Genomic DNA, 63,353 nt, shown 5'->3' on the forward strand with positions numbered 1-63,353 from the left:
CTGTGCTAACAAATGTATACTAACTCCCTTGTTATGTAATGACATCACAATGGGGAGACTTCTGTGTGCTCCTGATTGCTGAGTGATAAAGAAGAGCTGGAGGAGAGAGCTTGATAGATGATGTTCTGCCCAGAGATCACACCAAAGCAAGAAGTTGTGCCTTATTTGACAAACCAAGCTTGGATTAACCTGGTTAAAATTCAGTTGTGTTGTCTGCATTCGCTCTGTGTTTTTAAATCGGCCAACCATCCAACAGCCTTCCTGCCTTAGAACATGCTCTCCTTAGCAGACCGTAGCTGAGAGCCAAGCTGAGGAGCCAGGAGAGGCAAAGCCAAGAGAGAGCTGACAGAACTGGAGATGAAGCCCAAGCTGGTTCCAAATGAAGAAACAAAAAAAGCAGGAAAAAAGGAAACAATGTCTGAACCGCCTGGCAGGTCCTCCCTCCTGTCCTGTCATAAGGCTGTTTTCTGGCACCCAACCTACAGGCCTCCCTCTGTTTGTACCCTCACATGAATTCCTCCAGACTTTCCCTCAGTTTGAAGATGTGTTTAGAAAATCCCAAAATATTCACATAAACTGAGAATATATCTATCCAGAGAGAGACGGAGATCAGCTGATATAGTTAAACCTTTATAAGCTAAAGAAAGTCTGAATGTTTATATTTAAACCCTTTCTAAATTCCCTTTACATAGTTACATTTCATGTTTGTTTGCTTATGTCTTGTTAATCAATTAATTATTGTATTAAACCAAGGAGTCCAAACTGATGATCGTAAGTGACTCTTAACTGAAGAAACTAGCTGCCAGTAGAGATTCTGTCCATCAGCATCATGTGAACCAACCATGGTGTTTTCCTGTTAGTGATAACTTTTAGTCCATGTCATTTAATACATCTCGACAAACCACAAATTTTACTTCAAAAGTTGAAACAAGTATTTTATTTGAGTTACCCAAGCTGCACAGAAACTGCCACGCAGCCCTGTGGGAGCTGAAACAGGACTGTTTTTGTTCTTCCAAAGTTCTGTCCGCAGTTCTGATGGAAATAAATTTCCTTAACAAAACATTTCAGGAAGCCTTCAGTCAGCACCTTCCAAACATAGGAAAACCAGTGACCGGGTTCATTTCACTTCTGCAGCCTGACTATTTCATCACTTTGTAACCTCAACTGTGTGCAAACCACACACATGATCAGTCTTTGGCTGTAACATTAAAACCCCTGAATTCAGTCTGCTCAGCTGATGCTACGAATGAACTGTGCCCAAGTAAAACCTGGCTGCATCTTCCAATGATGTTTTGGAGAATAATCAAAACATGTAGTTTGTAAACTAAATATTTAGCTCAGACCTAAACATTTAGTTTTAGGTTTTGGTAGTATTTTGGTTATTTTATCCATTTTGTGGTGTAACTGGTATTATGCGCTTTATTTTATTTAATGCCTTTTATTTGCAATAGTTTTATTTATTCTTCTGAACAGCACTATGGGCCTTTGAAGTAACTTCAAATGCTCATAAATAAAACTGGATTTGGGTTGAACTGGAAATACACAAGGTCTGGAATGATCCAATTGCTGAGTTTTATAAAGGAATGCCCCATAACCAGCATGTATATCTGCTGCCTTCATCTTTAAGAAAGACAATCAGCTTTTATAGACTGAATGACCTCACTGCTTGAAATCCACACATATTTTGAACACCCAGTTTCAAATAAAGATTAAAGTTTCGGTTTTCTATTACTCTACTACACCTAGTAGTAAATTAATTCTATTAGTCATTATATATTCTTCCAAAAACAGTTATCGATCTGGTTAGAGACGTTGGACTGCTATTATTTTAGCACAGCTGCAAATGTCTAAACATTTCTTAAAATGCTGATGAATTGTTTTTGCATTTGTTTCAGTGTGAAAGAATTTCTATGATTTTTGTAATGATTCAAATTTCCATATATCATTCTAAACAATGCAAAGGCTGGATTTGTAACATACCAGTCAGCAGAATTAAGATTTATGTTTTTTTTTAAATAATCATGCTGTGGTAACAGCGGTGTAGGCAGTCAAAATGTGAAACCATAAAACACAAGGGTCACCTGTCTCTTCATTTTTATTTACAGGAATTGAAAATAACTAAGAAGTTTTATTGACCTAAAAGAAAACAAGTGAGCCACTATATGGAGTGTGAACATGGATGATGAGCACAACTGGATAGCAATAAACAGATCCAACTAAAACTTGGCACAGTGAGTTACACACAAGTTAAACAACAAACAGTGAGACTGTCATACTTCACCACAAAACAAACAGTTTCACCTTGGCTCGGTCAGCTGGATTTCTTTTTTATTTCTAATGTAGGAAATACTTCTAATATATCTTCTCTTTAATATATTTATATATAAACACAATAATAAATAAACATGGAAATAAATCTTCTCTAGAAATATCATAATTTGTCCTTCATTAAGTCATTTCAGAGCCATAATCGGTGTGAAAAGCAATGTGATCCACAGCTCCCACACTGATATGGACTCTGTGCAAACTTAAACATGACTGCTTAGTGATTAAATGATTAAGCAATGTTTCACTTGGAAGCTTAATACTTTTTTGAAATGCAGTGTGTTATGGTGCCTCTTAAACGCGTTAACATAAAAACAAAACTGCTGCAATTTTATTTTCGTTTCTTTTCATTGCTGCTGCCACCTGCTGGTCAGCAGAAACGTTGAAGCCTTGATCCAATGGAAAACTAGACAGTAGGTTTCTCTAGTATATATCATTTTCTATCTGCACAGCAATTTTCATTTTGCTTAATAATTTCAGTTTAACACTAGTTTTATGTTCTTATTTTTGCATTGCTGGGCAGTAACAAGGTTGACCATCTATTGGAGATTAAACTCTTGAAGTCTGTTTTGTTTGTTTAAAAAAAAAAAAAAAACTATTTATTTCATTTCCTTAATTTCCAATGAATAGCCTGCAAACTTCATAAGGATAACAGCTCAATTAAATAAAATTTCATCAGGGTCATCTGTATGTCATTTCAAATAATTTCATAATTGCAAAGAATGTAACTGGGATGTGTTCAGAAAACCCAAAACCCACAGCTGAATTAGCTATGAACCGGACCGGCTATCTTGAACATATTTAAGGAAACAAATGACAACCCGCATGATGTCGGGAAATCCTGTTTTGCTAGAGCAAAATAAGACACCTTGAAATAATTAAGATATAAAACGATTTATTTTGTCTAAAATGCACCATAATTGCATGAAGCACAAATATGTTGCTTTTAACCCTATGAAGACAGGCTTTAATGTGATTAGTGGGTTGGCTTAAATTTCCATTCATTGATGCATCTGTATGAGTGCTTGTGATTGTCTGAAACAAGTTAAATAACCTCAGCCTGCAAGTAAGAAACATTGCTCAATCCTTTGCAGGTTTTATAAATATCTCATTAGCCAGAGTGCATCTCTCCAGTACTCTGTTTAGTAGTAATAGCACATATCAGCTTGCCAAGCACTCACCACATGAACCAGGTCTTTTTCATGGTATTCATCCACTGGTACGTCTGAGCAGAAACATTACGAGTGATAAATTCACTTCACAGCAGAGGGAGAGTCACGGCACTCCAAGACAGGCATGAGAGTCGGTAAGGTGCATCATCACAAACCTTTTTTAACATTTAAACAACACTTAAAACACAGACAACTTGCTCCCTCTCTTAGAAAACATTTACTAACTGGTTCCTCTGGCTCAGTGTCTTGGCACTGCTGGCTGGTTCATGGTGCGTTTGACGTCACCAGCTCCCTTTTCTTCATACTTCAGTGAAAATGTTTTTAAACGCCTCACATTTGACCTCTCTGAAGTTTTCTGTGGCTTTTCTCAGTTACTCTTCAGGACTTGAGGCCCATTCGAGCCATGAGCTGCTCATACACAGTCCAAGCCATAGCGGCCATCAGAGTGCGTCGAAGAGACCTCGGCACTGCCCCACGGAAAAATCCAGACAGGCCCTTCTCCTGAGGGGAAGGAAAGATAGGAATATTTAGAATGACCAGAACAAGGTAACAGAATCCTCTGTGGAAAATCAATTAAAAAGAATAGATTATCATATTTTAAAATACAAATCAATTAAAAAACTGTTTATTAATCCCAAAGGGAAATTTAATGTTGTAGCTCATATTCAGGTTTCCTCAAAGAGCCGTTGTAGATGCTGATGGCTGTGGGCAGGAAGGATCTCCTGTAGCGCTCCGTCTTACAGCAGATCTGAAGAAGCCTCTGACTGAAGACACTCTGTTGTTGTAGGACAGTCTCATGAAGAGGATGCTCAGGGTTCTCCATGATGTTCTTCATTTTATGAAGAATCCTTCTTTGCACAATGATCTCCAGAGGTTCCAGAGGAGTCCCCAGAACAGAGCCAGCCTTCTTTATCAGCTTGTTGAGCTTTTTTAAGTCCCTGGCTCTGATGCTGCTTCCCCAGCAGATGATGGTAGAAGAGATCACACTCTCCTCAACAGACGTATAGAAGATATGCAGCATCTTGCTGCAAACACTGAAGGACCTAAGCTTCCTCAAGAAGTACAGTCTGCTCTGTCCCTTCTTGTAGATGGCTTCACAGTTGCATCTCCACTCTAGTCTGTTGTCCAGGTGAACACCGAGGTATTTATACTCCTCCACCACCTCCACTTCTTCTCCCATGATATAAATAGTTTTTGACTTATTCCTGTTTCTCTTAAAATCTACAATCATCTCCTTTGTTTTAGTCACATTTAAGATGAGATGATTGTTTCCACACCATGCCACAAAGTGGTCCACCACCTTCCTGTACTCAGCTTCTTGTCCATCTCTGATCCACCCCACGACTGCAGAATCATCCGAGTATTTCTGCAGATGACAGGAGTCTGTCTTGTGCTGGAAGTCTGAGGTGTACAGAGTGAAAAGGAATGGTGAGAGTACAGTCCCCTGTGGTGCTCCTGTGCTGCTGACTACCTGGTTAGACTCACAACCCTTCAGTCTCTCAAACTGTGGTCTGTTTGTCAGGTAGTCTTTGATCCAGGAGATTGTTGAGGCCTCCACCTGAGTCTTCTGGAGTTTCTGACAAAGCAAATCAGGTTGGATTGTCTTAAATGCACTGGAGAAATCAAAGAACATGATCCTCACAATGCTGCTGGCTTTGTCCAGATGACAGTGGGTTTGTTGAAGCGGGTGTATGATGGCATCTTCAACTCCAACTCCACAGCGATAAGCAAACTGAAGGAGGTCCTGATGGTTTACTGTTTGCTTACTCAGGTGGGCCAACAGGAGTCTCTCTAGGACCTTCGTGATGTGAGATGTCAGGGCAACAGGTCTATAGTCATTGAGGACTGATGGTGAGTTTTCTTTGGTACCGGAACAAGACAAGAGGTCTTCCACAACACCGGAACCTTCTTCTGGGCCAGGCTAAGGTTGAAGAGGTGCTGCAGAATCCCACAGAGCTGCTCTGCACAGGCCTTCAGGACTCTAGGGCTGACATGATCTGGACCTGCAGCCTTGTTCTGGTTCAGTCTCTCCAGTTGCATCTTCACCTGACTTCTTGAGACACACAGGTGGAAGGTGGAGGCAGACGCTGGAGTCGGGGATATGATCCTGCAGCCATGTCTCAGTAAAACACATAACCTGCATTCCCGATACTCTAGCTGGGTCCTTTGTAGGGCTTGGAGTTCATCCAACTCGTTTCCCAACGATCTCACATAGCCCATAATCAATGAAAGAGATGATCTGAACTTCTTCCTTCTCTCTCTTCTCTTTGCTCCTGCTCTGAAAGCACAGTGCCTCCTTTTCAACTCATGAGGGATTTGGGGTTGTAGTTGAAGTATTATTTTAGCTTTTGGGATATTAATCAGGTGCTCGTGATTGTAAAAAAAAAACAAACAAAAAAAACATCACCTTGTTGCTACGGTGATGCATCATAACAAAAGTCCAAAAGTAAAAAAAAAGTATTTCTAAAAATCCTTCCAGCTGACAGCATCCAATACCAGAAAGAATAATTGTCCAAAAAATACCTTTTGTCCACCTCAAGAGAAATTTGAGTTCTTAAAAAGAATAAATCAGAATGAAAAGTAACAGAGCTACTCCACCCTGCTGCCACCTCAAGTGGTGCAATTCTAGAATCTACAAATAGATAAGTAGTAGAACCAAAATGACATCAGTGGCTATAGACAGGGATCGACTTGGATAGTTTTCTTGCCAGATGGTTGTGTGGGTGCTTATTGGCGACACAGAAAAATGATGGCATGAGTATTATTGCTTAAAATGAAGCATTGATGTTCTCCATGAAAGTAAACACGGATAGAGAAAATGGACCTCCTACCCACCAAAGACAGTCTATGAAACAGTTAGAACCTTGGATTTAAAGCAGGATATACACTGCTCAAAAAAATAAAGGGAACACTTAAACAAGACAATATAACTCCAAGTAAATCAAACTTCTGTGAAATCAAACTGTCCACTTAGGAAGAAACACTGATTGACAATTAATTTCACATGTTGTTGTGCAAATGTAATAGACAACAGGGGGAAATCTTTGGTTATTAGCAAGACACACTCAATAAAGGAGTGGTTCTGCAGGTGGGGACAACAGACCACTTCTCAGTACCTATGATTTCTGGCTGATGTTTTGGTCACTTTTGAATGTTGGTGGTGCTTTCACACTCGTGGTAGCATGAGACGGACTCTACAACCCACACAAGTGGCTCAGGTAGTGCAGCTCATCCAGGATGGCACATCAATGTGAGCTGTGACAAGAAGGTTTGCTGTGTCTGTCAGCGTAGTGTCCAGAGCCTGGAGGCGCTACCAGGAGACAGGCCAGTACACCAGGAGACGTGGAGGAGGCCGTAGGAGGGCAACAACCCAGCAGCAGGACCGCTACCTCCACCTTTGTGCAAGGAGGAACAGGAGGAGCACTGCCAGAGCCCTGCAAAATGACCTCCAGCAGGTCACAAATATGCACATGTCTGCACAAACGGTTAGAAACCGACTCCATGAGGATGGTATGAGGGCCCGATGTCCACAAATAGGGGTTGTGCTCACAACCCAACACCATGCAGGACGCTTGGCATTTGCCAGAGAACACCAGGATTGGCAAATTCGCCACTGGCGCCCTGTGGTCTTCACAGATGAAAGCAGGTTCATACTGAGCACATGTGACAGACATGACAGAGTCTGGAGACACCGTGGAGAGTGATCTGCTGCCTGCAACATCCTTCAGCATGACCGGTTTGGCAGTGGGTCAGTAATGGTGTGGGGTGGCATTTCTTTGAAGGGCCTCATGGCCCTCCATGTGCTCGCCAGAGGTAGCCTGACTGCCATTAGGTACCAAGATGAGATCCTCAGACCCCTTGTGAGACCATATGCTGGTGTGGTTGGCCCTGGGTTCCTCCTAATGCAGGACAATGCTAGACTTCATGTGGCTGGAGTGTGTCAGCAGTTCCTGCAAGATGAAGACATTGAAGCTATGGACTGGCCCGCCCGTTCTCCAGACCTGAATCTGATTGAGCACATTTGGAACATCATGTCTCGCTCCATCCACCAACGTCACATTGCTCCACAGACTGTCCAGGAGTTGGCGGATGCTTTAGTCCAGGTCTGGGAGGAGGTCTCTCAGGAGACCATCCGCCGTCTCATCAGGAGCATGTCCAGGTGTTGTAGGGAGGTCATACAGACACCTGGAGGCCACACACAATACTGAGCCTCATTTTGACTTGTTTTAAGGACATTACATCAAAGTTGGATCAGCCTGTAGTGTGTTTTTCCACTTTAATTATGTGTGTGACTCCAAATCCAGGCCTCCATTGGTTAATAAATTTGATTTCCATTGATGATTTTTGTGTGATTTTGTTGTCAGCACATTCAATTTTGTACAGAACAAAGTATTCAATGAGAATATTTCATTCATTCAGATCTAGGATGTGTTATTTGAGTGTTCCCTTTATTTTTTTGAGCAGTGTAGTATGAACCTGACACAACACAGTTTACATCCTAAATGTGCAACATGTTTCTCCTCAGCAACTTTCTCCTACGTTGTTTCTTTCATACTTTTTTACAAGTCTTTGGATTCCACTGATGGAAACAAATATAACGATTCTAAGCTGCAAGCCTGAACACAACTAAAATGTAAAACTTGTAAAAAAGAATGAGGTCCTTTAAATAAAGTGTCAACACACTAAGTTCCTTGTTTTCAACCCAAACGCCCTCAACAAGCATGAGCGCACCACCTTGTAGATGTAGCGGATAGCATCTGCTGTGCTCCAGTGGGACGGGCTGACTTGAATGTGAGTCTTCACCACATCTGCAGGCTGGGTGACCAGAGAAGCCATGATGCCTGCTACAACTCCACAGCTGAAGTTCACCAGTGGGGCGTACGGTGCTGATGTCACCTCTGAGGAAGAAGATACTACATGTGAGAATTCAGTTTAAAATCTATTTTAGTTTGTTATGCCGACGTGCTGCTGTACTCACCCTGAGGCAGCGCTCTCTTGGCCTGGCTGTAAAACATGACATAGATGCCAGAGAAAGGAGCGTCTCGGAGCAGCGTAGCAGTCAGCCCTGAGAACAGAGACCTGACTCCCTCCGTCTCATACATACTCCTCAGAGCCCCAGGCACACTCGCATAGTTGTAAAAGCCACTCTATAAGAACACCAACAAATTCACCATGAGGTATCTTCACTCTCTTACCTGCTCTTTTAGACATGAGTGAAAACAGCTAACTGCTAACTTTTACACTATTAAAAACTTACAGATTCCTGTTTTTGTTACAGTCTGTGTACTGCACTGACATACGTGCACTACAGTGTATATGTAATCATACAACCTTGAACATTTTCCACATTTTGTCAGCAGATTTTATATGATAGACTAGAACTGAAACAATGAATCGGATTAATCGTTAAGTGATTGTTGAAATGATCGTCTAATTTAGTAATCGAAAAATCATTAACTGGAGTATACAGACTCTAAAACATGCCATTTGCTAAAAGAACAACTCAATCAGAGCAGTAATGAGGCCAAACTCGTAGAACAAATATATACATTATACTTTAGCTTCCCTGGTTCAAATTCTGTAAAAAATCTATTAAGCACCTATTGCTATCGGATTATTAATTGATTAATCAAAAAAATAGTTGACAGATTAATTGATAAGCAAAATAATCGTTAGAGACTAATAGAAAGTACTGTAAAATGGAAGGAAAATTATACAAGGCTTACAAATACAAATCTGAAAAGTTGGTGTGGATGTGCATGACACCCTTAAATAAATTCTAGGGCAGCCCATTTTTATTATATTCTAATTAATAAAAATAGTCAACCTGTGTGTATTTTAATCTCAGAATAACGCCAGGTGCTCTGTGAAGGCCTTAGAGCTTCGTCAGCAAACATCAGGGAACAAAAAGGATCATGGAGACCAAGGAACACAGCAGACAGGTCAAGAAGAAGCTTTAAATCAAGGTTTAGTCATGACAACTATTAGTTTTTCACTTCACTAACCTGGGCTTTATTAAACAATGGCATGAAGAACATTACTGCTGAAAGAATGTGTCAAAATAAGGTGAGATCTTTCCATATAATCCATGCAATAATTAGTAACTGCTCACAGTTAACTCCATAAAAATTACAATAAATATCCTTATATCCTTATGTGTAATCCATGCAATAATTAGTAACTGCTCACAGTTAACTCCATAAAAAATTACAATAAATATCCTTATATCCTTATGTGTAATCCATGCAATAATTAGTAACTGCTCACAGTTAACTCCATAAAAAATTACAATAAATATCCTTATATCCTTATGTGTAATCCATGCAATAATTAGTAACTGCTCACAGTTAACTCCATAAAAAATTACAATAAATATCCTTATATCCTTATGTGTAATCCATGCAATAATTAGTAAAACACACAGTTGAAGCAGTGGAGAGTGAAACAAGCATGTTCTCATATTCTGGAGCTGAGAGACTGGAGAGGCCTGTATGGAGCCACGTATTATCTGCCACATATTATCTGTCTTATCTTTTGCAGAAGTAGAAACAAGTATATCCAAAGAAATGATGTATGATGATTTTATATTCTTTCACATGTATTGAATAAAATTAGTAATCTTTGATTAACAAGTTAAAAGATGTATGATTGAAATGTGGTTAAGAACTGAGAATTAGAGGAAAAACATTAAGGTTTGACATTCTCAATCAGCTATATATGAAAGAGATAATGTTGTGTGGTGTATGAATAAAAAGGATGAAGTTTAAGTAATGGTTTTAAACTGTAAATGAAGTAAATGCTGTAACTAAAAGTTTGAGCAGCACCAATGTAAGAATTAAAGCCTCTGTTTAAGAGGAAGTGTAACGTTGAGTGAGACAGGAATAGAGCAGATGTTCGGGAATTGGGGAAGTGAGAACTGTAGCTTACAGCACAAGATTGATGACTGATCCGGGGGCACAGGTCAAAGAAGAGGCCAGCAGACAGCTCAGGACTGAGGTGATGATGGCATGTCTGATATGGACACGACTCTGGAAATTCCAGAAAATCACCTTATGTCACGGGTGATCAATGGGACAGCCATGGCAACAACCACTGGCCAATGAGCACAAAGGGTTTGGTGGAAATGCTCTATAAAATGGGCAAGAATAGAGGAACTAGTTGGTTCTTTCCTCGCAGAAGACCAGCGAACAAGATCGGAGAGATGCTACAGATGAATCAGAGGACCAGAGACACAGCCCAGCTGATTGACTGCATTAATAAGAGGATCAACCCGTTTGCCTTAGAAGGACTGTGCCTCAAGATTAAGAATCTGATTTCATCTAAAACCTTTTTATCCAGACAACAGAAGTGAACTTGATCGGTGAACAGCTGATTTCTCTAAGTTTCAGGCTTCTGGAAGTCCTGAATCAACTTCATTTATGTCCCCGGGTTTCCTTCAACTCTTCAGCCTCTGGAAGCTACTGTCTTCGGAGACATATAACAACAAAGATCCTGTTTAACCATTAAAGCCTGGAGCATCAGTGCCTGCCACTTAAAGGAAGAAAACTGAAGATTAAGTCCTAGTCCCTTCAAGAAACCACTCGTTGTTACCAGAAGAATCTTCTCCATCAGGTACATGGATGAGCCTCCGTCTTCAAAGCCTCTCCAACCTCACTACTTTCAGCATCAGGGAAAGACAGGTTGAGTTGATTGATTCATTTCTATTATTGACATTATTTTGTGTTGCCAAATTTAAGCTGTTACTGACCCCTGCAAAAGCGTTACTAATTAAAGAAAGCATATAAAATTCTAGTTAAATCGTGGACATTCAATTATTTGAGTCACCGTATTTTTTGGTTTTTCATTGGTGGTAAAAAGTCTTGTTGCTTGGTTCTAAGATAGTTTAGGAGGTTTTTATAGGTTGCCTTAGTCAAGTTTGTTAAAACAGCGCCTTTGGGGCTCGTGCCGAGCCACTAAAATCAACCTAGCCCATACAGGTCCTTCTCAAAATATTAGCATATTGTGATAAAGTTCATTATTTTCCATAATGTCATGATGAAAATTTAACATTCATATATTTTAGATTCATTGCACACTAACTGAAATATTTCAGGTCTTTTATTGTCTTAATACGGATGATTTTGGCATACAGCTCATGAAAACCCAAAATTCCTATCTCACAAAATTAGCATATCATTAAAAGGGTCTCTAAACGAGCTATGAACCTAATCATCTGAATCAACGAGTTAACTCTAAACACCTGCAAAAGATTCCTGAGGCCTTTAAAACTCCCAGCCTGGTTCATCACTCAAAACCCCAATCATGGGTAAGACTGCCGACCTGACTGCTGTCCAGAAGGCCACTATTGACACCCTCAAGCAAGAGGGTAAGACACAGAAAGAAATTTCTGAACGAATAGGCTGTTCCCAGAGTGCTGTATCAAGGCACTTCAGTGGGAAGTCTGTGGGAAGGAAAAAGTGTGGCAGAAAACGCTGCACAACGAGAAGAGGTGACCGGACCCTGAGGAAGATTGTGGAGAAGGGCCGATTCCAGACCTTGGGGGACCTGCGGAAGCAGTGGACTGAGTCTGGAGTAGAAACATCCAGAGCCACCGTGAACAGGCGTGTGCAGGAAATGGGCTACAGGTGCCGCATTCCCCAGACCTGGGCTACAGAGAAGCAGCACTGGACTGTTGCTCAGTGGTCCAAAGTACTTTTTTCGGATGAAAGCAAATTCTGCATGTCATTCGGAAATCAAGGTGCCAGAGTCTGGAGGAAGACTGGGGAGAAGGAAATGGCAAAATGCCAGAAGTCCAGTGTCAAGTACCCACAGTCAGTGATGGTCTGGGGTGCCGTGTCAGCTGCTGGTGTTGGTCCACTGTGTTTTATCAAGGGCAGGGTCAATGCAGCTAGCTATCAGGAGATTTTGGAGCACTTCATGCTTCCATCTGCTGAAAAGCTTTATGGAGATGAAGATTTCATTTTTCAGCACGACCTGGCACCTGCTCACAGTGCCAAAACCACTGGTAAATGGTTTACTGACCATGGTATCATTGTGCTCAATTGGCCTGCCAACTCTCCTGACCTGAACCCCATAGAGAATCTGTGGGATATTGTGAAGAGAACGTTGAGAGACTCAAGACCCAACACTCTGGATGAGCTAAAGGCCGCTATCGAAGCATCCTGGGCCTCCATAAGACCTCAGCAGTGCCACAGGCTGATTGCCTCCATGCCACGCCGCATTGAAGCAGTCATTTCTGCAAAAGGATTCCCGACCAAGTATTGAGTGCATAACTGTACATGATTATTTGAAGGTTGACGTTTTTTGTATTAAAAACACTTTTCTTTTATTGGTCGGATGAAATATGCTAATTTTGTGAGATAGGAATTTTGGGTTTTCATGAGCTGTATGCCAAAATCATCCATATGAAGACAATAAAAGACCTGAAATATTTCAGTTAGTGTGCAATGAATCTAAAATATATGAATGTTAAATTTTCATCATTACATTATGGAAAATAATGAACTTTATCACAATATGCTAATATTTTTAGAAGGGCCTGTATACCAAGAGCCAGTTGTAAAATTAAGGAATGAGCAGCCGTGAACAAAATGACTGTCGAAGGTGTGGATGACTGCGGTGGGCTACTCGGTCGCCCGGACCTCCAGTTGAAGAAGGGCGAGACTTTTATATGAAGGCTGTCAGAGGCTAGGTGAGTCGTTTCCCGACACCAGCTTAAACAGAACTTTCATTAAACCTGCTTAGTAAGATCTTTCCGGTTCAGGGAAGTCCGGACCCGTTAGATAGAGAGCTGGTTTGAGCAATCCCTTTAGACATGGGGAAGTAGGAGGGAGGGGTTAGCTCATCGGACAACGAAAAATGTCACAGGGCAGTTCAGCACAAGTCATGTAGGGGACACAGAGTTCAAGAACATCCTGAGATCAGATGGGGATCAGATAGACATATCCTCAACAACTTGCTGCTGTAACTGTTCTACAAAGTATTTACTGTAAGGGGCTGAACACATTTGTACGCCTCACTTCTCAGACTTTCATTTGGAAAACATTTTGAAAACTCGTGGATCATTCTCTTTCCAATTCAGAAATGTATATTACTTTAAAATACATCAATGTTTGTGGTTGTAACAAGACATTTTGATTCAGTTTAGTCCTTCAATCATTTTGCAAGAGACTCTACATGACAGGCTAAATTAAACCAAACAGTGAGAGTCGGTGAGCTCCTCTTATTCCAGTGCTAATCCAACGTTTTATTCATGCTGAAGATCAGTTTGTTTTGGGTTTACATTGATAAAAGCAAAACTAACTCAGGAGCTTCAAAGACGAGTTGACAGTATTTTGATTGGTTGATGGTTTCCAGGACTAAACTAGAAATGAGTTCTTAGCTGACGCCCTGTGGGAGTTTGCTGCAATACAGACACAGTTTTGAAGCACTGTGGTGAGTATTTTTCAAGGGTGAAAACAGAAAGAACTTTTACCGAGTGTGATGGAAATTCTTGCAGTAAGTGTTCCAAAGTGTATGACCTTTAGGTTACCTCACTCCTCAGAACATCTGTGTTAGAGGAGGAAGTTGTAAAGCCATTATCAGAAGTTTAATAGTTAAAACTCATGCTTTAAGGGTGATATCTCAGGAAGAGCAGATGGGTCTGTTCCTAGATAACTTTGTCACCTCTGAACCCGAGAAGGGTCTAGGGTCATAAAACACAGACTCTTTGAAATTGAGATAACACTGTCATGTTTGGTATAAATACTGTGTGTAAATGTTGATCGTGGCTCTGCTTAACTGACTTGCTCGGTGACAGAGTCATTCAAACGCTGAATGCCTTTGAATAAAACTTATAAAGACAAAGTCCGGATTTTCTCTTGTCGTGAGTCAACTTCTCTCACAATTTGATAAGAAAATTCCATTACATGAGCAAACACTAGAACTTGTTTATCACTGAAAACACCCCATCTGAGGTCTGCCAGACAATAGATTAATAGCTGTGCACCTCAAATCGTGTCTTGATGACAGTGAATGGCAGCATGCAGATTCCCGCCACAGTTCTGGCACCTGCTCCAAGCAGAACGGCCTCGCCGGCGTTTGGTGCCCGGTTCAGGAAGAAGCGCTGCTTCAGGGAGTAGAAGGTGCTGAAGTAGATCCCCACCCCGGGAATACAACGAACAAATGACTGCAAGGTCAGAAATAACAGCAATTAACATCATTCACATTTTTTGGGATTTTAGTGGTGTTTGATCTATCTGAGAAATCTCCCAAGTTATCAATTTTTCACAAAATATATTGCACACATGAACCTGAGCCCATTTGAAAGAGGTGGAACTAGAGTGACCGTATTATGAATAAATAGCATTATCAACCAATTACATTATCATTTTGTCATCTGACATCGGCCCAGAATTTCAGGATTTGTTCATCGCTAACCCTTACAGCAATGGCATATTACCAGTTTTATAAAAACTCTGTGTCCTTATAGGTTAATAAGCTACACTAGTTGTGGTTATTTTTTAACACTGCTCTGCAGGTTAGATGCAGAGACAATAGTCAGGTCAGCTGAAAGAGCATCAGGATTCAGTGCTGGAAGATAAACATAGACTGACATGAACACACAGAACAGCTGTTTATAACCAGTTTTCTAAGGGTTGAAAATACCAAAACCAGTTGCGTACCGGTGAAACTCCCTTCCACAGGCTGAAGAAATTCTCCGTCCTGATTACGTGAATGAAAACCCGAAACATTCCCACCTTTGGTGCGCTGCAAGAGTTGAATATAAGAATTATTATCTGAGGCATCCTGAAATACATATATGAAGCACCTTCTGAACTTCCCATTTCACAACATTACAACCACAAATTTCAAATGGGTCGTATTGGGATTTTATGTGACAGACTGACAGAAAGTAGTGCTTTATTGAAAGGTAAAGAACACATGGTTTTAAACTGTTAATAAACAAACACAGTGAAGGGTTTTGTGTAGTTTTGTATTCAGTCTCCTTTACTCTGACACAAAAATAAAATCTAGAACCACCTTAGCTCATCAACCAATGCACCAACTCCAATGTGAAATGGTGGTGGCAGTATTATGCTGTGGGGGGATGCTTTACTTCAGTCGGGACAGGGAAGCTGGAGCTAACGACAGGACAATCCTGGAAGAAAACCTTTTAGAAGCTGCAAAAGACTGTAGACTGACAGTGGTTCGCCTTCCAGCAGGACAACAACCCTAGACATACAGCCAAATGTTCCAGATTGAACCATATTTGAAACATGTTAGAATGGACCAGTCAAAGCCCAGAACTATATACAAATGGGAAACTGTGGGGAGAACATTTGATGTTCACAGATACTCTCCATCCAGTTTGACTGAGCTTCAGCTGTGTTACTAGGAGGAATGGGCCAGAATTTCAGCCTCATGACGTGAAAAGTTGGTTGAAACATAATCTAAAGGACTTGCAGCTGTGACTGCAGCCAAAGGTGGTCCAACAAAGTGGCTCAGAGTGGGCAAATACAAATGGATGCCCTACTTCCCAGATATTTTATTGTAAATGCTGTTGAAAACCAGCGATCCTTCTTCTAATTTTACGGTTACCTACTACTTTGGGTTGGTCTTTCATGTGTTGGTTACATAGAATCCCAATAAACTCAGACACGACAAAATTTGAAAAAGTTCAAGGGGTGAATTTTTGCCAGGAACTCTACATTAACAATCACAGAAGGGCTGAAATAATTGTGGCTGAGCAACATGTTGGATGGTTGATACTAAAGGCAACTTTTCACACGTAAAACAATTCAAATTAAAATGGGATTTTAAAAGAAGACTCCCTGTACCCGGCTGTAGTAATTGCAGCTACCAAGGCTAACACCATCATGTGGTGCTGGTGTGACTAATTGCACTATATGGGTCATGAAATCAGATTCAGGCTGGCTCTTTCGCTGAAGACGCTCCTTTGTTGGTCAAAGACCCGACTTCACCAGAAGCATGCTGATGGGATTGTGTCTGACGGCATGCAGGTAAAAATGATTACAGCGTGAATGGTTTCATTTCCAAAACATGTGAAATGTGTCTGTGCACGCACGCACCCTGGCTTGGCATTGCTCTGCAGCGTCTGCAGCCGTGTCTTGACCAGATCCAAGGGCTGGAAGAGCAGCGTCGAGCAGGTGCCGCTGAGAGAGCCGCACATGAAGGCTTTGAGAGCTGGGTGAGCCTGAGGACAATGACAGAGAGGAGAGGGGGAATGGCAAAGAAAAGCAGGCAGACATGAGAGGGGATAGAAATGGAGGACAGAAAGCACATAGGGTGGACAGGGACAGACAGATGGGAAAAACATACAGAAATAGTAATTATATTACAAGATAGAGGGAAAAACGGCAAAGTGGGAAAAAAATATAAAAGACTAGAAGAAAAAAAAAAAAAAAGTGGAACAAGATGCACCGTGTCTAAATATTTAACTGTTCTGAAAACCAGTGAAATCACTATTACATAAGAAATTGTATAAAAGAATCCTAACAAATATTTCTCAATATTTTAGGAATTACCAGATTTTCCAGAACAAACATGTTGTGGGCACATTTTGCTTGTAGATGAATAAATAAGCCTGTGGCTCAAAGCAAAGGGCAGGATCCCACACAGTGGAGATGATGGAGATGCATGGAGACAGCTCCCCCCCCCACACAGCCATGTTTTCAAGCCTACAGATAGAAAGTCTAACCTTACAGAGACCTTAAATGTCTGCTTCAAACATTAACTCTTCCATGGTGGGGACTCCATCAGAGAGAACATGTTCCCACAATAGAACTGTAAACATATCAAGGTTTCTGCAACATGTGTAAAACACCAGCACCCCCTCAACACATAAAAACACACTGTAGCTGAAAGGTAGAATTAAAGTTAGATTTCATCAGCTTACACTGGCATGCTGAAATTTCATCTCAATCTAAAGGCAGACTGTACCTGACAAAGGAAAGAAAATCCTTCTGCAGCATTTAAATCACCTGACAGCAACGTAAACACAAAACAATGAGCAGCCTGCAACAGACAATCATGAAAGCTTTTAAAACATACACAAGTGCTACTTCAACATGCAAATTAGGCTCCTACCTTTCCCAGACTGCCTGGGGTTCGGTTCTGAGAATCCTGCTTTTCCTGCATTTTGCCCTCTTTCACCTGCCTCTCATCTCGCAGCTACAAATGAGGTGACAAATAAACCTGCATCTCTCTCCGGCAAACCTTCCGTCTCTTCCCCCAAACGACAAAGGCTTTCTGCCGCCTCTCGTCTTCTCTCCCTGCCCCCCCCCCGCCCCCCGTTTTGCAGCCAAAGCAGAAGCTTAATCCAGCCAGCATTTTCTGAGGGCTTCGGTCTTTATCTTTCAGACACACGCTCACATCTGTACGTAGCTCTGCCCCCACTGTAAAACACTCCCTGTTAAATTGCATCTTAATCAGCTGGCATGAATCGTGGAGTGTGAATTTAAAATGTGGGTCACAAGAAAATACAAATACAGGATTTAATTTGACTCAGTTGGTAAGAAGCCCTCTGTAGCCATTATTTGTTAACCCACAGGTTCTTCTAACTAAATTTAACATTTAAAGAGTGTATTTGATAATGTTAAATATATAAACACAAAGAAGAAGTCTGATATTGTTTTAGACTTTAGATTGTCATAACATTTACGCTGTTACAATTTATTAATACCCCAATTTCGTCAATATTTTATTGCCCATACTCTTCTCAATAATAAATGGAAAAATATTTATTGGTATTACAGCAAAAAAATCCTACTAGTAATTTCTGAGCAGCTTTTTTAATTTTTCCGCTGGGATTTGGGCAATTATTCTTTGGTGATGACCTCCAAGTCTTTGAGGGTGGAAGGTCTCCTTGCCATCACCCTAATCTTTAGCTTCATGCACAGATTCATATCAGATTTAAGTCAGGAACTCTAACTGGGTCAATCCAAAACGTTAATATTACTTCCAGACAGAAAAAAACATGTTAGTAAAATTAAAAGTTTACTTTAAACCTAAATGTTCTAACTGCCTATTTAGCATAGGAACAGCGGAAGCATCCTCTGTTAGATGAATCTAACCCACATTACTCTGGAGCCATCTCGTTCAAAATGTTGCTCTTACAGCCTTGCTAACGGTATTTCATGTAATATGACAACATTTTCGTGCTAGTGAGCGGCATAGATGAGCAGACTTTTCAACCATGTTTAAGTTTTCTTGATTCCTACATTTACCGCTTCCAATCATATAGAGGTTATTTCTAGGATAAATGTGTTAATGTAATTTGTAATCATATTTAAGAACATGCCTTATGCATTTCAAACAGAAGAATGTCCGCTTTTCAGTCCGTTTCAGCACCTACACTTGGTGGCCATAATAAACATATGTAACACTCACCGCAGCCAACTCCATCCTTGAACTGGATGTCGAGCTTGATGAGTCCAGTTTCTCCCTTTACCCCGGCGGGTTTTCGCCGGCTGAGTTCAGCCTATGTTACTGCGAGTACAAATACAAGGTAAACATTAAAAGGCTACCACGAGGTTAGGGGTAGCCGGCGAACATGCTAGCTGTATGCTAGGTTAGCTAACTGTCAGACTCGGGGTGAAAGTAGCATAGCGTATCCGACAGACCCAAAGACTCACAAGTCTAATAACTACAACACAAAAAAAAAAAAAAAAAAATGGACGGAGATTCGAAAGCCAACTAGCTTCGTCAAAACGAATTAATCAGTTTAACAAAATAGAACTTTTCTATAAAGTTGTGACTGGCCGTGCTCGTCAAAGATACCAACTAGCTTAATAGAGCTCTAGGGATAAAGCCGTTTGATACATTTGTCGGCATGCTAGCAAGCTAACGCCAGCCAGTTCATCCTACCTTTTATTTATTGTTGTGGGATCCATGAAAATCATCGTCACCCTTGTTAACTACTGAACCGCCATGCTCGACATTTACGGCGACCAGCTGCAAGCGTTTCCTTGGAGACTGACGTTTCAAAACACTGAACTTGCCCCGGCAATACAGAACTTTCTGGCAAAGGTGACTAGGTCGCTTTGGCTTACCGGCACCCATCCACATTCACTCATAAAATAAAACACGAATTAAATTGTTGTTGCGGAAAGTTGGAACCAGACGTCGTTTTTCGTTGATGGGGGTAGTGTTAAACCATAGGAATGCGTAACTCCTAAAGCTAACGCAAGTTGCTCAAAATGGTAGCTTGTAGCTAGCCGTTCAGAGTAAAAAAAAAAAAAAAAAGACAAAACCCCATCACCCTCTCACGCACAGTTTTTACAACGGGTTGATCTGTGTGGATGGTCTTGAAAATAAAACCCGTCTACCCCATCTACAGATGGCTAGAGTTGGTAAACAACTCCGTTTTAAAATATAAACCAGAATGGCAAAAATATAATCATAACACTCTGATAATGGCCTTTAGATGTCGCTGTTGTCGTAGCAACGCGCTGTCCTGAGTCTGGAAACCTGAAGAAGTTGTCCCATTTATCACAATATAAATTGAAACCAAAAACTAAATGAATACATCTAAAATTCAGATTAGTTTGGAGGAGTATAAGCATTTGAAAATAACCAGCGTTATTAACGAGCTGTCGATAAAAAAGGTCCCCATTATATAACATGGACAGTGGTGCAGCAGGGTGAACACAGGACCTCTGATTGTCTTTCTTGAAACGTGTGGGTCTTTCTATGGAAAAATACCAAATCATGGAGTCTTAGGAATTTAATTTACAAGACACGTTTGTGACATTCTGTTTTAGTATTTACTTAGTTTGTTAAGAGAATTTTTAAAACTCATCTTGTTTGAACCACAAATCCTTAGAAAACCTCATTAAAAACAAAAACAGCGAAAACAATCCCAAAAACTCAGATGACAATGTAGTTCTAAATTAGGTTTGTAAGAGTCCATACAAAATGTTGCAAATAAACCAAGCCCCTTAAACATAAAATTGAACTGAAGATATAAAAAGTATCAATGCATTTCTTACTTTTATTGCATAAAGTCATTTTAAAAAACAAATCAGCCTTAGAACCATATGATCAAAAACCTGTGAATCAATGACCTGTCTGAAAATTCAGTCGCAGGGCATTATACAAAAAAAAAAAAAAAAAAAAATATGCTGCTGTTTGAATTGGGAGACAAGAGTACTGGTAGAAACTCTGTCTGTTATTGAGAAAAATATATATAATTAATGAAGCTCTTAAATGACCCATCACCTATAATTGCCAAGTGTAAAAAACAGTGGGATTATACAGCATCCAAACAGATGACAATACAACAGTGTGTGTCATTAACAATTTTACCATAGTGGAAATGTGAACATTTTCCAACCATGTGCCTTTCTGTCATTTCATATGATAAACAGACTGAGGGGGAAACCTACAGTACAAACATTTGCAGGGGCTATAACCATTATTTCCAGGACAAAAGAATAAGTGCAAAAACACCATTTCAGAAATTGTGATTGCATGTTACAAGCATTATATTTTAACAGTATAATATACCCTTTAATTATAAAAATAGGCAGGAAAAGCATTTGTTAAACTTTTCTTAAAAAAAAAAAAAATTACTGCATATTTTTAGAGATATTTTGGCCTGTAGAATTACATGTAAAAGGTTAATGTAAGGCTAACATTTCAGTCTATCTGCAGTCACATTATTTCCATTTTGGCTCTCTGACTCAGCTCACTCGGCTGTGGGCTCAGACATTTCAGATGTCCCATCGTCCTCGCTGTCGAGACCAGTGCGGGTCAAACTGGCCCGCATGTTGAAAGGCAAATCTCCCCGTCTACAAATAAATAAAAATGTTAAACAAGCTGCACAAATGTGGCACAGAAGCAGAAAGATGTGGCATTATTATTAAACAATGCAAAGTTCTAAAAATTCAGAGTAATTATGAGTACTGCACTTAGTTTAGTTTCTTTTATAAGCTCAGTGACTCTTCTTCATGTATATACACCTCATATAGCCTCCCTTTATGGTTGTAAAGCTCCACTCCCAAAAGTTAAAATCAGACTTGCTCTATCAGAGCATGGCCGTTTGAACCCATTTTGGAGGAGTTTCTATACCTGAGCTTGCCCTTTAGAGAGCTGACTTCACGGTTCATTGCATCAGCTGACTCAGTGGCGTCATCCAGGTCCCTCTGCAGTCTCCTGCGGTAAACATTGGCCCTCGTCAGCTCCTCCTCAGTTTCCTCGAGCTGCCGCTTCAGCTGCTGCATTCGGCTGTTCGTCTTGTCCACCTGCAGAGAGAGATTTTACTTGGATTTGAGAAGAAAAACTGGAAACATTCCTTAACAGCCAGCTGGGGGATGCCCCACGCAGAAGTGATGACAAAAAGTGGATGGAGTTTTTCTTACTTGGAGGGTAAAGTGTTTTTTTTCCCTATCAGACCATCCTTATTTATGAGGTCATTGACCGCCGATGAGAAGCAATATTGAAGCACACGCTACCAGAGATCACCTACTGACTAAAATTGATCCGAATCTGCAAGTCTAAGGACTTTATTCATCATCTAAGACAGCATATTCCCCCCAAACTGTTATGTGATTATCAGTGACACTGAAAGTGAGTGTCCTATAATGATGCACCAATCGGGAGCAACTTGGCTGATAGCGTTTTCTTTGAGGTCGAGTATGATTGTCGTAATTTTGAAAGATCATGATTTCTTTTATGAGGACAATAAAGAGAAAAAAAACCAGCAATACAGACAAGCTAATCACTGATGAGAGCCAATCGTGGGAAGATTGGGCAGCTCAGATCTCTGGATGATTTTCTGATGCACCTGCAGCATCTGCCACCCTCACCGGTTGATCTAAACGGTGCATCCGGGGTACCTGCTGATGCATCATTCAAGCTGGAGTGAAAACCACAGCTACACAGTGCCCCTATTGTTTTGCTTAGTGACAAAGTGTGTGCAACTAATAACATAACTATCACAGATAAATCAACAATAAAAAAATAGATGCATCTTTTATTTTGAATAGGAAAACTGACAGAACTTACCTGATCTTTGAATTGCTCTGTGTTGCGTCGCTCATCATCAACCTGCAACATCACCTCTTTGAGTTTCTTCTCTGTCTTCCTGACCAACCTGGAAGCCTGCTGACGCTCCCTGAAATAAGAGTTATTTAACATGAACAAGGGAAAAGCATAAAATTGTATAAGTTATTTAACTACCACTCACTTTGACTCTCCATCCAGCTGCTCTTCCAACTGAGCAATCCTGGCCTCCAGTGAGGTAATGGAGGATTTGTACTTTGACTTGATGGTGACCTCAAGCTCCTGCAACTTTTGTTTCAGGTCCTTGTTCTGGCGATCAAGCTGGGAACGAGCACCCTCCAGCCGCTGGGAATTGCTGCGCTCTGAAGATAGCTCTGTGGTCAGCTGATCAGTCTAAGGTCAAAGACATGCAGGACATAATCTTAATTTTAAAATAAAGTACTGATCATCTTTTCACCGCTGGGAGGAGCAGAAGATCTAGTGATCTTACCTGTATATTCAATCTCTTCACACGATCATTAACCATCTCTGTGTTCAGATGTTCTTCATCCAGTTCTTCCTCCAGCTGAGCGATGCGAGATTCCAGCCTCCTCTTCTCATCCAACAGCACAGAACTGCCAGGAGAAAATTACTGTTAATGCGCTCAAATTAAATCAAGAAATAATCCATTTCTTGTTGTAATGGATGCAAATATGTTGCAAAAAAAGGTTTGATTTATAGAACTGGTTAATGTCACTGGGCCCATACTTCTTTGTGTTGCTGCTGTTAATCTCATCCTGCAGCTCATCCCTCTCAGTCTGAAGCTGTCTCTTAACTCTGTCAGCTGTGGCCAGATCCTGATGAAAACCAAAACACACAAATTGACCTCAGGAGAATGCATTTCATACTGTAGAGGCTGTTGGAACATACACCGATACCAACAATGCGCTTGTTAATTCTGTCAAAACTTGTAATTTCCTAACCATGACCAATACCATTGTACAATAATTAATGCAGTGGTACATTAAGTCAATTACATTCACACACCAACTGCAAAACTCTGACAGCACATTGAAACTTTGAGAGCGAGTTTAATTTTGGGGGCATTTTAAATGCATCAGCAGGTCAAAGTAGCTTCTTTTGCCAATTGAACATGAAATAATTTCCACAGATGACACACTTGGTTCTTTCTGTGTTTAGCTACATCTCTACTAGACAGCCACTGAAGGAGCTACAGCTGTGACTAACTGTTTTGTACGGTTTTCCATGGCATATGTTTTACAACTGACTCAGAGCTCACAGGTTTGACTGTTTCTCTACCAATTGAAGCCAGTAAAAGAGCCACTGCTGCTATTAACTCTTTACATTTGGATCAGTGCTTCTGGATTTTTTTGTGCATCTGCTCCGTCTCCTCAAACCTTCAGTTGGTTGCAGCAGATGGCCGTTCACACAGCCATGTTCTGCTGCAGGGCCCTTTCGGTTAAAAGGGGAGTTTGCCTCTCCACCATTTCTACATGCATGCTCTGCATGATGGATTGCTGCAGTTAACAGCACCATGCAATAGACCATACACCATTTTCTCAGCTTGAATAATAAACTGAATCCAATGTAGTCAAGTTCAAAGTAAATTACATACATTCCAGTTTGATCCTATTTATAAAGCATCTATAATATTGGATTAAATGGACTGCATATTTCTTTATATACACATCAGGCAGGATTAGGTCATAAAACATCCCAAACCTTGAACATCTCTCAGCTCTGTTCCATCAATCATCTGAAATTGGCAAAAATTCAATTTCCAATGAAAGTCATACATTTTGTTGTATGTACTTTGCCATGTGAGGAACATGGCAAACGTGGGAGATGGTCTAATGGCAGCATCTTGCTGTGCAAATTCTTTTCTTAAGCAGAGACAGAACCTGGTCAGAGTTCACCGATGGAACCAAATGCAGAGCAATGATGAAAGAAAGCCTGTTAAACTTCTGTCCTCGAGGGTCAGTGTCCTAAAACTCTGATGCATCTCTTTTTCAACACACCTCAAATAAATTATTTGGTCATTAGCAGGATTCTATCAAACACCACTGCATGCTGGAGAGGCAATTCAACCTTTTGATTCAGATGCAATGGACCCAGGACATCTAAAACGTTGTAGGACACCAGCCCTTGAGGACTGGAATTGGAGATCCCTGTTTTAGAGGATGCAAAAAGACCTGAAACCTGCATGGAGCTTTCAGCTCCAGCAGATGACCCTAAACCTACAGCCAGAGCTACAATGGAATGGTTTAGATCAGAGCATGTTCACAGATCATCTCTCTCCAATCTGTGGTCAAGCTATTTGGTAAAGAAGGGCAAAAATGTCATTCTCTAGACGTTTATAACTGATAGAGATACCCCAAAGGTGGCCAAAAAGAAAGAATGATACAAAAGGATCCAACACTAAAACTTGTTAAAAAATATGAAAACCATATCAAAACATAAAAATTTTAGATCAGTTATATACTACTTTGTGTTTGTCTCCCACATAAAATTCCAACACCACCATGATGTTTGTGGTTGTAATCTGACAAAATGGGAAAACGTTCAATACTTTTGCTGAGTTAAGCTGAATTTCTGATTAGGGTTTGTAGTTCATGTTAATCAGTAAACATCGCGTTCTGCAGTGAGACAGGTTCTTGAGCTGCTTGCAACTTTTGACCCATACCTCCTGGAAGTGCAGGGCATCTGCCTGCATAGACTTCAGCTTCTTCTCAGTCTCTTTGGCCTCATTGACGGCATCATCTCTGGACAAACGGAGCTCCTCCAACTCCCTCAAAAGATCTTTCATCTGAGCCTGGAGAGCATATCCAAATACTCAAGTCAATAACTGATTCAATTCATTTCAACATGTCCAAAATAAATCCATTTACAGCGCACAGAACTTTGTACATGGTTGTGTCCTCTACCTGGAGTTTCTTCAGCTGCTTCAGAGCATCATCGCGTCCTTTGTTTGCGAGATCGATCTGGGCTTCCAGTTCCGCCAGGTCCATCTCAAGTTTCTTCTTGGAGGAAAGGGCCTGAGAGCGCTGTCTACGTTCGTCCTCCAGCTCGAGCTCCATTTCACGCACCTTAAAGAGCAAAACACGTTTCAATCAAAACAGCACATGAAAGAATGAAGGAATATTTTAACCATTTGTTTCCAGTTTCAGCTCAGTGTTCTACCCTTGTACCTGTTTAACCAGCTGTTTCCTCCTCTCCTCTCCCTGCTCGTCCCTGCCCTGCAGGTCTCGTTCAAACTGAGCCTTCATGGCCTGCATGTTGACCTCCAAACGCAGCTTAGCATCCTCTGTGAGCTGCAGCTCGTCCTCTAGCTCCTCCAGCTGAATCCTCATCTCCTCCAACTGCTGCTCCATGGCCCGCTTAGACTTCTCCAGCTCATGGACCTGCAGATTGTTTGCATTGATAAACACTGAGCTTCGGACTTGATTAGAGAACATAGTTGCAAAAGGTTCTAGAGCCAATCCTCAGTAGCTGAACTTACGTTCTTGCCGACATCATCCTTGGAGGAGACCAGGCCCTCCATCTCAGCTTTCAACAATTTGTTGGTGCGGTCCAGCTCTTCCTTCAGGCCCGTTAGGGTCTCAAGCTCACGGGCCAGGTTGAGTGCTCGTGTCTCCTTCTCCCTGGCTTCAGCCTCGGCTTTGTCACGCTCCTCAGCGTACTTAGTTGAAATCGCCTTTTCCTCTGCCAACATCTAACCAGTAAGAAGGATTAGGATGGATTTAGCAACCAAACCCACAAACCTCTGCTTTCATTTATTTCCCAACTGTACTATACACAGTTTTGGTCCATAAAGTCGGTTTAACACATACCTGATCAAATTTCTTCTGCTTCTTCTCCAGGTTGGAAACAATCTGTCTCAGATGGTCCTGGTCCACCAGAAGATCATCCAGCTCCTGCTGCAGACGGGTTTTTGTCTTGTCCAGTTTGTCATAGGCTCCTGTCTTCTCCTCCAGCTGCTGCATGATGTTGTCCATCTCCCTCTGGATCTTCTTGCGGCCTTCCTCTGCCCCCTGCAGTGATACACCCTCTTGGTCCACCTTCTTCTTCATCTCTGCCAACTAAAAAATGAAAAATATTGGCAAGTTTAAGACCTATTGGGACTCTTGATCAAAGTTCTTATAAAGTCTTAAAGATTTAAAAACATCATGAGGGGCTCTGTGCCAACACTGTGGACCAACCTGGGCCTGCAGAGAGGCAACCTGTTTCTCCACGTTTTTCTTGCTTTCCTCCTCTTCCTCCAGCATCTCCCGTAGGTTATTCTGTTCCTCCTCCATCTGCTTCAAGCGGGAGGTTAGGGAGAGCTTCTGACGAGTTTCCTCTTGGAGCAGCCCCTGGAGTTCAGCAAATTAAAGACTCCAAGTTTAGAAAAGTGAAAGCTGTTGAAGCCTTCGAGTCCCTTTCACGAGGACTCTGCCAGTTTTTTCTAGATTCATTTACACCATTATCAAATTTTAGTGTGGGCAAGTATGATATTCTCAGTTTGATTACCAGACTATTTACGCAAACATTTTAACAAGAAATGATCATGATCTGGTTGCTTCAAAAGTAGCTGCTGCAAAAATAATGTCACATAATACAGTTCACACCATGACTAGAAATATTTCTGATAGCAAAAAAAAAAAAAAACTGCCAAGTTTGTCAGTCAACAGACAGGTGCAACCTTTCAACCATCTGACAGACAGGGCACAGCAGCGGGTGGGGGAGGAGCAAGGCTGCCATGTACAATCGGAGAAGATTCCTGTCAATCTAGCATTTTCTTTGGCATCTCATTAAAAGTATATAAATCTACGAGAACAGTAATGGAATATTTTAAATATTTTACATATACCTTGATACAACCCATACGCAAAGGAACGTTTATCATTGTCTTTGCCTGCATAATGATACTCCAAATGAGAATCGTGTCAGACCGTTGAACCCAGTTCTAGGACACGTCTACAGTTGTTGTACCTGCGTGTCCTGCAGCTGAGACTCCACAGTAGACAGGTCCTTGCTGGATTTGTTGTTCTTGCCCTCTGCTTCACTCAGAAGGCCGTTGACGGCATCTAGCTCGGCCTGTAGGGATTGAAAAACATTAAATGACTTCTGATCAAAAGTAATTTTAACCACCTTACCCATAGTTAGCAAATAACTCACATTCCCCCTTCAACACATACATCTCAAACAATTTATACCTGCATCTTGTTCATCTTATTAGAGAGCTCCTGCCTCTGTCGCTCACTTTCTCCAAATTTGACCTGCAGCTCTTGGACCTGTGTTTCAGCCTTCTTCCGGCGGTGTTCAGAGTCTCCTTTGCTTTGGGTCAGAGTCTTCAGTTCTATCTGCAGCTCATTCCACTCACTCTCCAGGGCCTGCTTGGCTTTCTCCATGGACATCTTGTTCTACAGGGGTGATACAGGACTCAGATTATTATGGTTTGTTTTTACATGTTTGGTAGCAGTTTTCCGTCTCTGACTGCTGTGTTCCTTACCTTCTTGGCCTGGTCCAGTTGTTCGTTAAGCTCCTCAAATGCCTGGTTGTGTTTTTGTCTCATGTCAGCCATCTGCTGCTCATGAGCCTTGGCCTCTTCCTCTAGAGTCTTCTTCAGCTGAGCAACTTCAGTCTCACGCTTGGCCCTAGAGGGACAGTTACAAAAGCATAGAAAACAATTTGCAACAAGATGCTCAAATCTTTTCCAACTCTAATTTCACAGCAGGACTGATGGCCTGTTTGAAAAGACCAAATTTTGTGTCATTACCTTAGCTCTACGTGTGCTGCGGTGGAATCCAGCGTGTCCTCCAGCTCAGTCTTGAGGGCCTCCAGCTCCTCTCCCAGGTCCCTGCGTTGTTTCTCTGCCTTAGATCGGGCCTGCCTCTCCAGCTCCAAATCTTCTTGCAGCTCAGAGATCTGTGCCTCCAGCTCCCTGATTTTCTTCTGGGCTGTGTTCTTCGCTGCAGACTCTTCCTCGATCCTGGTATTGCAATAACAAAGCGCCATTAGTTTAAAGTGTTCTTACTTTATATTTCTATTTAAATTAAATGTAAAGCCTCTGTTTGCAAATTTATAGTTCGCTACGGTAAAAACTTGGGTTTTTGTCTAACCTGGCTAATGCAGCAAGGAGTTCCTCCTCCTTCTTTGCCAGCTGAGCACGGAGCTCAGCAATTTGGGCCTGCAGATCTGCAATCTGGTCATGGAGCTCAGTGGAGTCTCCCTCAAGTTTACGACGGTTTTTCTCAAGCTCCTGGCGCATCTTCTCCTCTTTTCTCAAACGATCTGGACATAAGTTGAAAAACGTGACTCCAAACATGAAGTAACTTAAAAAGGCCATAAAAAAAAATTTATTTAAACACTTGCCTTCTAAATCAGTGATCATGGTTTCATGTTTATTCTTGAGCTTCTGCAAGCTTTTGGACTTCTCTTCCTCCTCAGCTAAATTAATGGTAAACTCAGAGATCCTCTCCTCAAGCAGTTTCTTTTCCTGCAGTTACAAATAAATAAATAGTCCCCATTGTTTTGTTTAGGCCAAACTTATGACAGAAATCATTTCAACTGCCATCTTGTCATGAAAGTCAGGAAACCTTGTTGAGCTTGCTATTCTGATCATCCAGCAGAATAACATCCTCTTCTAGTTTCTTCAGTTTGGCATCTGTGGTGACCTTCTCCAGCTGAAGCTTCTGTCTGGCTGCCTCCTCCTCGTCTAGCTGCTGCTCCAGGTCCTGGATGAGCAAAACCGACCTGCAAAGTTAATACACAAGATATACTATGCACCTAACATTTTGGTGTCTGATCTTGACTGACTGTGATGTTCTGCTGCATCTTCTTTTTCTCAGTTTGCATCTGATTGACCCTCTCCTCCTCTTCCTCCAGCCGGGACTCCAGGTCATGCAACATCTCCTCCAGCTCCTGCTTTCTTGTGGCCAGACGGGCTCTCATCTCTTCAGCCTCTGCACAAAGCTCGGTCTCTGCCCGCAGCTGCTCCTGAAGGGCCTGCTTCTCTGCACTCAGCTGGAAAGGGCCCAGTCAGAGGGCCACAGTTAAAGGCTTACAAACTTTTCTGAAGAAGAAATTTTGATCAATTACAAATCCTGCTCCACAGACTCACCTGTTGCTGTTTAGCCTCGTATTCTTTGAGTTGCTCCTCAGCTTGGATTTGTTTCTCCTTCACCTTGAGCAGCTCTTCTTCCTTAGCGATCATCTCCTCCTCCTGCCGGGACACCTGTAGCAGAGGCTTCACCTGGAGGCAAAAATTCAAACTTAAGACATTGGTACAACTTTATAAAATACATTGTTCCAACAAATTTTCTATTTCAATATTCCACTCTTTACATTTCTTGACCTTTCCAACTGTTATAAAATTGATTTTCGAGTAAAAAAAAAATAAAATAAAAGAATTGAATACTATTGCTTTTATTTGAATTTTTACCAATCATGAAAGACAATAATGAAGCTGCAAAGCAGCAAAGAGATAAAGGGCTCACTCACAGAATTTCTGGCATCGTGATCAATTTGGATCACCTAGTAGAGTGGATTATGCTTCACCAAACGGACCCTTTTAGGAACCACAGGTCCAAGTAAGAAAAAATTTTTTTTTAGAGGGTCTAGAGGCCAGACCGTGACTGTTGAAAGTTGATTGCCAGATTGGAGTTTTTTGTCCAGCTAATCAAAGGCCTACATTTAAAAACCAAATTTTTTTCAATTATATTTTTCAAACTTTCAGAAAGAACTTTGTATTTTAAACCTGTACAGGACCTGGCTGCAAGTGAATAAACATTTACATAAAAACTGACATTAGGATCGTGGGAAACTGGGGAGAGGCCAGAAATATTTTAACCATTAACATTGTAGCATTACTAATAGAAATGACGGACTTTACCAACTATTAGTAGACGGAAAACTCCTCTGGATAAAGTAAAATCTTATCTATTTACCGACAAGGATTTAGTCCAATTTAAATCCAACCTCATGTTTCTAAGTTTCTGCTCCATTTCTGCGACATAAAACTTGTTCTTGCCATTTCTTTTTTTTTTAAACCGTTCAGTTCTGATGGCATCTCCATCTACTGCACTCATCCTCATCCGCTCCTGAACCCTACTCATAACGGATGCAACAGTTCTCCAATATCTAGTTTACTTTTTAAGCAAGCCATTTCTGATGATCAGGATTCACACAGATAACATAAAATATTTTGTTAAGCTTTTTCTCATATTTGAAAGCAATATCTAACTAAGTTCTAATTGCTAATGATTCACCATCAGCTTAGGCTTGGTTGATAAATTTAACTACAGTAATGTGCAGATTTGAGCCACCCCTCATTTCTATACATTTATTTCTAATGAGCCCAACTAACTTTAAAGTTGATCTTGATCAACGCTGCTGCAGGTTGTTGGTCATTAATAGGGTTTCTTTTCCTTCTCCCTAATTTTCTGTCCAGTATGGAACCACTTTCAAAAATTACTTTTGCTGCTTGTTAAGCCACCTAAAGAGAACCAGTGATTTATTTAATCTTTAAACTAAAGTGATGAAGCAATGATTTTTAAAAAGGAACAAGAGACAAAAATGCCAAGAACCAATTTTAAACAGGATCTTTAAGACACCATCACCTAGAGTCTGTTTTCCTGCTGCTTTAGTTAAAGCCATTAAAAATACCACATAGACCCAATATTCTAGATTCAACAACGTGATTCCTAAAGAGCTTCAGACTAAAGACTTGACCTACTGTGAATTAACAACTGAAGATGCATCTTCAGGACTTTCAGAGAATGTTCATACTTTAAAAACACTTTTCTCCAATTTAACACATGTTGTCATGGTCAGATACAAGGACTGACAGAAACTCTCTGTTAAAGTAGCAAAACCCTAAAACAAAACCCTGAAAGCCCAATAGAAAATCTGCAGACCTGATTCAAAGCACTTTCAGGTATGCATGAAAGTTGTGTGAGACAACGAGTGGTTTATAACCATAATACTGAGATAGGGTTTTTGAAATTTCTGTATTTTTAGCAGATTTACTGCAAGCCATTTCGATTTGTTCCTTGTTTGCAGTGCATATTCAACTAACCAGACAAGCTGATGTAAAGATCTGCCTGTCTCATATGTTAGTGCAGCAGCTGAAGGCAGCTTTTTTAGCCTCACCTGCACCAACCTCCTTTGCATGCATAACCTCTTGTACATTGCGCAAAATGCACTTGGAACATGCACAGACTTGAAAGAGCCGTGTATTACAGATAGTTTGTTTAGGCTTTGGTTTTAAGCAGCATCCCTTTGTTTTTGAGAGAGAACCAATACAATATGTTAGTTTGATGCATGATTTAAATAGATAAGCTTTTGAACATGTCTGTCACAACATGCAAGCTACTGTCCAGACTGCTCTTATGATGCTGATGTTTGAAGATGTAATGGTAGAATTATATTGGACCACTATTAACCATTTCCATTGATCTCACCTTGATGAAAACCCTCCACCACTGCCAGTTCCTGAGTTTGAGGTAAGCAGCACAGTTTCGCTGGATGACTTTCATGGCGGTCAGCTGCTGCTGTCTCTTAGCAAAGGCTCTGGGATTATAAAAAAAAAACAAAGTATGTTTGTATACTATATTTCCGCTTTCTTGCTTTCTACTGCAAAGTCCTTTTGACGCATTACATTTTAAATATTTTAAAATTATATAACATTTATATATCTTTCTTACTTCCGAGCTACATATCCTCTGCACCAGGCCTGGAAGCTCATGATCACGTCAGTGATCTTCATGTCTCTCTCCTCCTCCAGGTGGGCCAAGACTCCAGCTCTGAAAAACACTTTACTTTGGCCGATGCGGAACAGATTGGGGTCCAGCTCCAAGGCCTTGATCTGTCAGAAAGGGAATGCATGGAGCATAAGCTAACAAGACATTCTTATAAACTACTGACCTCTGAAACTGAAAGCGTTACCATGAGCACACAGGCTTGCTTGCCATCCATGAACCCCTTTGGAATGGCATTTGGAGTGAGGATTTCATATCTGAAACACAAAAATAATCTTTATGTTAAATACATAGAAAGCATTTTTTGATGGACAGGATCCATTTCAAAAGGTCACAGGCATACATCTGGTTTTGTCTGTGTGCCTCACAGCTTGTATGAATGTTTAGCCATTTACAACCTAACCCAGTTTTTATTATTCACACCAAAACCTTTACCATGTCCCTAATATATCACACCTGAGAGTGTGATGAGGCATCATTTGAAATATTCAATGTGCATTTCAAAATTGTCACCTCTGTCTGAACTCCTGGAAGACGATCCGGTTGGGGAAGCCCTGTCTGCAGATACGAATTCCCTCCAAGACTCCGTTACATCTCAGCTGATCTAGAACCAGGTGAGAGTCCAGTTTACCAGCCTGACAAAAAAAATATCAGGCCACAATTAGTCTTGGGAATTGTGTGGAGGGTGGAGACACAGAGCAAATCCAATTGTGAAACATCTGGAGAGCACCTAAAACAGAAACATCGTACCTTCTTCTCGTGGTTGGGAATTATGCAACGCACAAAGTTGGGGTTGGTGTTTCTGAGAGTGGTCATGAGGTTCCCTAGCTGCTCCTTGTACAGCTGGCCTACTGTGCGGAACATGCCTTTACGGGTCTTGAACGGACCAGACTCAGACATTCCTGCCACCTTATCCAGTCCGACGATACGGTCCACTGTGAAGTCATGAGATACACAAACAAAATAAATAAAAATGTTTTGCTTTTCTGCTCACGAAGCCTGAGGTTGCCTGCCCTAGCAGACATGATGCTTAGAGTTTGATAAGTATTGTATTAAAAGTAATCAGTGGCTCCTTTAGTTTCCAAGTCAGGTCTCTGTTTTTTGTGCGCAGAAATTTTTCCCAACAGCTGAATTTGTCTTTGTTGTAGTCTAAAAGACCTTTTTAAATCAGTCAGCTGACTGTCGGTGTGCAGCAACAGGTCGAGGTACGGTGGGGTTTACCTGCATTACTGTGTCCTTCATATAACTGAAGAAAATGGGTAACTCCACCAAACTGTCACCTCATTCAGAAAGACAATGAGCACTTTAAACCCTAATAATGTCATGAAGCAAAACCTTCATTTTGAAACTAATTTCTGAAAACCGCTGAAAATGGTAACAGGTCCTTGCCTATCGTAGTCCCTAAACTCCAAAATGATGGTTCTGTCTGAAGTCCACTTAATGTGCAGCTTTTTTATATCTTTTTTAGTAAACTAGTGGCCTTTATTTTCTCATTGACAGGAAAGTGGTGGAGAGAGGGGGAAAACATGCAGCAAAGGTCATTTGGGCCGGACGTTGAAGCTTCGACGGGCTGGGTCCAGGACTAAAGCCTCTGAATATGGGCTGCGTGATTTACCCCTGCGCCACCGCCGCGCCCAGTCTGCAGCTTTTTAACATTTTTTCCACAGATAGTGGGTCCGTCTAAAGCAAACAAGTCATTTCGCATAACTTCAGTCACTACTTACCGTCTTTCCACAGGTCAGAAGTAAACTTGTCAGTGGACTGGTTTAGCAGAGTGGCCACACACTCATTCAGGGGGTCCATGTTTTTCATCAGCCATGCATTCGCTTTGTAATCCACCTGCATCAGGGAAGACATTTAGAGGTAAAGGTGAAGAATCCTCCTGTATCACACCAGATGAATATGGGGGGGATTCATGAACTGTTACCAGAATATGCAAATTAAAAGGTTACAGACAGCTCCACAGGATAGATCATGTTTGTCAACATCAACAGTTAGGAAATCAAATAAATGTCAGACTTGTTTTGTTGAACTAGTGCTGTTCTGTTTGCACATGAGCTTCAGGGAGACTGATGATTATTTAAACAGTCCATTCTGAAATGATGACTTCAAGATGCACTTAATGCTAAAATAATAAGTATTCTTCGTCATTTAGGTCAATAGATTTTTTTTTTTTTTATTTGCCAGTTCGATTAACTGACGCAATGTAAATCTGCTCTCCTTTAGCTGAATATTTGATGACAAATTTAGCTGTGTGTTCGAACCTTTCCTGCATAGTGAATAATGCAGAAGTCGGCATCATCCTTGAGTTTCTTGGGTTTAACAAACTTTGGGTGAGTTCCCTGCTCTTGAACCAGTTTCTCAACAAACGTTTTGTCGGTGGCTTTAGGGAACCAGCACTCTTCATCCAGCAGAGCCAGGATCCCTGGAGGACCAGCCTGGAATAAACCAAATGAAGAGACACACGTCAGAAGAATCCTTACCACTGTAATAATAATAATAATAATAATAATAATAATAACAGGTGTAACAGCTACATGCCCGGAGCTCCACTGCAAGACTGCAACTGGACTATTAATTTATGCTGAAAGCTTCTAATGATTCCATGTCATTGGGTCCGAGGTGAACAAGGCAGAATAATCATACATGTTTTTCAATGAGGTCAATGCAGGGCTGCAGGTCCAAGCCGAAGTCAATGAAGCTCCACTCGATGCCTTCCCTCTGGTACTCCTCCTGCTCCAGGATGAACATGGTATGATTGAAGAGCTGCTGCAGCTTCTCATTGGTGTAGTTGATGCAGAGCTGCTCGAAGGAGTTTAGCTGTAGAAAGGAAATAAATAGGTTAACTCAACAGGCCAAGCCATGGTTCAGTAATAAATGTGATCCAACTTTCTGCTCTGAAGTCCAAACTGCATGTTTGCTTTGTGTCAGACCAAACCACTTCAAATGGCCTGGCTTTAATTGATTCAGATTACAATGAATTTAAATGACTACAGATACTTGGATGTGGATGAAGGTTTTTTTTTTTTTTAAATAAACCGTCAGGTTACAGGCTGCAGTCTGTTAACAAAGCCATTTTATCCTGCTGAGCTGTAAAAAAAAAAAAAAAAACAACCTTCTGATGCATCCTTGAGCATAAAACAAATAGGCTTAACTCAGGGAGTCAAAACAACTCATCCCACCCATGTTTCATCAGCATCCAAATCAAAAGATCAGAGACTTCAGAGTGCTTGCTCATCATACACATATTTCTTTACCTCAAAAATCTCAAATCCAGCAATATCCAGGATTCCAATGAACGATGCTCCCTGTCGCTTAGTCTTGTCCAGAGCCTTGTTGATTCTCAATACCAGCCAGCGAAACATCCTCTCATACGAAGCTTTGGCCAGAGCCTCAACAGCAAACTCCGCCTGCTCCTGGGTCTGGGCCTTCTGAACAAAGTCCCTACCAACCTGAAAAGCACAAGCATCACCATATTTCACTGTAAGGAACAGGAATGACTTGATAAGGAAAAGTATTTTAGATGATAGAAGTTTGAGCTAAATTGAATCACAAGTCTCAGTCATTCTGAATGAGCTGCAGTGCAGACCTTGATTCTGGGAGACAAGATGGCTCGTGTGAAGTCTGTCACATTGATGCCCAGCAGGTGGCAGACTTTCTGGGCAGCTGGGAGTGAAACATGGCAAACATCACAGGATGAAATTAAACAGGGTAGAACAGGAACATGTGAAAATAAAAGCCGACAAAAATACTGAACTGTACCTGTGTCATCAGGCAGGGACGCCTGGTCCGAGTTACGTTCCTTCTTGAATATCATGTTCCCCAGCTGCAGCACAGCTGAAATCACCTTTAGCAGACCTGAAGAGAAAATGGCTCAAACGTTAAGAGATTATATATTACTGTAACACTGGTTGGTAATCTCTCATCCAGTTTTACATTTACAATAAAGCAATACAGTTAGGTTAAAAAGTAAAAGAAAATGATTTTAAAAAAAAAAGCTTTTCAAAGCTGACACTTTAACAAGAAATGAAACAAAGTACCAATTATTTCCTCTTCAGGGATGCTCATGATCTTAAAGGCCTCCATGGTTTCAAGGAACATTTCCTTGTCTGTCTGCCCAGGAATGGTCACGTTTCCATTGGACAGGAAACGGTACTTGCTGTAATCCTCCAGACACAATTCAGCTGGATTGGGAGCAATGAAAAATGTTAAATACATTTGTTTCATAAAGTGAAAGAAGTATGAGGTGACTACTATGAAACTGATTGACTAGAGTACAAAACAGACATGATTTCAGTACTCAGCTTTCAGTTTCAAATTTGGATATCAATCTTTTTAATTGTTCACACAGCTTGACTAGAAGGCTTGGATTACACATTTTACTGCTAATTGGAGCATTATTTTAAAACACATTTAAATTAACTAGTGTCATTTGTTTTGCCTGCAGCTAGTTCCACAGAGTCTTGATCTTGGGATTGGCATCTTTAAGCAATAGTTATTTTGCAACTTCCCCTTCATGCCAGCTTCCTTATTGCTCTTATACCGTAATGACCAAGAGTTTAAAGGCTCACAGCGCATTTTGTCTCCTGCTCCGGTCAGCATGTAATAGAAGATGTGGAAGCTTCTCTCCTCTTTAGCTTGTCTGATGGCTCGAGACTTCTCCAGCAGATCTGAAGTTTCAGTCAAGGGCAAACCAGTAAAGACCAGTTACTTTAGTGGTAACTATAATTGTACATAATACAAAACCTAAAGAGGAAAATGGTGCTCTTGCTCCAGCTTTCTATCTAAAGGTCATTGAGCTTGATGAATCTTATGTCCAGATGTATTGTGAATCCAGTTTTTCTGAAAAGGATACAAGTTTCAATGTTGGCTCCAACGATGTAGCCGTTGACGTCAAAGTTGATTCGGATAAATTTTCCCTTTTCACCAGAAAAAAAAAAAAGCACACATTTTGATGTAAATTAAAGTACTTTCTCAAAAAACAAACAACTGGTAGTTTGTAGATACACATTCACATCAGCTCAGTTGTGGGGAATACTCAGCAAGTTTGATAACATATTAGGACCTACAGAGCTCTCCCTGGTGTTCTTTCAATGTGCTTTATGAGTAAATATGTTAGCTAACAAAGTTTTAGAACCAACTTTGGCTTGTATTTTCCTGGAGTCATGCGATTTCTTCTCAAAGACAAAAGCTTAGTGATAGCCATATGCATCTGCAACCCTTACGTTGAACTTGACATAAGGTAAAAGGTTTTAACGCCCTAACCACCAATACCTTTAGATTATCCTAACATTTTTCAGCCTTCTGCTGCAGGCAGGGAATGAAACCACATTTTTAATACATTTAGTGACATGTAACTTTGCTTTCTGACCATCACAGAGCCCAGTATAGACTAAACAGCAGCATAAATGTTGATGTAAAACAATTCAAGTGAAAATAGACATGTTCAAACACAATCTTATTTTTTTTTTTTAAGACAAAAAAAAAAGGGAGCACCAACCTCATTAACAGCAGCTATAATTAAATGTATTCCTAATGGAAACTTTATACATTTCTGAAACTGTATGAATATAAAAAAATCAGAGGAGCTTTCTGCCAAAATAAAATAGTTTGTGACCACCAGTAGGGTATTAAACAGATGTGGATAAACTGATAAATGCCCGAATAGAAATACAATTAAATAGGACCCGTTTATTAATTTATGACCTATATATTTTTAAAGACAGTTAAAAAAAAAAAAAGATTGATTAATGAACAAGAATTAGTTCAATTATTTCAGTGTTAAAAACTATTAACTAGTTCTTGTTAAAAGGTGAATTGGCCCATCTCTGAGGGTCGTATTCGTTTATCACACTTGCAGCTAAAGTAGTTGTTACCAGCAGTAAACTAATTTAGCAGCCTTTGAGTCACTCTTACAAATCTGGAAGAGTTATCGTTCTTGACTGTCTTTGCATTGCCAAAGGCCTCCAGGATGGGGTTGGCCTGCAGCAGCTGCTTTTCCAGCTCCCCCTAACGGAGAAGAGAGAAATAACACTTGTTTTATCATGACTCAATCAGGAGAAACTCAAACCACACAAAGCTGCTCATCCTTCATTAGTAAACAGAGAAGTATTTTTCTTGTGTTGTAAACCTTCCTTTAACTTTCAAAAGACAGACCTCAGGTGAAATTATTGCCCAACCAACCACATGCAAGGACAAGCAAAATACAGATCCTGCACATTCCTGCATATCGTACGCTTCCGCAGAGCAGCATGCCTGCTCAAGCTTCAAACCCTGGTGACACCGGCTCTTTCCATGCAGACACAAGCAACACAGCACAGGAAACACCATAGCCAGGTTAGCAAAGATGACCAAACATAATGCAAACAAAAATACCTACAAAACAATGACAGACTGGACACTGAATGAAAGCAGCTGCTGGGTGGAGTCGTAGAACATGAGCTGCACTAAAGTTTAGCCACACACAGGGTTTCTAGTAAAATGCTCTTTCATGGGGAAGCCAGCTAAATGTTGAGCATACAACTGTCTGAACCAACCCATGCACTCAGGTAATGGCTTGTTAGCACTTTAAATGCTTATTTCAAAGCAATTCAGCTTATGCTTTAGAGAAAACGTTGGCTTGCTCCCTTTCTGAGGGCTTACAAACTGTTAAAGCGTTTCTGTCATGAGTAACACCGACATGTTGTGGTTTTACACGAGACCTGCATGCCACAAACTGAACTTCCCTTTCTGTACAAATGTTGCAAACATGGGAGTTTTACTCAGAAAGAAAGTTCTGTTTTTCAGTCTTCAAGCTAAAGGCTCGCTGGCTGTACCATGAGATTTATAATACAAATGTCTGTATGACAATCTTTGATCCGTTTCAGTGACACCCAGACAAGAATAGCTGATTTTCTGTTAGTATTGACGCATATGTAGCCAGAAGGATGAACTCACATGTGAAAACACAGCACTGCCCTGGAGAGAAGAAAGAAAATTCAGCACATTAGAAACAGAGTCCAGGTCAGATATTACATCACTGCACAGGAAACCTGGTGGCAACTGATGACCCATGATTAATTTATTTATAAAACACTCCATGCCAAGTCTTGTTAAACATCCAATAAGAGTAGTAGGACAGGTATGTGCGTATAAAGATCTGTGTTTTGCTTCAGCTCAATCACTGCATGAGAGGCAGGCATGTCAGGGCCTGAGACAGGAATGCATCATTGTCGCCTCACAGCTTGTTAAGGTGCATACCTTTACAGATCTGGACTAAAATGGAAATCTACAAAAGACAACATTGTGGAAAGATCAGGAAACCGAGGAGCTGAAGAACTGAGGCGTTTTCACTTTCACCTGTCCCACTGTTAGAACAGGAGGGGAAAAAAAATGGCTGTTTGGTTTTCACACCAACCTGGTCTTTCTTGGACTTTGAGGATGAAGCCACATGAGCAAGATACTGAATGACCTTCTTTGTATTCTCTGTTTTCCCAGCTCCTGACTCACCACTGCAGAAAAAAAAAGCACATCATATAAATACTAAATGCAGTCATTTAAAAAGAAGTCAGATCCCAACTGTATGGACATTAATAAAAAAAACAAAAACCATCAAGAAGAGATGAAATGATACCCTATGTTCTGAAATCTAGACAAATTCGAACTTGGGATATTTGGCATGTCCAAATGCGAGTAGTACGAAAGGTCAGAAAATCAAGCTTATATTGATTCTTAAACCTGGTGGCTCACCAACGGCTTTAAAAGTCCAGGTTAGAACCCCACAGAACTGTAGGTGCTGGTAGTAATTACACCTGGGCCGGTGTCAGATTCGTTTGTGCAAATTCCATGGTTTCATGAACAAGAATTTTAACAAACACATAATAGGATCCAAAGCACTGATTATTCCTACAGCTTACATTGATAACTGCAGTTATAATATTGTTATTGAAAACATTTGGCACATCCAGTTGGGGTTTAAGCCACATTTTGAAGCTGCCAGATGTATTGTCTCTGTGAGAGAAAGGGGCAGTAGCCTTTTTTCCAGCAAGCTGACTGGCAGTGTGCAGCAACAGCAGCGGAAGGGGCAGGACTGCATTACTCTAATAACTATGACACTTTTTGTTGCATCTTATTGTAGAGTTAAAATCATAGAAACGTTGTGTAGAAATCTATTACCAGTTTGGCTCCTTTAAGGTGTACCAAGGTTATCAAACTAATGGTAACCGACCCATGCCTCTGGGTAATCAAGTCCTAGCTCAACACTACAAACAGTAGCTGATCTCATATCTTTACCATTTTTTTTTTTTTTAACACATTTACACTTATGTTGGAAATTTCACAAAAAAAAAAAAAAAAAAGAAATAAGGAAACCTACGTGCAAAGGATGGACTGATCCTCACGATCTGTTAAAGGAAAACAGAATAATAGGACAAAAAAACAGTCAGGAATTAAATGAAAGCTTCTGCAAAGCAAAGAGCAACATAGTGCAGGACTGTACAAGTCTGTAGCTTCTGCTGAACACAGGCAAGCACACATTGTAGTTTAAAAACAATTACTGCTCATTTGAACAGGAAAACTTCCAACTCCTGAGGTTTTCCTTCAAGCCCCCCAGTCACACCCACCCTGCACCATGCTCCTGTAGGCCGTGTCAGTGATGGCATAGATGTGGGGGGGCATCTCGTGCCTCTTCTTGCCCCTGTACATGTTGACAATTTCCTCGCTGTAGATAGGCAGGTACTTGTAGGGGTTAATCACCACACAGAAGAGACCTGAGTATGTCTGTTGGAGACAGGATGGGAAGTTTAAAGCTCAAGAGGCACAGGGATTTCTGCACAAAGCCTGTAGACTCTCATTCACTCACATAGATGAGTCCGGAGTAGTATCTCTCCTTAAGGTTGTGCAGGACGGAGGCTTCGTTCAGGCAAGTGAGCTCGGCCATATCCTCCACCTTACTGAACTTGGGGGGGTTCATTTTCTGAATGTCATCCTTGTTTACCTTCACCTAAGATTCACAGTTACAAGCTTTGCTGACTGCTGGGAAATACACCGAACAGTTCAATTACAGTTCACAGACTGAGAATCCACAAAGATATTTTAGACCTTCACCTTCTTGCCAGAGTCCGCCAGCTCCACCACACATTCGTCACCCTTCTCCTCTTTGAGCGAACCGGCCTCAAAGCCCTGCTTCTCACTGGGGACCCACACCAGCTTCTTGGAGGCCCAGTCGGCCTGGGCCAGAGGGTCATTTATGCCACTGCGGTCTCCATACAGGAACTTGTCCGCGTCCGTCATGGTTGCTGTGTGACAAAAGTTTCAATAAAAAAATTATCTTAATTGTGATGCTACTTTTAAATTTGATTTGCATTTGTAAATGCTTTTTTATAAAATTTGTAGCTGTTATTAAATTGCTATGGTTAACTAAAACAGATCTGTTTTGGCTAACGTCGGCAGTGTAAGACTCCAAAAAACATTTTCAGTATCAGTGGGATAAAACGCTATGTTGGAGGATATAAGAGTCCACTATGTTTCACAAGACTTGTTAAGTTTGATGTGGTTTTGTTCAGCTGAGCTAACTCATGTGGAGTTAGGATGGATAGTCCCGTCTGCTGCAGCAATCCGACAGATCCACTGCAACCCATTAGCTCTGCCAAGAACAGAGTCAACCTTTGCATTGTTGCATCAGTTATGCAGCATCATTAAAGACCATCTGTTCCTTTGGTGCAGGTCATTTAGCAAAAGTGTATCCCATAGGAACCAGATTGATACAGCATACATTCGATTAGCTTGTTACCTTCCGCCAAACCATATATTGATGATGATTTGGACCAACTCTTTAAGCCAACTGGTTTAAAAGGACTACAGTTGGCAAGCTACATGCAGTCTGCAAAGCAGAAGACTTCAGGCTGGCTTCTGACACAGTCAATTTAACCAAGCCAATATCAGCTACTTGGTATTCCAACTGAAGAATGCCAAAAAGGGATACATTTAAAAGCAATTTAAAGCAACTTAATTCAGTGCCCCTGCTCTGTTAGAACACCTTATTACAATATTAGCAAAGGCACATCATTTTCGGTGCTGCATAGATAATATTTGGTTCCATCCCTCAGGGTGGCTAAAACCACAGGTGTCCTCCACAGAGAGGCCAACAAAGCCTTTAGTTGGTGGCAGTCAGTATGAAGAAGATAAAACTATATTTGAATCATACAACAGAAGGAATGTCATATGTTATAACAGGAGGAGATAAAAAAAAACATTACAGTGTAAACGTGGACCAGCTAAAGGGCTGTTGAGCTATTCCAACAAGAAACAGTCATGATAACTTGTTGTGCAGTGCCCTCCACAGCAACTCATCCCGAGGTGTAAACCTAAAATAATGGGCTTTGTCTCCATGCATTCACTGCATTTTCAAATGAGGTGCATGTTCAAACAAACTTCCACACACATTAGAGGAACAGCACAGGTTCAGACACGTCGACGCTGCAACAGCTGTTTGTTGTACTGTGTCATTTTGAGTATCCTTATCCTGAGCCTGTCCAACAAAGGAAGAAAAGAAAGGTGGCCTACACCTCAACTCCCTTTCCTGCAGTTCAACCACCCACAGTTTTCCACAGTCCCTTGGGAAGGTACTTACACTTCATTTTTCCCTTTTTTAATGGAACAATCACAGACCTTAATGAATTTAATTTGAGTTTTATGTGACAGATTGAGAATATTGCATAATTGTGAAGTGGAAGCATATGTGACTTCCCCCCCCCCAATATAAAAAACTGAAAAGTGTAGCATGGACTGCTCAAACCACTTTAGTACAGTGACAGGGTATGTCTCTAAAGGCTTTGCACAGTATTTGGAAATTAGCTCAAGCTAAGTCATATTAGATGGAAAGTATCAGTCTGAGGAGCAACATTTAAGTCTTACCACAGAATTTAGGTCTGGACTTTGACTGGGTCATTGTAACATAAATGTGCTTTGACCTAAACGCTTCCATTTCTAGAAGATGAACCCCTATCCCAGTCTCAAGTCTTTTGGGGCTTTCTTTCAGGATTGCCCTGGATTTAGGTTCCACCCACCTTCCCATCAACTCTGGCTAGCTTCCTTGTCGTCGGAGAAACACATCCCCACATTGGACCTATTGGCTGCTTTTCTGATTAATGCTCTCCTTGCCTAGTCGGGCATTAAAAGGTAGAAGGCCATGTCTTAGCAGGTTTGTTGCGTTTCTTGACAATTGACTGAACGGCGATCCAGGAGATGTTCAAAGCTTGGTATATTATTTTAAAAACAATGTTGCAACTTCTCAACTTTCCCCCTGACCCATCTGATGTTTTCCTTGGTCTTCAAGGTTTTTTTCTTCACCAATGCTCTCAAACAAACATCTGAGGCCTTCACAGAACAACTGTGCACAGTTTTGTTGTGAATAGCCAAGGTGGCTGTATTTATTTGGGTATAATTGTAGAAATTAGAAATTCTCTGCTACTGTACAGGTCCTTCTCAAAAAATTAGCATATTGTGATAAAGTTTATTATTTTCCATTATGTCATGATGAAAATTTAACATTCATATATTTTAGATTCATTGCACACTAACTGAAATATTTCAGGTCTTTCATTGTCTTAATACGGATGATTTTGGCATACAGCTCATGAAAACCCAAAATTCCTATCTCACAAAATTAGCATATCATTAAAAGGGTCTCTAAACGAGCTATGAACCTAATCATCTGAATCAACGGGTTAACTCTAAACACCTGCAAAAGATTCCTGAGGCCTTTAAAACTCCCAGCCTGGTTCATCACTCAAAACCCCAATCATGGGTAAGACTGCCGACCTGACTGCTGTCCAGAAGGCCACTATTGACACCCTCAAGCAAGAGGGTAAGACACACAAAGAAATATCTGAACGAATAGGCTGTTCCCAGAGTGCTGTATCAAGGCACTTCAGTGGGAAGTCTGTGGGAAGGAAAACGTGTGGCAGAAAACGCTGCACAACGAGAAGAGGTGACCGGACCCTGAGGAAGATAGTGGAGAAGAGCCGATTCCAGACCTTGGGGGACCTGCGGAAGCAGTGGACTGAGTCTGGAGTAGAAACATCCAGAGCCACCGTGCACAGGCGTGTGCAAGAAATGGGCTACAGGTGCCGCATTCCCCAGGTCAAGCCACTTTTGAACCAGAAACAGCGGCAGAAGCGCCTGACCTGGGCTACAGAGAAGCAGCACTGGACTGTTGCTCAGTGGTCCAAAGTACTTTTTTCGGATGAAAGCAAATTCTGCATGTCATTCGGAAATCAAGGTGCCAGAGTCTGGAGGAAGACTGGGGAGAAGGAAATGCCAAAATGCCAGAAGTCCAGTGTCAAGTACCCACAGTCAATGATGGTCTGGGGTGCCGTGTCAGCTGCTGGTGTTGGTCCACTGTGTTTTATCAAGGGCAGGGTCAATGCAGCTAGCTATCAGGAGATTTTGGAGCACTTCATGCTTCCATCTGCTGAAAAGCTTTATGGAGATGAAGATTTCATTTTTCAGGACGACCTGGCACCTGCTCACAGTGCCAAAACCCCTGGTAAATGGTTTACTGACCATGGTATCACTGTGCTCAATTGGCCTGCCAACTCTCCTGACCTGAACCCCATAGAGAATCTGTGGGATATTGTGAAGAGAACGTTGAGAGACTCAAGACCCAACACTCTGGATGAGCTAAAGGCCGCTATCGAAGCATCCTGGGCCTCCATAAGACCTCAGCAGTGCCACAGGCTGATTGCCTCCATGCCACGCCGCATTGAAGCAGTCATTTCTGCAAAAGGATTCCCGACCAAGTATTGAGTGCATAACTGTACATGATTATTTGAAGGTTGACGTTGTTTGTATTAAAAACACTTTTCTTTTATTGGTCGGATGAAATATGCTAATTTTGTGAGATAGGAATTTTGGGTTTTCATGAGCTGTATGCCAAAATCATCCGTATTAAGACAATAAAAGACCTGAAATATTTCAGTTAGTGTGCAATGAATCTAAAATATATGAATGTTAAATTTTCATCATTACATTATAGAAAATAATGAACTTTATCACAATATGCTAATTTTTTGAGAAGGACCTGTATATCCTGCTAGTTGCCCTCATTTCTTCCTCACCATCTCTGGTGAAATTCCACAAACTCCCTTACCTCTGCTCAGCTACAACCCTCCTTTCACTTCCCAAACTTTCAAAACAGATAAATGTGCTACTGTAACTTCACCTGGTCTGCTTGACAGCACGTTTCGACTCTCTAAGATTCCTGAAGGAAATTGCTGTAGTGATGCTTTGATTAGGGCAAGGGGAGAATGGAATGTTATTTCTCTCTGTCCAGGCTTGCACTATCATATCCTGACCACACCCTGCAAAGAAGAAAGTAAATTAGAAAAAAAAAAAAAATGAAACAACTTGATTTTAAAGAAGGTACACCCCAATCATCTAGATTCCGATTCTACACTTCGCATCTTCAGAGCACAGATGTTGAAGAATGGACATGAACCCTCTTAAAACTTGTTTATATGAGCAGCTTCTTCTAAAGTTGATGATCAGTGTTACGAGTGATTGTGTGTGGGGATAAATACACTTGTCAGAGTGTGCATGTTTATCGAGTGAGGGATAAAGGGATAAGTACACAAGGTGCCACCACGGTCTCTCCTAAGTGCATTATGTGCTCAGACTCCTGAGGATCAGCAGGGGGGAGGAGGAGCACTTGCATCCTGCAGCACCGCCACAGGACAGAGGAAATGGCATCCTAACTAATGTTTCTAGCAAAATAACCATACTTTCTAAAGCGTTGCAGTCATGCGTTTGTGGCTTCGCTTTCAGAGTCACCCATGAGTTAACTTCAGTAGGAAGTTGCACAAACTGCCTTTGTGCTTCAACACAAGCTTCTGCAGTTTATCCTGCAGGCAGTCCAGCTGCACAGCTTAATCTTATGTGTTCTCGGCATCATCTTTGCTGTTCTGCTCCTGGCTGCTTGTCAGTTCATGCTTTATCCAGGCTCTTACCTAAGGCGCTGATCACGAGCCTGCCACCTGAAGCCCAGGCCACTCACACAAGGGCAGAAAGTTGAAGGGGTGATGTATGCTCAGGTTCAATGAGTCAGAATGCTCAATTTCTGAGATGTTCCAGGTAGAGCTGGACAGGCAGGTACAGGAAGTAGGCTTTTTTATAACCAAGCCAACTGTGAAGCTGGGTGTCTGAGCTGAACAAAAAGAAGAAGAGTACCATCATTTTGTTCATATCACTATTTAAAAGCCTCGCCCCAGCTGAGGAAACATCGTATACGCAACTCCTGACAGAGAGGCCAATATGATGGCTGCTTGTGTATGCGTGTGTGAGTAAGCAAAATCTGTAACCTGGAGGGAAAGAACAGCTGCTCAATTCATGCAGACAGGAAACTGCACCTGCCTTAATTACAGGGACACCAACCTGAATAGAGAGGTTAGATGGAAGCATGTTTGGTGCTGCTACTGGTGTCATTTTACATGTTATTTCCTGTTACATCAAAGAAACATTTTACCTTCCTACAGGTGGGCTCCAGTTGTCACTGAGAAAAAAAACCTGATCACTATAGAGATTCATATTGCCTTCTATCAGGGGACAAATACCTTGGTACTCACTGGTACGATTTCGTTTGTATACTGAAGTAAAAAGAACATCATACGTGTTAACAATAGTCTGGTTCTGTCAGAGACTCAGTTTTCAGTCTTATTTGGGAACACCTGGTCCAGGTACGACTGACCTCATCTCCAGCAAACCTAAAGTCACTTAAAGCTCTAATTCTTTGTTTGAATGGCGCCATAGTTTAAGGGAATCCCTACACAGTTCATAATGCAAAGATAAGCTACTTTTACCAGCAAAGGGAAGAAAAAACATACATAAGTAAAAGCGCCAACCTTGCTTTCAGCAACAGGCACGGCAGGTGAGCTCTGTGTCCGTGTTGGGAGGTGCTGACCGCTTCACTTTCCGACGTCTCACTGATTCCCCTTCCCGGAATGAAGAGCAATGTGTCAGCTCGGTGATCCGCAGGACCGACCCGCCGCTCGGAGTGGAGGTTGAGACAGGATGCACATCTTCTCGGGTGCGCTGTTTTATTTTTCGCAGGTGAGCTGGGTCCCCGCCCACCTGCCGGCCGCAGCTTATGCTCCTTCTGCTGCGTTCAGGAGCTCCTCGTAAAAAGTGGGACTTCTTAAAGTCGCTGCTGCAAACTTCAAATCCAAACGCAAACAACGTAAACAAAAAGATGGGGGTCATCCCAAAACCTTTATGCGGTTTTAGAAGATAGATAGATAGATAGATAGATAGATAGATAGATAGATAGATAGATAGATAGATAGATAGATAGATAGATAGATAGATAGATAGATAGATAGATAGATAGATAGATAGATAGATAGATAGATAGATAGATAGATAGATAGATAGATAGATAGATAGATAGATAGATAGATAGATAGATAGATAGATAGATAGATAGATAGATAGATAGATAGATAGATATTTGCTGTTTTTGCCAGCCCGAACACAGGCCACTTCAGCATCAAGAAATATGTACTGCATCTCAAGACACAATTCGTTGGGACCTCAGTCTTCACAGAAAGAAAAGGAAGTTTTTAGAGGACTTTATTTTCATAGTCCTACACATCATCCATGTTAGCTTCCAGTTATTTCTAAGACAGCACCACCACAGTATGGCGTGTGTTCTCTGATAGTCCACCATCATCTCCACTGTCTTGAGCGAGTTAAACTCCAGGTGGTTCTGATCGCACCAGTGGACCAGCCGATCCACTTCCTGTCTGTATGGAGGCTCATCATTGCCCCAGATTAGACCAATGACATTTGTGTCACCAACAAACTGCAGTTTCACAGACTGGTCCACTGAAGGTTCAGTCATTTGTGTAGAGCAAGAAGAGGAGTGGGGAGAGAGCAAAATTCTGTCACCACTGCTTTTGTTTAAAACAATTATCTCCTAATATGGCATTTTCAAATATAGGCTGCTTTTTTATTAACCTCAGTTTGAGGTTCTGCTAATGCAATAAAAGCTACATTTATTTGAACTCTTTTTACACACCCTTAACAGACGACAGGTCTGTCCACAGCTTTTGATGTTTCATCTGTCACATTGCCTCAACATGTCTGAATGAAATGACTGGGTCTCTGCAGAGATTAATGACACAATGAGTGTGTGTTTCTAACATGTGATTCGGGTGTGTTGGAGCAGGTCACCAGTCTGTGAGGACAGAAGAGCCTCTGGATCCTGGAAACCAAGGATGCGCTTGTTATAGATCATGTTGTTACCTTCCTGTTTCAGGACAGAGCTGATTATTACCATCCAAAATTTAAACTTGTGTTACATCCTAACCAATGTTGGTGAACTCATCAGCAACATTAAACGCAGGATGTTCAAAATGTGAAATACAGTTTTTTGGTGTATTTCACAGGATTACTGTATATTATAGCCTTGACTTTAGGTATAAAATGAGAATTTGTCAAAATGGGGTCGTGTACAGGACTTAAACTTTGCATAAAAAGGGAAACACACACCAGTTCTATTGTAAATGATGAGCGCACAAACACAGATAGAGGAAGCTGAAGCATGTATTGCTCAAAGATAACTGATTCTTTTGCATGACAGCGCCAGTGGGGAACACATCATGTGTTCGTGTGTTTCTAACTGTATAGGAAAGCAGAGTTCCTCTGTTACCTGTATGAGCTGAGCAGGGTTGTGGCACTGCTGATGTGTCTGAGGGGGAAACATGAAAAAAAACACAGATCAGACCCAGAAGACAGGAAACAAAAACATGTCAGGCTGTAAGATAGTGTCTTCATGCATTTAAAATCCCTATCAGCATCATCCAGTTGGGCTCAGACAAGATCCTAAGGGGTATCACACACATCCCAAACAAGGTAATATGTCTACCTGTCTCTCATCCACCAATGAGATTTTGATAGAGTTTCCTACCATATATGGTCAAAGAGGAGCAGAAATAGACAGAAGAAGACTTCAGGAAACAGAACTGCTTGCAGAGCAGAGTGGTGGAGAAAGGCAAGCTCTATGGTTTCCTTGGTATTGAGTTTCTCTGCATGCCACGTCATTAGACCCAGCCCCAGATCCTGTGGTTTTGCAAGGGTCACACATTAAAGATAACCTGATAGAAAAGCAGAGGCAGCATGTTGCAACAGGAATGAAGCAAAAAACAGTAAACTAACTTATGCTTCTCTTGAAAGTATTTTCAGAAATCTTTAATTATTGCTATTGAGAACAGTGGGAGCCGACACAGAAACTACAATGAAATTTGTAACAGTTTCAGAGAGGTAACAAACAGATTTGTGTAAAAATAAGCTGTTTAATTTAACCTGTATCACAAAGTTAAAACTGAACTTCAGCTGACTGCGACATCTAAACATATAACAATTGTGAATCAGATGCTAGCTTCAGTGTGTTGTGTTTTCCACATGAAACAGCTGTGAACAGATTGTGTTATTAAATATAAATATAAATAAAATAAAAAGGCTAATTTTGTCTTTGTTTTGATGCAAAATCTACATCAAATTTCTACAACAGAAAGCCAGGGATGGTACAAGGATGTCGTTAGGCTGCAAATTACATGCTTGTTATCATCATTTTGTCATGAATGGGAATTCTCAAATCAAGAAGTTCTATTTAAACTTTCTTTTTATAATTTATTTACATTCTTTTTGTTGTAGAAGCAAATAGAAATGTTGATTCTTCAACCAATAAACAAGCGTATTTTATTTAATACTTTTTAAAACTTCCAAGGGTCATGTGGATTTTGTGGCTAAAGATGCACTTTATCTAGTAGGACCATAAAAAGCCATAAACTGTCAGGTACAACCAGACACAGAGTTAATATCAGCAACTAAGTCATATAAACTGGCTTTATTGAACATTAGATCTCTGTCAGGTAAATCATTTTTAATCAATGACTTCATTACTGACCACGATCTTGATGTTATGTTTTTAACAGAAACATAGTTAGATGAATTTAATGAAGCTCCCATTCTGATAGAGTCGATGCCTCCGAACTACAATTTTCTTTGTGAGAGCAGACAGCAAAGAAAAGGTGGAGGGGTGGCCACTTTGTTTAAAGATTTACTAAAGTGTAAAATAGTATTTCTGGGTAGTTTTGACTCTTTTGAATATTTGGCTCTCCGGGTAAAGAGCCCGGTCCGAACCATGTTCTTGAATATTTAGAGGCCCCCTAAGTCCAAAATAAACTTTTTCAGTGATTTTAATGACTTTTTATCTGTGATATGTGTTGATTATGACTGTTTAATTATTGTGGGAGACTTCAACATTCACATGAACAATCCTGAAGACAGAAGTACAATAGATCTATGTGACACTCTTAGAAATTTTGGTTTGACTCAACATGCTAAACAGCAAACCCACAACAGGGACATATTTTGGACTTGATCATCACTAAGGGTCTAAACATTTTCAAGGTGTCTGTAACTGATGTTGCTCTATTTGACCACTTTTCTGTTATTTTTGAAAGTATCATCTGCAATGACTCAGTTTGAGACATGAAAGGAAACATTCTTACAAGTAAAAAGCAGGAATCGGTTCAGCCAATTCTTACAGAGATTTCAACTTAGAAGAGTGGTCATTCCCATATATGGTAAGCATGTCATGTCCAGGGATTGATCCACTCCAGACCACATTCCTTAACCTTCCACAAACCCTTTTTCCACACTAAAAACAATCACAGAAATCATCTTAACTAGAGTAGAACTTCAAACATAAACCTTGTTTAAACTAAACAATAATAATTTTTATACATTTTCCCAACAAACACTGTAACTCTTGGACATCATTGATTAAATTGCTCCAGTTAAAGTGAAAGTCGTTTCTGGGGAGAAAATGTCTCCATGGAGAAGTGCTCCACCAGTCAGAAGTGGAAAAAAAAGGAGTGTCGAAAAGCTGAACGCAGGTGGCGAAAGACTGGACTCTAGGTTCACTATATTATCTATAAAGAGAGACTATACAGATATAACCTACAATTGAAAAATGCAAGGGAATCTTTCTTTTCTGAGATCATCAGCAAAAACATTAACAATGCTGGTGCATTATTTGCCACGGTCGACATGTTAACAAACCCTCCTGTAACTGTAGCATCTGAACTCCACTCTACCAGGACCTGCAATGAATTTGCTAAATTCTTCACTGAAAAAACCTAAAAGATCAGAGGGGCAGTCAGCACATCTACATTAACTCCAGTACCAATGCTGTCTACAACTAGAACTGATTTTGACAAAATTTCCTAATTTCACCAAATAAACTACAAAAACTTAGAACAAATCGTACAGCAACTAAGCTCTTCTTCCTGCTGTCTCGATGTTTTACCCACAGCTGTCCTTAAGAAAGCTTTGCCTGTAATATTGAAAAAGCTGTGTTTCAGCAGTTAAACAACTTCCTAACAACGACCAACCGCTTCGATGTCTTCCAGTCAGGCTTCCTCCTCAATACAGTACAGAGACTGCTCTTGTCAAGGTGTTCAATGACATCCATATAAATGCAGACTGTGGAAGAACCACAGTGCTGGGATTATTGGACCTTAGTGCAGCATTCGACACTGTTGATAACTCTATTTTATTAGAGCGCCACAAAAACCGGGTCGGCCTTTCTGGTACAGCACTCGACTGGTTTAAATCTTACTTGAAGGACAGGGACTTTTTTGTGTCAGTAGGTAACTTTACATCAGAGAGCACAACAATCACATGTGGCGTTCCCCAAGGGTCCATTTTAGGACCCCTCCTATTCAATATCTACACGCTCCCCCTAACTCAGATTTTAATAAACAACAACGTAAGTTATCATAACTATGCAGACGACACACAGCTATACGTTACGATGTCACCAGGTGAACCCATTCAAGCGCTGGGTAAATGCTTAGAAGAAATCAATGCATGGATGTGCCAAATTTTCTTCAGCTGAATCAAAACAAAACTGAAGTAATAATCTTTGGACCAAAGAAAGAGCGTTTAAAAGTTAGCACACAGCTTCAGTTAATACAGCTAGAAACCACCAGTCAGGCACGAAACCTGGGTGTAGTGATGGACTCAGACCTGAACCTTCAGAGGCACATAAAGACAGTAACAAGGTCAGCCTTCTATCACCTAAAAAACATCTCCAGGATTAAAGGACTAATGTCTCAGCAGGACCTTGAAAAACTAATTCATGCGTTCATCTTTAGTAGAATTGATTACTGCAAAGGTGTCTTCACAGGTCTGCCTAAAAAGTGGATCAGACAGCTGCAGTTGATCCAGAACGCTGCTGCCCGCGTCCTCACTAGAACTAAGAAAGTGGAGCACATCACCCCGGTCCTAAAGTCCCTACACTGGCTCCCTGTAGCTCAGAGAATAGACTTTAAAATACTTCTGTTAATCTATAAATCAGTGAATGGCTTAGCACTAAAATACATTACAGACTTGTTGTCAGTGTATCAACCACCCAGACCTCTCAGGTCTTCTGGCTCAAATCTACTCTGCATACCCAGAACCAGAACTAAACATGGAGAAGTAGCTTTTAGTTCTTATGCTCCACTAATCTGGAATAAACTGCCAGAAAACTGTAAAAGCGCCGAAACCCTAAGTTGCTTTAAATCAAGATTAAAAACTTATTTGTTTAGAGCGGCCTTTGAATGTGTTATCTAAACATTATTAATTACGTTTTCAGTCCAATTTTCTTTTCATTTTCTTATGCATCATTCTTTTCTCTTTATTTTTTTAATTACCTCTGTTGTTTGATTTTCTGTATCATTGTAATGTTTTTCCTTATGTACAGCGCCTTGAGTGCCTTGTTGCTGAAAAGCGCTATATAAATAAACTTGACTTGACTTGACTTGACCAGTAGCATCAGAGCCGCTGTCAAGTGGTCCATCATAACTCTGGAGGACCTGCAGAGCACAAGAGCTCAGGTAGGGCAGTCTCTTTACAGGACAGCTTGTAGTTATACATTGCTAAAGTCTGGCCTTTTATGGATGAGTGTTAAGAAAGAAGTCATTACTATAAGAATGCCATAAGAAGTCCAATTTATTGTTTGCCATGTACCATATAGGCTCAGCCAACATGAAAAAAAAGCTGAACTGGTCAGATGAGACAATTATTGAGATTTCTTGGCATACCTGTGAAAAACAAACAAACAAACTAACTAACTAACTAACTAACTAAGTCACTCTGACCACACCAAACAGTGAAAAATGTGGTGTCAGCATCATCCTGTGGGGACACTTTGGTTCAGCGAGAAGAAAGCTGGTCAGAGTTGATGGGAAGATGGATGGAGCTAAATATGAGGTAATCCTGGAAGAAAACCTGTTAGAGGCTGTAGAAGACTCAAAACTGGGATGGAGTTTCACCGTCTAGTTGGACAGGTGTTGTCGTACTTTATTTACAGTCTTACAGTTGTTGTGTTACTTTATTTATTAGTAAAGTAACACAACAACCATAATCATACAGCAAGAGCTGACATTAAAAAGTTTAGATTGAAGCAAATTCATATGTTAGAATGGCCTAGTTAAAGTCCAGACCTAAATCAAACTGAGAATCTGTGGCAATACTTTGCAAAGAACAATGGTCAAAAATGTCAGAATGTGAATGTGCAAAGCTCATTGAGACATACTCTATTTGCAGTTACACATAACGGCAGCCGGTGGTTTTACAAAGTATTGACTCAGGTAGGTCCAAATGTAAACATACACTACACTTTTCACACTCCCATTAATTCAAATTTAAACAACTTTAGTCCTTTTTCTTCTGCTTTACAATAATAGACTACTTAGTTCTGGCCTTTCATGTAAAATCAGAATACTTTTGCAAAAAAAAAAATTTCTCTCCAGATGTGACAGAATGAATCAGGCAAAATCTCTTTTTTTCACCACCTTGGGGAACACTCTTCAGTTCAACCACCTCAAAATTCAGCTTCTTCAGTCAAACACACGTCATAATGGCAGCAGTAATAGATGTTCATGCTCATCTACAGATCTGCATGATATGTTGTGGAGGTATTCAACTAAAAGCAAAACCAGCTGCTTCATGTCATGTCATGAAAAGAACGACATGCAAGGAAGAGAAGCATGACGGCACTTGTATTTGGCAGACAGAGTAGATTTTATCATAGGAACCTCTGTATTTCTGCGAAATCAGATGTGCACTTTTCCAGCTGCTTTCGTTAAAGGAAAACCGAGATGAGCTTTGCAAAACGCACTGATATTTAGATTTAAAACAGACTGTTTTACACAGCACTTATAGGTAACATAGAAAGATGGCAAGGAAAAAAACCCCTCTTGTGGACAAAATTTAAAATTTTGAAAGATTCTTTAGGTATTCTAGAACAAAGTATTTGATGTCACCTGTGGTATTAGTAGCCTAGCCTGTCTGTGCTGTAAAGGATAAGGATTGAACTATATTATCAAGAGCATTTACAATGCCATGATGTCACCGACCAATACCAACTAAACTCCAAAACATTAAGAAAGACACTCAGGTGTTGCTTTAAAGAGACCTGGATAAAGACCATGTTGTTACAGCATCAGCCCTTGATGGGTTTTGCCATCAGCCATTTTCAACAGGCCGTTACTGTAATGATTCGGGATTCTTTGGACCCAAAAATCCATCTGACAGAATGAAGCAATTAACGGGCTTTATTTTTTCAAACAGGAATATTGCAGCTCTAGGTACAGGATCTCAAGAACCGTGTGCATGTGTGACGTAGAAAGAGGGGAGTGAATGACTGAGGTTGACTTGTTTATATCAGGATTGACCAACATGTCAGGGATTATTCCAGACGAGAAGAGGGAAAACCCAGATGAGCTGCTCAGAAGCTCATTGAACAACCAGTAAAACTTTGCAGATAAGTGACTGTATTCAGGTGGGCAATACTGGATGGAGAAAAACAGTGATGGTTAAAACTTCTGTGATTACTAATAAATATTTTTTTCTCAGTCTATTCTCTCTCTTGTCCTCATTGAGTCATCCTACATGTGATGACTGTACTTCAGTGTCTCTTGTTATTTCTGCCTCCCTCTCATCCAGTCTATCACTTTCCTTCTAAGGGCAACATATTAGCTATCAATGAATCCACATTTAACTAGAGTACATCTTAACATAATATTTACTCTTGAACTGGTTGCTTGTAAAATTCAACATAAGTTCACTACCGAACAACTATATGTTGACTAAATAAAACTGTAGTACTTTTGTTCTTACCTATTGGACTCTCTCTAACCAGTTGCTTAACCTTTGGCTGCTCCAAGCAGCACCTTCCTTGTTGGTTTCAGACGTCTTTCTTTACAAGGCATCTTTAAACTAAAACAAACCGGCTATGAATAATCTAAAAAATATTTTTGAATGCACTGTTTTTTTCTTCTTATAAACAAATTATTCATTTTTCAGTCAACAGCTCAGCAGAACAGAAGTTATTTTAGAGAAAATGACACATTGAGAGCCTCTGCAGGCTGGATTATAAGGATTTTTGTTTTGAGTCTGGGTTGTGGTTTTATTTTTTACTAATTACACTCTTATGGAACAGGAGTGCTTTCATTAGTCAAGACATACATTATCTATCCAGAACTATAATCTATCAGGAATAATGTGAGAGCTAATGTTTTCTTTTCAAATTTGCAGTTTATTTACAGCTATTTTTATTTTTCAGTCCAAAAATTTTAAATCCAACTCCAAACCACTGCTTGTTATTCTCATTTTTTCTGATTGTGCATTTATGAAGCAGTGTGTGCTCCATCTGCGAGACAGTGATAGAGGGTCATATCATTCAAACTTGTTTTTTTTCAGTTTCACCAAATCAGGTAGTGCAGCTTTAATATATAGATGTATTCAATTCAAATTCAATTCAAAAATACTTTATTTATCCCAAAGGGAAATTAAATGTTGTTGTAGCTCATATTCAGGTTTCCTCAAAGAGCCGTTGTAGATGCTGATGGCTGTGGGCAGGAAGGATCTCCTGTAGCGCTCCGTCTTACAACAGATCTGAAGAAGCCTCTGACTGAAGACACTCTGTTGTTGTAGGACAGTCTCATGAAGAGGATGCTCAGGGTTCTCTATAATGTTCATCATTTTATGAAGAATCTGTCTTTCCACAATGATCTCCAGAGGCACAGACATATTGTCATTTTGTTTGCAATAGACCCACATACAGAGAACACTCTGGAGAAACAGGATATGTAAAGGATGTTTATTGTGACAAAGATAATCAGGAATGGATGATTTTCCAACTGAATGGGAAGAAGGGAAGAAAACTGGTGAAAATAGTTCAATATCATTCAGTTCCCTAAGAACAATGAATTAATGCAATTAAAAGAACAGCTTACTAAATAGGTGTAGTCAGGTCACCAGGGGAAGAGGCATTCAGGATCCAGGTTTGTAGAAGGTTCTTAGGTGCTGTTCAGTGTGAGCTCAGAGCAAACAGGAATGAGTTCGGTGTGCAGATGTTTACGTTGGAGGGTTGACAGGGTACACTTACAGCTACGTCCAGGAGGCAAAGGTAGCAGGAAAACTGCCAGCTAGAAGGGAATCCAAACGAAGACGGTAGATAGGAGATGAAATCCTCAGAACGTAGATAGTCTTGATCGTCCAGAAAGAACTCCAGACACGTAGTCAGTGTTCAGTTACATAAATCCTGGGTTCAGGTTTACTTAGCCTGTGTACAAAAAGTTACACGAGGTCCAGGAACAAAGCATAGACTTAGTGTTTGGCTGAGCTTGTTACCACTGAGGGCAAAACACTCTGGCATCAAAGTGCTGGCAGCCTCCTGCTTAAGTACTCCTCAAAGTAATCAGTAGAATAAGTTGCATCTGTCACCCAGCACACCTGAGAACCCAGCACCATCTGAAAACACTGAGCACATGAAGCAAGCACAAAAACACAAACATAACCCAGACCCTGACACATGTATTATTTATTCAATGTACTGACAAGACAAAAAATTTAAAATTCACCCACTGCCATCTAAACAAATTCATAGAAATGAGTCATGATAAATGTCTTGAATAAAAAAAAAGATCATATTTTATAAAATCATATTATTCAATCAGCAATCAATCAATCATTATTAAATTGAAACATAAAAACCTACATTACTAGTCGAGGAGACAAATTTTGACAGAAATGTGATATAATCGACATAATGACTTGTTAGTGACAGACTATTTACTTCATTCTAACCTCTAAAACACCTGATTGATAGAAGAATAACTGCATTTTCATTGGCCCCCAAAGAGGTTAACTACGTATAAATTGCAGCACCAATGCATCTCATCATTACACATTTCCTCAGAAAACCTTTTCTATAGTTTTCTACTGTTATCGCTAAATATGAAGAGGCAAAGTCTTTAGCTAGCAGCTAGCCCCTGCTTGTGTGATGTGTTTCAGCCCCTCTCTGCTCAGACTGCTCCTCCATTGGTAATGAAGTCGAAGGGCTTGACCTGAGAAACATGGAACGTGGGTTGAATCCTCATGGAGTTGGGTAATCTCAGTCGTACAGCGACAAGGTTGATGATCTTGGAGATTGGGAAAGGTCCAACAAATCGGGGTGCCAATTTCCGGGATTCTACCCTTAATGGGAGGTCCTTGGCGGAGAGCCAAACTTTCTGCCCCACCTGGTACTTAGGGGCAGGGATCCGTCTCCGGTTGGCCGTTCTTGACTGAACCAGTGACATTCTGATCATCGACCTCCTGGCCTTTCTCCATATTCTTTGGCACCTTAGGGCAGCCGCTTGGGCGGACGGAACATTAGCTTCTCTCTCCTGAACTGAAAACATGGGTGGCTGGAAACCAAACACAACATGAAAAGGGGACAAACCAGTGGCACTTGATTGCATAGAGTTCATGGCATATTCAACCCAGGGCAAATTTTGTAACCACTTGGTCGGGTCAGACTCACATAAGATATGAAGTTTGGTTTCAGCTTCTTGGTTGGCTCTCTCGGTTTGGCCATCAAACTGAGGATGAAACCCTGAGGAAAGACTAACAGAAATTCCCAACTAAGTACAAAACTCCTTCCAGAAACGTGACACAAATTGGGGTCCTCTATCGGAAACAATGTCATTTGGGATTCCATGGAGCCTGAAAACTTCTCAGGTCAATATCTCATCCATCTCCTTTGCAGATGGAAGCTTCTCCAAGGGCGCCAGATGAACCATTTTTGAAAATCTGTCAATTATGGTTAGTAGTACAGAGTGACCAATAGAAACCGGTAGACCTGTCACAAAATCCATCGCAATATGTGACCATGGGCGAGGGGGAATTGGCAAAGGGTGCAACAACCCCACAGGGGGGCGACGAGAAGGCTAGGCTCGACAAAATTGAGTGCATTCAGCAACAAAGTCTTTGACATCCTTGACCAGCGATGGCCACCAAAACTGAGTTTGAACTGTCTGAATGGTTCTGCTGATTCCTGGATGACAAACTAAACGAGAGCAATGACAAGACTCCAGTACCTTAGGCACAAGGCGTTCAAGGACAAAACAGCGGTCAGGTGGACATGATGGTGGGATAGGCAGATCTCTAATGGCTTCCTGGACCTCCCTTTCCACCTCCACTCAGGACACAGACAACCTGACGGTTTCAGGAAGGATAAACTCCTCATCACCCGCAGACTAAGATTCTTCAGGCTCTTGAATCCGGGATAGGGCGTCAGGTTTGCCATTTTTACTCCCTGGCCTGTAAGACAGGGAGAAATTAAAACGACCAAAAAACAAAGCCCACCTAGCCTGTCTGGGGTTTAGCCGTTTTGCTGATTTCAGGTACTCCGAATTCTTACGGTCAGTCCACACCATAAACGGCTCCTTAGTCCCCTCCAGCCAATGTCTTCACTCTGTCAACGCCAACTTGACAGCCAATAACTCTCCGTCTCCCACGTTGAAGCTGCTTGCGATCAGTTGGAACAGGCCATTCCAATATGGCCTTAACCTTGGAGGGGTCGACAAGCACTTGATCTGGGGAAATGATGAAGCCCAAAAAAGAAGTGGTAGTTATGTGGAACTCACATTTCTCTGCCTTGACGAACAACTGGTTTTGGAGAAGATGCAGGAGAACAGTTCTGACATGTTTTCTGTGGGTTTCCAGATCTTGAGAATAAATCAGTATGTCATCAAGATAAACAAATACGAATTGACCCACCATGTCTCTTAGAACGTCATTGACCAATGACTGAAAAACTGCAGGAGCGTTAGTAAGTCCAAATGGCATGACCTTGTATTCATAATGGCCCGTAGGCGTGTTGAAAGCCGTTTTCCACTCATCTCCTTCTCTGATTCGGACCAGATGATATGCATTTCTTGGATCCAGCTTAGAAAATATCTTGGCTCCCTTGATCTGATCAAAAGCTGTGTTCATGAGTGGTAAGGGATATCTATTTTTAACTGTTATCTCATTAAGGCCTGTATAATCAATGCATGGTCTCAACAAACCATCCTTCTTCCCAACAAAAAAGAAACCAGCACCTGCAGGAGAGGAAGAGGGTTGAATGTGCCCTGCCTTTAATGCCTCATCAACATAACTCTTCATGGCCCTGTGCTCTGGACCAGACAATGAATAGGTTCTGCCTTTAGGGGGTGATGTGCCAGGAAGCAAATCAATAGCACAATCATAAGGTCTATGGGGTGGCAGAGCTGTGGCCTTGATTTTATTAAATACTTCCTTTAAATCATGTTATTCTTGCGGTACCTTGGATAAATCCGGATAGGTCTCCTCAACCTCATTCTCCACACTGACCTCCGTAGCAGCAGACAAAAGACAGTCAGTGGAACATGACTCAGACCAACCCAGAACTTCTTTTTTCTTCCAGTCGATGTGAGGGTTGTGTTTCTGCAACCAGGAGGCCCCTAGGACTACAGGAAGTTCAGGTGAATTAACGATCATGAAAGTTACTTTTTCTTGATGTTCACCTCCAACAGTTAAGGTAATCTCCTCCGTCCTGAGATGTGAATAGTTCATGCTGTGACCATCCAATGCTAGCACGTTTCTTGTGTCAGCTGATGGAATAAGTTTTATGCCATTCTTATTTGCAAATGTTTCGTCCATAAATTCAGTATCTGCTCCTGAATCAATAAACACGGCCCCCTGGAGAGACAAAGAAGAGGTTTGAAAATGGGCAGGAAACAAGAAGGAGGAGGCAGATAGTTGACTTCGGGTCAGTAGAGACCTCCCTTCCTCTCCTGAGCCTGTCCTTTTAGTGGACACCTGAGTGCTAAATGTCCCTTCTCTCCACAATAAAAACAGAGCTTGAATCTTCTCCGACGATCTTTCTCCTCAGGGGTAATCTTGGTTCTGCCCAATTGCATGGGCTCACAATTCTCATTTTCCTCAGTGAGAGGTGACCGGCTCCTTCTCTCATGCCGGTGTGCAGAACCCTGAGTTAATGATGAGCGACCCTCTTCATGTCACTTCTCCTTCCTTCTCTCTGCCAGCCGAATATCAATGCGAGCAGCAAGGTCCTTGAGTTGTTTCAGGGAAGAGGTGTAGTCACGGGTCGCTAACTCATCCTTGATGTCTTCGTTTAATCCTTTCATGAATGCATCCATTTGTGCTGCCTCATTCCAACGGCTCTCTGCAGCCAACAAATGAAAGTCAATTATATAGGACGAGACAGGCTGATCACCCTGTTTGATGGACAATAATCCTCTTGCGGCCTCACGACTTGGAATGACCGGGTCAAAAACTCGAATGAGTTCCTTGGAAAAAGTTTCATAAAGATCACAAGATGCAGACCTGTTATGCCATTCAGCAGTCCCCACTGTTTTGCCTTTATGCCAGCAGAGATATAACAAAAGCCACCTTGGAACGTTCAGTGGGAAAGGATGACGGCTGAAGCTCAAAATGAATTTCACACTGAGTTAGAAAAGCTCGACATTGGTCTGAGTCTCCCCTGAACATCTCAGGCGGAGAGAGGCGTGGCTCCCTTACCTCTGCTGTTGTCCGTGTTACTTAGGCGTGGTTTCTTTGTGACGGTGGCGGCTCGGCGACAAGATAGACAGAACGTAATGTGGAAATTATTTCCTCCATGCCGGAACCCAACCAGGACAGGGTCTCATCAACGTGGGTACGCCACTGTTGTGCTGGCGATGGGTCCATTTTTGGCCAGATTTTTCTGCTATGAATCAGAAAAAGGTGGACCCAAGATTCAGCCAGACACAGTACTGAAAGTTTAAAAGGTTTATTCAGCCACAGGAAAACGTCACACAGGTAACACTCCTCACAGCTTCCAGGAATCACTGAGGCAGAAAGAGGGATTAGTGACTTGTAGTCTCTCCAGATTTTGCAGGGATCAGAAAAGCCACTAACCTGCTTTTGTCTTGAGTGGAACTTGAAACCCAGAGGGGAAACCTCAGTGGGCGGCAGGCAGTGATCTCCACAGCTCAGGTAAGAAGTGACTCCAGGCTGAATAATCCGAGGGCTAGGCTGGCTCAATAATCCAAGGACAGAAACAGGGTCAACGATCGGAACAAGAGGCGTCAGGCAAGGGGCAGGCAGAGGCATAAATCCAAAAGGCAAGACAAGGTCAAGAACAATGATCAGACAGGAAGGAATGCTGGATATCTACTCACACGATGGCTTTCAAAAATCTGGCACCGTCTGCTTGTCAGAGTCAGTATATATCAGGGAAGACACAGGTGCTTGGCATTCCACAGATTGCACTACACTGCAGCAGCCACCAGGTGCATCTAATCTGCTGATTGCAGCCAGGGAGACAGGGTAGAGCAGACGTGCCTGAATCATAACAGATACAAGTACAAGTTCCCATATCTTATAATTTCACTCACTTACCATTTTATTGACCAACAACTTTCCTGGAATCTGGACCAAAAGCGACATATTCTGGGCTCCACAGTCTGCTTCTCTGTTTTACTGCGCAAAGGGCAGTAATTGCGCGAATCACAGGGGCAAAAGATTAGAGGTATCGAGGTGACTAGAGGGCGTTGTCATGTCATCTCTCTTACGAAATAACTTTAAATAACATTATTAATTCATGTTTTAATTAGGTGTCAGAGAAGAACGTATGGCACTCAATAAATAAATAAATAAATAAAAAGGAGCAAAAAGGGCTGGTGCTCCAGCCCCCCACCCCCTCTGCACGTGTCTGACTGAGATGGTACATTTTCTATGTCAGGGAAACTAAAATACATACTTCATACAAAGAGGGAGATATCATAAAAATAATCCTTGAATCATAATATTAACACTTCAACCGGAAAGTAAATGATTATCAGATTTATTCACGTATAGAATCATTAATCAAAGTAATATATTGAATTGATGAATAAAGTGAATAAACATAGCATAAACAAACAAACATGGAATCTAAATAGAAGTGAAAATATTGAGAGGAACTTCAAAGGAACTTTCTGAATATCATCAGCTGATAAAAGATTTACAGGAACTTTTTCAAAAGTACAATTCCAGCCCAGAGAACCCGGCAGCGTTTCTTGGTGTTGTTGATATATTTCTTTCTTTTTGCATGGCAGAGTTTTAACTTGCACTTGTAGATGTAGAGACGTACTGTGTTGACTGACAATGGTTTTCTGAAGTGTTCCTGAGCCCACCTGGTAATATCCATTACAGAAGGATGTCGGTTTTTAATGCAGTACCTCCCGAGGGGTCAAAGGTCACAGGCATTCAATGCTGGTTTTTCTAATGTAGTTGTGCACAAAGTGCTGAACCTTGTCCCATCCTTGCTTGTGAATGACCGAGCCTTTCAGGGATGCTCCTTTTAAACCCAGTCATGACACTCCACTGTTTCCAGTTAACCTGTTCACCTGTGGAATGATCCAAACAGGTGTTTTTGAGCATTCCTCAACTTACCCAGTCTTTTGTTGCCCCTGTCCCAGCATTTGTGGAACATGCTGAAATATTCAAATTTAAAATGAGTGAATATTTGCAAAAGCAACAATAACGTTCATCAGTTTGAACATTAAACATCTTGTCTTTGTAGTGTATACAGTTGCAAATTGGTTGAACAAGATTTGCAAATAATCACGTTCTGTTTTTGTTTATGTTTTACACACCGTCCAGAAATCATGGGTTTGTAATTCATCAACCTTTCTCCCTCTCAAAGGTGAACTCAGGGTTTTCACGCATAATTTGGATATCCTAAATA

General features: G+C 41.0%; 2 protein-coding genes across 5 annotated transcripts; both read right to left on the reverse strand.

Annotated features, from left to right (window-relative positions):
- Positions 1 to 2,077: 2,077 nt before the first annotated feature.
- Positions 2,078 to 19,947, reverse strand: LOC124867815 (mitochondrial glycine transporter B-like). 2 transcript variants are annotated; one of them, XM_047364446.1, is made up of 9 exons: positions 19,365 to 19,947; positions 18,888 to 18,986; positions 17,586 to 17,669; positions 16,568 to 16,692; positions 15,161 to 15,245; positions 14,485 to 14,664; positions 8,476 to 8,644; positions 8,232 to 8,395; positions 2,078 to 3,998 (listed from the first exon to the last, which is right to left on the reverse strand). In XM_047364446.1, the coding sequence occupies exons 2-9, from the start codon at positions 18,900 to 18,902 to the stop codon at positions 3,876 to 3,878; spliced, it is 945 nt and encodes a 314-aa protein (XP_047220402.1). In that variant the 5' UTR covers positions 18,903 to 18,986; positions 19,365 to 19,947; the 3' UTR covers positions 2,078 to 3,875. The 2 variants fall into 2 exon arrangements, with proteins under 2 accessions (XP_047220402.1, XP_047220403.1); XM_047364447.1 differs by lacking the exon at positions 17,586 to 17,669 and having other exon boundaries at positions 19,365 to 19,936.
- Positions 19,948 to 20,470: 523 nt separating this feature from the next.
- LOC124867814 (myosin-9-like) lies at positions 20,471 to 47,288 on the reverse strand. 3 transcript variants are annotated; one of them, XM_047364443.1, is made up of 44 exons: positions 47,119 to 47,288; positions 45,444 to 45,582; positions 41,327 to 41,517; positions 41,082 to 41,222; positions 40,843 to 40,999; positions 40,596 to 40,623; positions 39,639 to 39,732; positions 39,179 to 39,199; positions 38,159 to 38,251; positions 37,098 to 37,161; positions 36,814 to 36,912; positions 36,283 to 36,426; positions 36,005 to 36,100; positions 35,832 to 35,908; positions 35,500 to 35,694; positions 34,889 to 35,062; positions 34,507 to 34,680; positions 33,967 to 34,081; positions 32,993 to 33,177; positions 32,756 to 32,877; positions 32,430 to 32,499; positions 32,189 to 32,349; positions 31,946 to 32,054; positions 29,605 to 29,736; positions 29,301 to 29,507; positions 29,081 to 29,218; positions 28,857 to 28,980; positions 28,604 to 28,775; positions 28,261 to 28,473; positions 27,994 to 28,138; positions 27,698 to 27,904; positions 27,474 to 27,578; positions 26,702 to 26,854; positions 26,333 to 26,581; positions 26,002 to 26,214; positions 25,691 to 25,903; positions 25,427 to 25,588; positions 25,186 to 25,314; positions 23,250 to 23,338; positions 22,993 to 23,116; positions 22,687 to 22,895; positions 22,506 to 22,614; positions 21,570 to 21,742; positions 20,471 to 21,289 (listed from the first exon to the last, which is right to left on the reverse strand). In XM_047364443.1, the coding sequence occupies exons 3-44, from the start codon at positions 41,510 to 41,512 to the stop codon at positions 21,187 to 21,189; spliced, it is 5,874 nt and encodes a 1,957-aa protein (XP_047220399.1). In that variant the 5' UTR covers positions 41,513 to 41,517; positions 45,444 to 45,582; positions 47,119 to 47,288; the 3' UTR covers positions 20,471 to 21,186. The 3 variants fall into 3 exon arrangements, with proteins under 3 accessions (XP_047220399.1, XP_047220398.1, XP_047220400.1); XM_047364442.1 differs by lacking the exon at positions 45,444 to 45,582; XM_047364444.1 differs by lacking the exons at positions 39,179 to 39,199; positions 45,444 to 45,582.
- Positions 47,289 to 63,353: the final 16,065 nt, after the last annotated feature.

Source organism: Girardinichthys multiradiatus, chromosome 5, assembly GCF_021462225.1.
Source record: "Girardinichthys multiradiatus isolate DD_20200921_A chromosome 5, DD_fGirMul_XY1, whole genome shotgun sequence".
Taxonomy (NCBI): domain Eukaryota; kingdom Metazoa; phylum Chordata; class Actinopteri; order Cyprinodontiformes; family Goodeidae; genus Girardinichthys; species Girardinichthys multiradiatus.

Coding starts and splice junctions, on each gene's coding strand:
- LOC124867815 (XM_047364446.1), bottom strand. Junction 14,665..15,160: donor TGTGGAAGGGAGTTTCACCG/GTACGCAACTGG, acceptor CTGACCTTGCAG/TCATTTGTTCGTTGTATTCC. Junction 8,645..14,484: donor TCATCAAGACACGATTTGAG/GTGCACAGCTAT, acceptor GTGTTCTTATAG/AGTGGCTTTTACAACTATGC.
- LOC124867814 (XM_047364442.1), bottom strand. CDS start 41,512: ATGACGGACGCGGACAAGTTCCTGTATGGAGACCGCAGTGGCATAAAT. Junction 28,776..28,856: donor CATGATCACTGATTTAGAAG/GCAAGTGTTTAA, acceptor ACTTATGTCCAG/ATCGTTTGAGAAAAGAGGAG. Junction 27,905..27,993: donor AACTGGACCAGGCCAAGAAG/GTAAGGAACACA, acceptor TCACCCCTGTAG/AACAAGATGTCCATGGAGAA.